The following is a 72,089-nucleotide window of genomic DNA, read 5'->3' as shown; positions in this document are numbered from 1 at the left end:
TTTCTTGTATTGATGGTTGTCGTGGAGGTGGGTTAGTGTGTACGTGAGTGAGGGTGAGTTACTTGAAGGTGGGTTAGGGTGGGTCAGGGAGGGTTAGGATGGGTTAGAGGTGTGTCAAGGTGGGTTAGGGTGTGCCAGGGTGGGTCAGGGTGTGCCAGGGTGGGTCAGAGTGGGCTTAGGTACAGGTAAACGAGTAGGATAAGACTAGTGCCGCGGCCTTGGTCATACGTTACCAGATTATATTCGTTTATTCTTTTTTCTGTTGACAATATCGAGTCATCATTTGTCCGTCTGTTTATCTTTCACAACTCAGCTCCGCCAGTCTCAAGTACAGACGACCCTTGGACCTTTTACTGGTGTCTCTATGGCAACAAAAAAATTATCTCTGGACCGTGACACCTCCATCTAACGAACTATAATAATGAGGAAATTCCGTTATATCGAAAGGTCCGTTGAATGTGAAACTCTCCATCTAACTAACTGTACATAGAGAGAAGTCCGTTATATGGAGGTTTTCACTGTATTTGAGGTAATTATTTAAAAACAACTTATCTCCAGGTATGAAGTTAGGTTAGGTTAGGTTTTGTTAGGAGAGGTTAGAGGTTGGTTAGGTTAGGTTAAATTAGATTGGGGTTAGGTTAGGTTATATTTAACTTTGTATATAAACTCATTAACTTACCGTAACAACAGAGGCATTTGTTAATAATTGCCCCACTCCCCCTTAACCACTGGGAAGACTTTACATCTACATTCCGTCTGTCTGTCCGTCTGTCTGTCTGTTCACCCGTCCGTCCAGGTTAAGACTCACACATTTGATAATAATAGACTTTAACCCAATGAATAATGAAGTCTTCGTGTGGTTCTTCGGAGACTTTTGAGGCTAAGATTCTCAAGTCATTTTACGCTTAGTTGTCACAGGAACACTGACACAGCATGAGACTCCTCCTCCCCATCTCCTCCTCCCTCCCCCTCCCCATCTCCTCCTCCCCTCCCCCCCTCCCCATCTCCTCCTCCCTCCCCCTCCCCATCTCCTCCCTCCCCCCACCCCCCTCCCCATCTCCTCCCCCCCCTCCCCTCCTCCCCACCCTCCCTCCCCACGAGAGCTGTACGAGGCGGCGACCACAGGTGACTGACTCTCTAAACACGCTCATGGGGAGACCAGTAACACCTGTATGCATTAATGAGGACTGTTTGCACCTGTAGACACCTGTGGACACTATTAGAATACCAAGACACCTGCAGACACCTGTGGACACTATTAGAACACCAAGACACCTGCGGACACCTGTGGACACTATTAGAACACCAAGACTTCTGTATACACCTGTGGACATTATTAGAACACCATGACACTTGTAGACACCTGTGGACATTTTTGGAACACCTGTAGACACCTCTGGACATTATTGGGACACCTGTAGACACCTGTGGACATTATTGGGACACCTGTGGACATTATTGGGACACCTGTAGACACCTGTGGACATTATTGGGACACCTGTAGACACCTGTGGACATTATTGGGACACCTGTAGACACCTGTGGACATTATTGGGACACCTGTAGACACCTGTAACAATGGAGATAGTTATCGTCTTGGCTGGTCTCATCGGATCTATTCATCTCAGTTCCTATATTTACGTTAGAAATTATACGCCATTTTGTTCTGCCACCCACAGGTAGAGTCAAGTGGGCTAGGTGGTAGTGGTGGTAGTAGTGGTGATGGTGGTGGTGATGGTGGTGGTAGTAGTGGTGATGGTGGTGGTGATGGTGGTAGGGCATGAAGGAAGAACATGGAAAGTTACACAACACAGTGACAAGGTTAAAGAGCTGTTTGGCATCCAGCTCTAACACACGCACACACACACACACGCACACACACACTTTCTGACCTCGCCCTGTTGGACACACCCTCTCCGTCACTCGCCCCAACAGTCAGTCAGTCAGTCAATCAGCCTCTCAGTCAGTCAGCCACTCACTTTGTAAGTCTGCTACTCACCCAGTAGCCATTCATTCAGTCAGCCACTCAGTCTGTTAACTAGTCTATACATTGATAAAAAATCTAGTAAAATTAATTGAAAATAAAATAAAATAAACTTAATTAATTTTCATCAGGTGTGCAGTAAGTGCCACACCTGTATTGTTTTCTCTTCCCAGTGCTTCCTACGACCCTGTTATATGACCTAAACAACACGCTATTGAAACTCTTACATTGTCCTGGACTTAAAAAAATATCCCACCTGACTGATGTACAAAAGATAACTAATCATTAGACTGTTCTGAAACCGCCGAGAAAAAAAAACAAGAATAATAATGTCTTTTAAAGCGTTTAGTACAGAGAATTTTCCATTTTTGTTTATGTATTTTGTGTTTTGTGGTTTTTTTAGGACGATTTGATTCACTATTTTAGAGTTTTATTGACTTAATCGACGTATTGTTGATGTTCTTTTGTTTATATGAAAAAATAAATTGATTGTAGGATTGAAAAAAAAATAACAATGGCGGAATGTTTACGTGGAAGGTCAGGGATTTTTATTTTTTTATTTATTTTTGGGGGGGTGGGTTCAGGTGTTCAACTTCACCCCACGCCACTGTTAGCCCACGCCCACTACCATCCCCACCCTCGCCCACTACCAGCCACCCATCCACGCCCACTACCAGCCCCCATCCACGCCCACTACCATCCCCACCCACGCCCACTACCAGCCCTCGACCCACTACCAGCCCCACCCACCCCCACTACCAGCCCCAACCCACGCCCATGTTCATTATTTACGCAGCAGGTGTGATGTACCACTCGCCCATTGATCATTACCTGTAAATCAAATGTCAGTGTCGCGCAACCCACGCCTGTTACTGCACAGCGAGTGTCGAGTGCCCATACTGCATAGCACACGCCCTGTACTGCATAACCCACGCCCTGGACTGCATAACCCACGCCCTGTACTGCATAACCCACGCCCTGGACTGCATAACCCACGCCCTGTACTGCATAACCCACGCCCTGGACTGCATAACTCACGCCTTGTACTACACAGCGAATGCCCATGGCCCATTTAATATTCACTCCACGTTCATAATTTTATTGCATAACGAATGACCAACACCCGTTAGTTTTACGACCCACGCCGCCTTTCCACGCCGGCCAGTGTCCAATAATAGAACAGGGTTGGTCACGACGGACCCTGGGGGCGGAGGTGGGGGGGAGGGAGGATTGTGGAAGAGGTGAGTGAGGTGAGGAGGGGAGGGAGGGAGGAGGGAGGAGGGGGGGGTATGCCCGAAGCCTCACAAGAAGTGGAACAACTTTGCGGTAAGGCGGAGGAGCTCAATGCCATGTTGGTCATGATAATTCACACCCACCTGCTCTGAGATGCCACCACCACTACCACCACCATCTATCACCATTCACCACTACCACCATTCACCATTACTACCACCATACCATTACTCTCTGTTATTACATTTCGGAGATTCGAATGATTATTATTATTATTATTATTATTATTATTATTATTATTATTATTATTATTAACGGAAGACAGAATAGAGAAAGGAAAATAAAGATAATTAATTACTGTTTTGTATGTAATTAACGAAACGACTTGTAATTAGTCCTGGCACTCCTTAAGGTCACAAGGTTGGCACTGGAGTGGCACTGAGAGCAGCAAGTGCCAAATATCTTAGTTATTTTGTGAGGATTATCTTGGTTACAAAGGACACCTCGATATAATGGACTTTCATCTCTATACAGTTCGTTAGATGGAGGTTTAATTATATATATAATCTTCAAAGTAACATAATACTTCCATTTAACAAGCCTTAATTACCCTGTTTATTTATAATTAATGAGTAATTGGGTTACTATCACCAGAAAAATAGTGAGTTGTTTGTCGGTAATTTAACACGGCTTAACTATAAGATGCGTCGCTTAATTTGCTGTCATTAGCCGAAGCTTCCTGTACTCTGGCTGTAAACATGAACCTTAATGACTTGGGATGAATGTAAATTGACCCCAAATGGCTTTAAATGACTCTTGAATGTCCTTTGATTGCTTGGTGCTTGTAAGGGGGGGGAGGGTAGGTTAGGTTTTTCCGTTGGTCGGTAAATTAGTTCTTGTGACATGAAATAATTTTAGTTAATTACAAATGACTTTTAAGACCATTTTAAAGGAATTTATATGACTTAAAATATATGTAAATGAATTCAAACTTTATTTCAGTAGTTATTTAAATGACTTTGAGTTTATTTATTTAACTTGAAATTACTTTAGACTGCTTTAAAGACTCATGGTTGGCTAGTTGTTAGGACTCATTTATGTTAGACAATAATAAATGGCTTTATATCTCAACCAATAGAAAAAGACCTTCCCTTTAATATCGAGTCACTTAACCCCATGACTTCATTCATATCACGCAGCTTTTATTACCAATTAGTTCAGACTAGACTAGAAAAAGTGAGCTAAAATCCTTCACACACACACACACAATAGCCCGTCATCATCGTGCGTGGTATGTCCTTGTTCCGAGGCGGTGGTGGGCATTCCTAATATTTGGACTGGACTCTCCGCGTATCCTTATAGTCCAGATGGCGCTGCAACCCGACTTGTTATTGTTGATTCGATTTTGTTTTTATGTGTTTCAGTAGTCTATTATCTTCCTTGTACTTATTGTTGTTGATTCGATTTTGTTTTTATGTGTTTCAGTAGTCTATTATCTTCCTTGTACTTATTGTTGTTGATTTGATTTTGTTTTTATGTGTTTCAGTAGTCTATCATCTTCCCTGTACTTGTTATTGTTGATTCGATTTTGTTTCTAGGTGTTTCGATACCATATTGCCCCGTCTATACTTGTTATTATTGAATCGTTATTGTTTTTTTTTACGTATTACTGTCATTGTCGTGGCTCTTTTCTGTTTGGTTATCATTTGTTTTATTCTTCCTTCTCTTTTATTGTTTTTATTGGCGTTATTATCTTCTCTCACGTGTCTCTTCTTTGGCTATAGATTTTAACGTGTTTCTGTTATTGTTGTCGTCTCGTTCTTTTAGCTTATTATTGCTGTTTTATTATGGTTTACTGTTTTTGTCAGATTTTCTTATTGTCTCTCCACATCTTCCTTGATTCTTTATTTTTATTTTATTGTTATTATTCGTTCTATTCTTTCTCTGATTGCCTTGTTTTTATTGCTCTAATTATACCTCATTCGGGTCATGATGGTTTGGTCATATTGTTACCATCGTTTTGTTTTACCTGCCAGTTTTTCCCCTTAAATTGTCTCCGTTTTCTTTTGCCGCTGCCGCCAGTATCACCCCCCAACTGTTGCTCTCATTGGTACTGCAGCTGTTGCTTTTATTGTTGCATCTGCTGTTCTGTCTGCCAGCTGTTTTTTATATTCGTTTGTTCCAGCTGTTGCATAGTTGTTATGATGTAGCACTTTTGACAGGTTATTGCTTTTAGAATGTGTTTTAAATGACTTTCTTCCCTCACATGTTATTTAGCTTAGATTAAATTGTTGGCTCTGTAGTAACAATGAATTAAATGTTATCTATTAACCTTTCTGCTATTTTTTTCCTACAGATATTAAGAACTTTTATTACTATTACACAAATATAGGCGATAAACAATAGCACAATAGCGTGAAGAGGTTTCATTCACCCTCTACCGGGAAGACCTTGGAAATATTACATGATACATCGTTATCTATGCATGGTTGAGTCCTACACGACATCAGGGTAAAGAAAATTACATCCACGAATCATTTTTACATTAAACCACGTCATGAAGTTATATCCAAAAAAGGTTTCCACTGGATTATTTTAACATGGTGAGGATAGCTAATGATATCTTTACCTGTCTTTTACCTGTATTTACCTGTCCTTTAAAACCACGCGTAGTTGAGTGCCAAAGGGCCGTAAACCAGGCAGATCGTCAAACTAGATGATTAACTACGGCTTTTAGAAGAAGATAAAAGCTCTCACTAGACTAAAAAGATGGAAACGGGGATAAGCTTTTATTAAATCTGTATCTACATTTTATCTACTTTTATCTACAGTTATATACATTTTATCTATATTTATCTACGCCAAGTTGTTTCCCACAAGACTGTAGATAAAGTATTGTGGTTCAGGTGGTTCATGCTTAAGGGTTCATTCAACTCGTCGTGGGAGATTTTCTTCATATTAAAAACACAGGATTTCTTGTTTGAGTTCTGTAGGTAAACACGGTAAGGTGGATCCTTCTCCTTGTTTATTGTCTGATTCCTTGTTTACTGGGTTCGTTTTAGGGTTTCATTTATTCATTAATTAGTATGTTGTTTATTGGGTTCGTTTTGAGGGGTTCATATTATTTGGTTGTTTGAAGTGTATTGGGTTCGTTTGTAGGTTTATTCACCCTCTGTTCGCTGGGTTCGATTCTGGGTTCAATTCACTCCGCTAATCGTTAACGTATTGGGTAAGTTCTTTAATGGGTTCCTTCACTCTCTCATTCGCACCTAATATGAGTTCATTCACTCAGTTGAGGCTTGGTGGCTGATGTTGTTCTCGAGTTCTTCCACTCACTCACTACTCGCCAGATTTGTTTATATACAGGTACAGTTCCCTTCACTGGTGCGTTTACAGAGGCTCGTCACGTTTTGTGCAGTGTGGCAGCCTTCTGTTTGTCTACATTCGACAGAAGGAAACTCACAATAGTAAACACACTATAGAATCAAAGTAAAACAATATTTAAACAAATATCTCAAAGGTAATGATTTGTGGAATGTTTATATGACTAGCCCCTGTAAACGCATGAGTGACGAGCCCCTGTAAACGCATGAGTGACGAGCCCCTGTAAAGGCACTAGTGAAGGGGACTGTACCTACACTCATTCATTCCCTCCTCCTCCCCCCCCCTTCCCCCCCATATCATCCACCCACGGCACCATTACCTCCTGACGTCATCATGTACAGTATACCTTTATGCCACAGGACTGAAACATTCGGCAAAAATAGTCATACTCCTATTTACAATGACACCACGAAATTACACAGCGGAACTTATAGATTACAGTGAAGTACAGTGTATGATGACATGACTGGTATCAACTCTCATGGTGAAGGTGGTAGTGTAGGTACCAGCCAACCAGTACTGATATACACTTACATATTAATGGTAGTTGTGGTAGTAAAATACAGAATCGAATTTGTGCTGTAACTTTAAAATCAATGTTACAAAACTCAGACCTAGATTACAAAACAAATTATAGTGACCATTAGATGAGATCACTTGAAAAAAAAATATATTCTGGTTTGAGGTGATAGGCGTGGCTGTACTCTCAGGTGTGTTGCAAGATCTAAGGTGTTTTCACGAGTGTTGCTTCGTGCTGTAACCAGGTCAAGTCTGTAGTGGCCAAGGTGATGTCAGTCGGGTCATTGTCCACTGATGCTGTGGTCTAGATAAAGGACGGAAATGTTTCACCAAATAAACATAACCAAGTGTATAGTCATTGTAGACATTTGTAGCCATAGTTTCCTGGGTGAGATAAGATATATACAGTATATCGTGTACATTAAGGAAAGACTTTATTGGATTTTTTATTCCATACGGACACATTTTCTCTTCTGATTTTAACGCAGATTAGTATAAATGGTTCAATAACTCATCCAAAAATATCTGTGTTGATCATTGTAGATTTGTACGTCACCATGACACACACACACACACACACACAGACACACAGACACACACACACACACACACACACCTTTAGTTCGTCTGTATCATTATAAAATCAGTTAATATGTAATAAATTGTGTAATAAAATCTTTCTTTCAGGTACAAGATCTTTATTTGACTTTCTAGCCAGCCTTTAGATTATAAGCTTTTGAGATAATTAGACTTGTCACCGTTTGAAATTATTATGTTACTAATGTATTTACTTTTATCTTTACAGGTGAGTTGGAGAGGTCAAGCTAATGGTCCAGGTGGAACTTTACCTTGAGAAAAGTAAGTCAGGTGTTTTGAGTGAATAGGTTAGCTTACAGGTTAATTAAGTGTCGTGTATCCAGGCCATGGGGGAGGATAAGACTTGATTGTCTATCCTTCACTGGAACCATTGTGTGTGTGTGTGTGTGTGTGTGTGTGTGTGTGTGTGTGTGTGTGTGTGTGTGGTTATGGTCGTCACGTCTTGGGCTTTGTAAGCAAATTGTCCTCAACCACAATGCGTTTTCTTGACACTCTTGAGATGTTCGTTGTGGCTTCTGACTCAAGAATCTGGACAAAATACATAGATAAGAATACATATGTCTTGTATAACACACAGGTGAGAGTATACATACCAGGAGAGAGTATACATGACTTGCATAACAATCAAGTGAGAGTATATATTGTATAGGGCACAATATTTCCAGTGGATTTAAACTTTACACGGCTGTCTTGGTATAACCTTAGCTAAATCGACTTACCGTCTGCTAATAGCTCTATATACCTGCACTATCTGTAAAGACTGGATCACTGTGAACAACACTTCATTGGTCATCCATATTGTAAAGATACCCATCATAAAACTCATGATAGAAACTGGGACATCACAGAAAACGGAGTCCGTTAGATGGCCGCCCCTGACCTGTCCTGGGTGGGTACTGGAGGAGGAGAGGGGATACCATACCCCTCCACCTCCTGGCCAAGGCTGACTGGCTCACTGGTCTGGGCTGATCCACTTCTACCTACAGCATTAAATCTGACATCTGAGTTATAAACAGCCATTATAACATCGTCATAAGGGCCATAAGATTATCCACCAAATGTTAGTAAGTTAATGAACGTGAAAACAAGTGACGGTGATGAGAATAAGACCAAAAACAAACCCTTAAGTATGGGCGGAGTTACCTGACACAACAGTAATACCAACACGTCTGGCGAACAAGTATGGTTTTAACTGGATGTCCTTGAGTGGGCGAGGAGTTGCCGCTTCTCCAGTGAAGAAAAATCTAGTAGTCTGTATCTCTACCTGATACTAAAGCCCTGGTGTGTAGTAACCCCATATGATCCCTACTGTAAGTCACCCGATGGTTCTGATGACTGTTTTGTTAAGACGCTTCAAGGTACTGAGAACCTGGCCAGATGTTACCATGACAACGTTCCTACATGGTGGAAACTAGATCCACACTCACCTGACCTCGTTCTTAACACCTTCAGTAATTATAACACTCAAAACCTTTACCACCATCTGGTACATTAGACCCATTAACAAACAGTAGATAAAGTGTCCCTTAAAGCGACCATCAGCTGACTGCCTTCAGTGGTGATGAAGGAGTTAGTCATTGGTAGGCGGAGATGAGCAACAGGTATTGTGTTGGTTGGCACAAGGGCGTTGGCTCGAGGCTACGTACAGGGGCACTGAACTAGGTAAGATCTCAAGGCCACAAGGGGGGGGGGAGATTTTTTATAGAGGAAGGAGGGATGAAGGAAGATTAGAGGTGGGGGAAGGAAGTTATAGTTCGAAAATTGAAGAAGTTTAGGAGGAGGTAAGAGAGGGCAGGCTGACCGCCTAGCTAAGCTAATAGTGTGTTAGGGTTAGTTATTGTCTGTCGGAACAGGCACTAGACATCCTACCCTGTTCCTCTATGGGTGTTTTGAGGGCCTTATTTCATATTCCGCCGACCCTACTGGCGGATGTTGGTCTAGGGAGGTTGTTTATTGCCTGGCCGTGTCGATCGGGGGTGGTAATGGACCTTTTGAGATTTGGTAACTTTTTGGGAACCATGTATGGTTGTTGTCGTTATCTGGTGGGAGTCTTTGAAGTACTTCTTGCTCTGATCGTTCTATCTTTTGCCAGATTCTGCTGGCCAGGGTGTGCAGCTGCTGGTTGATGGGTTTCATTCTCAGGTCTCTATGTATCTCGGCTGTGGTTCTGGTGAAGGGGTATCTTTCTCCTGTGACGAATCTTAGGGCTTCATTTTGAACCACCTGTAATTTTAATATTTGAGTGGTGCTCATAGTATGAAGAGGTACTGCTGGGTAAGTTAATATCGGTGTGATAAATGATGTCACTAGGCGGAGTTTTATTTTCTCAGGGAGCGCTTTAAAGCGGTATAGTTTTCTCAGCTCTCCTTTTGCTTTTTCCTTCCTGGTGTGGACATGATGGGAGTAACCTGTCGTGGATATATGCTTTTGTATTCTACCTGGGCATTATTGGTTGCTAATAGATGGGTTTTCCTTCTGCATAAGGATATCACTGTGAATTTCGGGAGACTGGTTTTGATTTTCCATTGTTTTTCGTAATTATTTACCCTTTCTAATTCCCGAATGGTGTTGTCGACCTGTAGTTCTCGCGATTTTCCTTGATGTGTTGTTATTTGAGTGATGTCATCTGCATACATAATATCTTCGTTACCAATTCTAGTGGGAGGCGGAGTGTCACTTGTGTAGATAATATATAGGGTGGGGGAGAGGACGCTCCCCTGAGGGACTCCACTCATGAGTGGGAAGGTCTCTCCTGTGTGTTGTCCTACCCTCAGTCTGGCATTTCTGCCGTCAAGAGTTTGTCAGAGTTTGTCAAATGCCTTCGCTACATCCCGGAGAGTTAGATTACATTGTCTACCACTCGCCGTAGCACCATGCTTGGGGTGGAGGGGGGGGGTGGACTCATCAAATGGACCCTAGTTCGAATAAGGTTAGGTCAGGTCAGGTCTGGTCTGTACCTGCTGGGATGAGGAGGAGGGGCAGAGACCCTGGTGACAGTGTGTTTGATCTTAAAGTGAGAGGTTAATGACCAGTTGTTGTGGCTGATGTGTGTGTGTGTGTGTGTTGGCTCTCTGAGATACGAGAATCAGATTAACATACTTGCAATTTCTCTCTATCTTTACTCTCCATCTACCTACAGATCTATCTAATTGCCTCTGTATATGACTGTTTATATGGCAATACAGTATATTTTCTACATCCACCTGTCCGTATATCCATTTATCGTTCCATCCATCCAACTATCCACCACTTCATCCATCTATTAATCTACCCATCCATCTATCCATCCATCCATCCATCCATCCAACTATCCACCACTTCATCCATCTATTAATCTACCCATCCATCTATCCATCCATCCATCCATCCATCCATCCATCTATTCACTTGTCTATCCGTATTTATGTTTATTTATATCATTGTATAATAAAAATACACAAGACATCCAATGTGAATTCCTACACACTCCCAACCAGCGTGTAGGACTCCCTCAAGTAACATCCTTCAGGTGTTGCTGGGTGGTGAAGGTTAGGGATCCTCAGTGTCCTCACAAACCCTTAACTTGGAGAGGACAAGATTGAAGGTCTGTCATTCTCCTCACGTTTCTGAATCCTCCTTACTTGTCCTCACAACTTATAAGAACAATATTATGGATCATTAACTCTCATTGTCCTCCGCATCCCCTCCCCCCAGGAACCCCCAAAAGAGGACAAGGTTTGGTTCTTCAGCTCCCCCTCACCCCCAACTCTACTTGTCCTCAAACCACCCCATGGAAAGGAACAGAGTTAATAATCCTCACCTGCCTTACCTTCGTCCTCACATCTCGGGTTCCTCACCTGTTGTTGTCACCTCAAGGTTTATTCGACTCACAAAAACTTAACAAGAGACTCGTCCCAGCAGCACAGGATGTAAACAAAATTAATTGGATCGTCTTTTGTTTTTCCTTCAGATGATCGAATGTTGAGGACTACAGCTTCTTGTTCCTGCACTTAATTATGGGGTTTTCAATTCTTCTTCTTCTTCTTCTTCTGTCCTTCTTTCTTCTTCATACCAGCGATAAGAACTGGGTTAGGAAGAGGTTATTCTACTGGGAAGAACTGGTGGGAAGAACTGGGTTATAAGAACAAATCTTCTTACTGGTTTCGTGACTAGAGATTCGTTCTTCCCCGCTGATCAGTACTGGTGTTACTAGACGAGTTTACCCACCTACACCACCAGAACTGACTTGGCCTACACCACCAGAACTGACTTGGCCTACACCACCAGAAGTGACTTGACCTACACCACCAGAAGTACTCTGGCTCACACCACCAGAAGTGACTTGGCCCACAACGTTGTAGAAGCGACTCTGCCCACACCACCAGAAGTGACTCTGGCCACACCACCAGAACTGACTTGGCCTGCACCACCAGAACTGACTTCACCCCACACCACCAGAACTGACTTGGCCTACACTACCAGAAAGAACTGACTGACTCTGGCCTACACCACCAGAACTGACTTCTGGCCTACACCAACAGAACTGACTTGGCCTACACCACCAGAACTGACTCTGGCCTACACCAACAGAACTGACTTGGCCCATACACCACCAGAACTGACTCTGGCCCATGTTCACCAGAAGTGACTCTGGGCCTCACACCACCAGAACTGACTTGGGCCTATACCCACCAGGAACTGGACTTGGCCCACACCACCAGAACTGACTTGCCCATACCACTATAGAACTGACTTACTTACACCAATTAGAAGCAGACTTGGCCCACCACCAGAACTGACTTGGCCTACACCACTGCCAGAACTGAATGGCTTCTGGCATTGAGAATTTAGGGTTAGTTATGTCTGGTTGAAGTTAGGTTAGGTTAGTTAAAGACGATTGGGCTCACTCGGCGACACTCCTGCCCCTCAGGTGAGAGCCCTGTTCTGTGTCCTGTTTTATGGTAGGGTCTGTGTTGAACTCCTCTAGTTTATGTGGGTGTTTGGTGTGGGTGTTTGGTGTGGGTGTTTATGTGGGTGTTTATGTGGGTGTGTTATGTGGGTGTTTATGTGGGTGTTTATGTGGTGTTTATGTGGGTATGTGGGTGTTTATGTGGGTGTTTATGTGGGTGTTTATGTGGTGTTTATGTGGGTGTTTATGTGGTGTTTATGTGTACGTTGGGTTGACGTCAATACTCAAGTTAATGTTTATATTAATACTTGAAGCAATGATCAAGTTAGTGTTCAAGCTGATGTTCAAGCTGATGTTCAAGCTGATCCTCGAGTCAGTGTTCAAGCTGATGTTCAAGCTGATCCTCGAGTCAGTGTTCAAGCTGATCCTCGAGTCAGTGTTCAAGCTGATGTTCAAGCTGATCCTCGAGTCAGTGTTCAAGCTGATGTTCAAGTTAATATCATAATTAACATCACATCTCAACTCTCACGTCAATCATGTCGAAGAGGCTTATTAACATCATCTACCTGTCCATAACACCTGCCGTCAGCTGTCCCTTCTCAACTCATTATACTCAAATGATTCTGAACAGGTCTTGAGAGTTAAAGAGGGTTCATTTGGCCTAACTACCTATTAGATACACCACACTGTATACTGAATCCTTGATACATAAGGGAGTACAGTAGCATTGTCGGTAATGTACTCGACTGCTCTCACTTCCCATCTGTAAAGTTAGGTACCCATTTACAATTGGGTGGACCAGGGGTGCCTTGGAACGTGAAGCGAGCGTTGCGTCCACTCGGCTATAACATCTATTCGAAAAAAATATTATGAACACGTAGTTTGGACGGGCAGTGATTCTACTTAGTATGCAACGGTGAGGTGATATGGAACATAGTGTTATGGTGTACCTGTGAGAGAGAGAGAGAGAGAGAGAGAGAGAGAGTGTGTGTGTGTGCTAAGGCCATGGCGACCTGTGGTGTAATGGTCAGCATGCTCGCCTCGCAAGTGAGCGAACCAGTGTTCGATCCCCGGGCAGGGTAAAACTATGGGCAAGTTTCTTTACACCATTTGCCTCTGTCTACCCAGCAGTAATTGGGAACCTGGGTGTTAATCGATTTGCGGATCGTGTTCCGGGGTAATGGTTAGCCAGTGCAGTTAGCGAGTTGTCCGGCCATCTCCGATTATTCCTTGACACTGGGTCATGCAGCGCGTTAACTCAGGGTGTGGTTGTTGTGTTGGCGACAGCTTCTACACCTTAAACAAATTCACGCCTACGTGGCCCTTGGGCCGGCCATCCTCGTTACACGGGGGGCAACCATTATGTTTATTATTAGGTTAAGGCCTCACTTGGTATACCGTGTGTGTGTGTGTGTTAGTGGAGGATGTGAACAAGTGTGTGTGTGTTGAGAGAATATTAAGTGATTATCATGACAATTTCCTCTCACTTTCTACACTTTTTTTATACATTTTACCCTTCATCATATCCCTCCCTTTTATTCAACGTTTCTATTCCTCCTTTCACACATCCAGTATAGAAGTAATAGAAGATATAGTTACTAAATAAACCAATAGAAAGATAGATGGATAGATAGAAACAAACTATCCACCACAATATTAACAAAATCAAATGTATTTTTAACCTCGACAAGAACAAGTTGATAATTAAAAAAAAAATTGTTCGGTGTTCTGTACTGGGAGGAGAGTACATTTGCAACACGTGTGAGCTGCAATATGTTGACTGAAAAAGAACTTCATGTTATCGCTGGATCTCATGTGTCGGGGAGCATCTATGTCGTCGGGTAATGAGGTTGTGACATCTATTAGTTCTGACATCATGTAGTGTCAGTTTCGTTAATATAATCCCTGACATCCGTAAGTGAAAAGCTGACATCAAGGAAGGTAATTTTTGTTAATGTAGAGTAAATCCTGGTAACCACACATGGAAATACTCCAATCTGACGTCAACTAATAACTCTGAGACTACAACAAATTCTTAAAAAAAAAATAACCTAACATTATCAAATACTTCTAACCCATAATTCTGACATAAAAAAACGAAGAACAAACGAGATAATTCAGCCACCAACTCATAATTCTTACATCAGTAGATCAGTTCTGACATACTCCAACAGAACAATCGTCAGTAAACATTGTCGACCAATACACAAACACACCTTAGAAATGTTACACCTGAGAATACTTGGCCAGGTAAAACAAGTGTGAATCAGCATCATCTCCTCTCTCTATAGCTGGGTAAGACCTTGCTACCCAACGGTGGTCTCTAAAGGCGTAAATCCCTGCAGGCAGTGAGGGAGATGTGGGTCTTATCATCTTGGGGCGTTGATGACATATCGGGGATGACCTCGACAGCCTGCAGATGAAAGGGATGATGGGATGGGAGTGGGATGGGTGGGGAGGGAAGGAGTGGGGTGGGGAGGATGCTGACAGTTAAGTCTCCATGGGGATGAGTGGATGTTGAGTGTGAGTAGAGGCGAGAGTTTAGTTTAACAAATTTATTGACAAAGCTTGAAGGACAGTTTGCCTATTGTGAGTAATTCCGTCAGGTCTTGACACTGAGGGTGGAAGAGGAAGAGAGAGAAGAGTGACAGACAAAATAGGAGAAGGGAACGATGAGACGGAAGAAGAGAGATAGAATAAAATTGAAAATGGAATAAACAAAAAACACATTAAAGAAGAAAGAGAGGTGAAGAGGGAAGTGGTGAAGAAAACCCACAGTAAACGAGAATGAATGGAAGACAAAGACGATGAAGACAGAAAAGTAGCAAGGAATAAGTATGTCAGTGTAAATATCAATTGACACAGGTAACATAATTGACACAGGTAACATAATTGACACAGGTAACTTTTCCCGTTTAGAATTCCTGGACACAAAGCAAACCTCCCGATAAGACAGGAGATAAAACACAAGGAAGAGAAAAGGGAGAAAGGGTGTAATAAGGGAGAGAAGCAGCGCAGTAGGTGAAGAGATCTGTGATAACTCTCATATTTATAACATCTTTTAAAAAATCACTTGGTGGGGACTTGAGTTTGAAGCATCTCTCTTAATATGGTCTAACCTGGGTGTAGTCTTGTTGCCCCCCCCCCCACCCCCCACCACACCCTACCACACCCTACTTCACCTAAGGCCAGGGAGGCAAGGGATGGCGTGTGGGGGGGGTGATGGATTATTTAACGAGTAGGGGAAAGGAGGATGGGAAGGGGATATGAGGGGGGAAAGGGTGGGGTGGATGTTGCTACGTGAGTGGGATGGGGGGAAGGGGAGGAGGAGGAGGAGGGGGGGAAGACGATGAACTGGAGTGGGGAGGAGAGAAGGGGATGAGGAACTAGGAGACTCGGTGCAGGAGACAAAAGTAAGTGATCTTGTTACACAGACGTCGTGGCATAAACCTTTACTCTGTGATCTGTCTTGTAAATGGTAACTTGTACTTGTTAAGACGACGAAGGGGCCGAGATCATTAGACCTACCAGACACGTGTGACCTGTGGATTAACCGAAGAAAACACACACACACACACACACACCTCTACAATACAGTCACCGTGTGGAATATACTGAATTTTACGCTTGTCATATATAGGTCAAGACAACATCTCTGTATTTTGTAATTATATGGAAGTTACTGTACCTGTGCTGTGTACCTTAATTGATACTTTTGTAACTTAGGACATCACCACCTGTATTTTGCTATTACCACACAGGTATTAATTACTGTACCTGTACTTTATACTTAAATCATTACTTGAGTTAATGGATCACCTGTAAGCATTTGCCCCCCATCTCATCCAACGCTGCCTGAGTGGGGTTAGGTTAGGTTAGGTTAGGTTAGGTTAGTCTTGTCTTAAAGTGACATAACTTGGAGGAACTAATCTTGAGATGATTCGAATTGATATATCTGTAGTAATAGTTATGTGGTTGTAGTTCAAGAAGCTGCCGTGCTCAGCCTCACGCGGCATGACGTAGAGGAAGCAGCGAGTGTAAAAAACTGTGTTACTGAGACCTGCTCCAGTGGATGGCCTCGCCTACCTGGGTGTGGTCGCTCTGTAACTGGTGCCCGACACTCACCACTACCACCACTACTACCACTACCCTTACCACTACCACTACCATCACCACCACTACTCTTACCACCACTACTCTTACCACTACCACTACCCACACCACCACCACTACCCTTACCACTACCCACACCACTACCAGTACCCTCACCACTACCACTACCCTCACCACTACCACTACCCTCACCACCACTTACAAGCTATCCATTCATTATACACCCACTTATCCTCTATCCACTTCACCATCCACCACCTATTCACCTATCCACTTAATTAACGACCTCTTACCTGTGCCCCAATCCCTCAGTTATCATCCACCTGTGCTCACTATTTCTCTCTTCTCACCTATTCATTTCTTCTTCTGTTCTATTTTCTCCCTATCCTTCCTCTATTCTCCATCGCTAAGGTGGGGGGGGGGGGATGTCTGTTCGTCCGCCCGGCTGTCTTCAGATCGCGTTAACAATATCTGGAAATAAGAAGGGTATAATTTTGTGGATACAGTGTTAATACCGGACCAGAACCCGGAACTAGACCCAAATATTCACATTAATATCCTGAATTTGGTTAGGTTAGGATGGGGTATTATTATTGTTATTATTGTTATTATTATTGTTATTATTGTTATTATTATTGTTATTATTATTGTTATTATTGTTAGTTATTATTATTGCTATTATTGTTATTGTTGTTGTTATTATTATTATTATTATTATTATTATTATTATTATTATTATTATTTTTATTATTATTATTATTATTATTATTATTGTTATTGTTGTTGTTATTTTTATTATTATTATTATTATTATTATTATTATTATTATTATTATTATTATTATTATTATTATTATTATTATTATTAAGCTATTTACGGTTACCACAGACACTGCCGCTACTTACACATTCCTGACACTTACCAGACACTGTCGCTATTTACCACAGCCACTGCCGCTACTCGGGCACTGCCGGTACTTACCCCAGTCATCAAGACACTTTCACTGGGACGCCACAGAAGATTCACGTTCACTCCCTAGAATGAGGTCACCTTCACCCCCGCCCACCTCCAACCAGCCCAACCCACTCCACCCACCTCCAGCCAGCCCACCCACGCCCCTCCCCTCCCCTCTACCCTACCCACCTCTGACCAGCCCACCACTACCCACCTCCGGCCAGTTCACACCCACCCACCTCCAACCAGCCCACCACCACCCCCGCCCACCTTTGACCAACCCACCATAAGAACATAAGAACATAAGAAAATAAGGAGTCTGCAATAGGCCGGTTGGCCTGTGCATGGCAGCTCCTGTCGAGAGTTACTACCACTCTCTATCATCCATGAATCTATTTAGCCTCCTTTTGAAACTTTCCAGAGTTCCCGCACTTACTACAAAGTTGCTAAGCTTGTTCCACTCGTCCACCACCCTATTTGTGAACAGTTCCTTCCTATCTCCTCCTAAACCTAAACTTATCCAACTTGAATCCGTTGCTCCGAGTCCTATCCTGCTCGGATATTATAAGAACTTTATCTATATCCCCTTTATTGATTCCTTTCACCCACTTAAATACTTCTATCATATCTCTCCGCACTCTTCGTCTTTCTAGGGAATGCAAGTTAAGTTCCTTTAACCTATCCTGATATGAAAGGTTTCTAAGTCCCGGAATCATTTTTGTCATTCTTCGCTGCACCGACTCTAGTGAATTGATATCCATTCTATAATAAGGGCACTAGAACTGAACCGCATAATCGAGGTGCGGCCATGACCCACCTCCAGCCAGCCCACCATGACCCACCTCCAGCCAGCCCACCACTACCCACCTCCAGCCAGCCCACCACTACCCACCTCCAGCCAGCCCACCACCACCCACCTCCAACCAGCACACCCCCGCCCACCTCTGACCAACACACCCCAGCCCATCTCCAAACCACCCACTCCCGCCAGCCCACCCTCACCAAGTTCATCTCCATTCCAAACCCGCCCACCTATCCGCCTGCTTTCCATCCATCCACCCCCCCATATACATCCCCATCAACCCATCCTCCCACCCACTCGCCCCCCCCCCACCCATTAAGTACTCCTGAGCCACCACCTCCTTCAGTTCTGGTGGCGTTCCGGGGTATTTTACAGGATGTCAACAAGAGAACCCCGAGTCGAAGTATAAGTTGAGCGAGGAATTAGTATAGCTCTCTGTATCCATCCTCACTGCCTCCCACGTACACCCACTGCCTCCCACGTACACCCACTGCCGCCCACGTACACCCACTGCCGCACCTACACCCATCATTGCCCACCTAATCCCACCACCACGAGTACCCATCGCCCACCTTCTGTACACCCACCACGACCACCCACCACCCACGCCACCCTTCCATGACCCAGATGGTCCACGTTAAGTGTAGAATCAGGTCACCATCCGCTCCTCTTCTCTCAGACGAGGTCATCCTGGCTAAGACCTTGGAACCGCATCTTGGTGTAATCAGATGTGACCTCCCTATTACCTAGAACCTTACCTACCATACCCTACCCTACCCTTACCCTACCCTAACCTACCCTGACCTAGGAGGGAGGGTAGGTGGAGGCTACATCTAACCTCTCTTGCACCTCCCTCCTCCTCCATCCCACTCCCTCCTGTAAAAGTAGAGACCCCTTTCATCATCACCCCACCCCCATTTCTTACCCATCCCCTAGAGGACCCCCCGATGGACAAACAGAGAGAAGAGACCATCACCCTTTTACTCAGCACCTGTTTACTCATCACCTGTTTACTCACGTCATCCAGAACACAGCTCTTTCTCCTATGTTAAGGTTGTGAGTGTATGAGTGTTGTGAGTGTATGAGTGTTGTCTTAGCTGTCCTTGTGCTCGTGTTTGTAGTTAAGATTCCCCTCCGTTAGCTCTCACCTTAGCTTTTATTGAAGGTCTTGGTTTAGTTTTTGGATTGATCTTGTTAGCTTTCGTTTATAGTGTTCCTCTGTGGTTTTATTTAGCTGTTAGTATAATTTCTTGGTTTAGCTGATTGTCTAAGCTATTGATTCTGGTAATGTCAGTTCTTGGTCTAGCTGACGGCCTTAAGCTGTTGACTCTGAGATTATGCCTTAAGCTGTTGACTCTGAGATTATGCCTTAAGCTGTTGACTCTGAGATCATGCCTTAAGCTGTTGACTCTGAGATTATGCCTTAAGCTGTTGACTCTGAGATTATGCCTTAAGCTGTTGACTCTGAGATTATGCCTTAAGCTGTTGACTCTGAGATTATGCCTTAAGCTGTTGACTCTGAGATTATGCCTTAAGCTGTTGACTCTGAGATTATGCCTTAAGCTGTTGACTCTGAGATTATGCCTTAAGCTGTTGACTCTGAGATTATGCCTTAAGCTGTTGACTCTGAGATTATGCCTTAAGCTGTTGACTTTTGTGTGTTGTCTGTTCACCAATGTCATCGTCAGCCTCTTGTCGTCAGCTTGTTTTGTCAGCCCATCGTTGTCAACTTGTTTTCGTCAGCCCATCGTCGTTAGCCCCCTCGTCGTCAGCCTCTTGTCGTCAGCCCCCTCGTCGTCAGCCCATCGTCGTTAGCCCCCTCGTCGTCAGCTCTCCATCGTCAGCCCATCGTCGTTAGCCCCTCGTCGTCAGCCTCTTGTCGTCAGCCCATCGTCGTTAGCCCATCGTCGTTAGCCCCTCGTCGTCAGCCTCTTGTCGTCAGCCCATCGTCGTTAGCCCCCTCGTCGTCAGCCTCTTGTCGTCAGCCCATCGTCATCAGCCTGTATATAACACTGTGGTTGAGTCTCCCCTTAAGCCCTTTAATACTACCACATTACCACACAAACTACCACTACATTACCACACTGCCACACCAAGAAAGTACACCACACTATACCACACACTTATCATATTACCCCACCACACCACAATATCACTACCATTCTACCACCATATTATCACCACTACCATCCTTTACTACCATACCACCACTACATTAACACCACCACCACATTAACACCACATCACCCCAACCCGGAATGACCACCAAATAAAGGCACTGTTCCTTGACCCCAGGTTGAGGACTGACACACACACACACACACACACACACTTCCTTGACCTAATCTCCTAGGGCGCGAGTAATGAGTCCAGAACCACGGACCATACATGATGAATCACATAGTTAAGATGACGGATGATTGGGGTTGGCTCGGATGATTAGTCGGGTGAAAGGTTCCAGTTTTTTGTCTTTGTTTATGTGTAATTTTAATAGGCTTTAGGTGACATGGTTTCCTGTCCTAATACGGTTCATGCTAGAGGTTTGTGGCTTCAATACGGTTCACAAAAAAGACTCGTGGCTGAATTTGCACTACCTCGAGAGACGTGGAGTGAGGGGCGATATGATAGAGGTGTATAAATGGAAGTCAGAGCTAAACAAAGGTGATATAACAAAGGTACTCAAACTATCCAACCAGGAGCGAACTCGTAACAATGGTTTTAAATTAGACAAATTTAGATTCAGGCGCGAAATAGGTAAACATTGGTTTGGAAATATAGTGGATGAGTGGAACAAGTTACCAAACATCATCATTAACTCTAATACGCTGGATAGCTTCAAACATAGGTTGGGTGGATATATGAGCGATAGGGGTTGGGTGTAAACGGGACTGTCCAGTATGGGCCAATAGACCCGCTGCAGTTTCCTCCATTCTTATGTTCTTATGTTATGTTGAGAGCTCCGTGTACCCGGAAAGGAATTCAGTCATGCACGCAGCATCAAGGAGGAGAGATGTGGCCGACAGTGTCATGCAAGCAGATTAATATCAAAATGGCCTTACGGTCTTTGGTCATGGGGTGTGGTCACTACAGGGCGTGGAAGGGGAGGAGCGTGGGAAGGCGTGCAGGAGGGAGGCGTGCGAGGAAGGAGGTTTGAAGTGGGGGGAGGTGCGTGTGGGAGAAACTGGCATGATTCGCATGACTTCTTCCCTGTGTGTGCATGATTATACTCGGGTGCCTTGCCTGAGGTAATGGCTGCCTGACGTGAGCTCGTGCATGATCGACTTAGTGCGTGATTGACTTATGTATGATCAAACTGGTGCATGGTCATCTTTGTGTATGATCAACTTATGCATGATCAAACTAGTGTATGCTGATCACTACTTAGTAATTCCTTCGTGTTATATAAACTTTGAACAAACGTGGAAATAAAGAATTAACTTAAAAAAAGAGTCAAAGTGAAAATTAAAAGAAGCGAACCAGAAAAGAGAGAGACAGAGAGAGAGAGAGAGGACAGAAGGAATGAGGTAGGAGGTGAGGAAGAGAAGACAAGAGGATAGAGGGGATAGGGATAGAGTGGGAGGGTGAGGGGGGGGGACGAGACCTTGTGAGTGGATTTTCTTTTAAAAAATATACAAACTTTTACTTTCGTTGTACCTAAGCCCTTGTTGCCCCGAAGGTCGCTCTCAGACCCCCAAGGCCTTCCTGTGTATGTATGTATGTGTGTGTGTGTGTGTGTGTGTGTGTGTGTGTGTGTGTGTGTGTGTAATATATATAAGAAAATGGTGTTGAAATTTAGTGCAAAGTTGTGTGTATAAATATATAATTAATTGAGATTTTATTTAAAAGTTTATATTCGTAATTATTTCACTGTTTTTAGTTAGATTTTTTATTATATTTTTAATGTATTTGTTTTTATTTAGTTTTTATAATTATTTTTTTTTTAGAATTTATCAACAAGATTTTTATTCAAATGTTTTTATTATTATTTTTTATTTATTTTATTATTTCTTTTCAGGTTCGTATGTTTGGAGGTTTAACTTTACTTAGAGAACTGTAAGTAAAAAACACATTATTATTGTCATCTCAGTAGAGGGTGAGTTAACAGCTCTGTGTTTGTCTGTCTATTGAATTATTATCTCTATTTTCTTTTCATTTTGTTTTTATTTCTTATTTATTCTTCTTTGTTTTGTATAATAATATATATATTTTTTTGCTTTGTGTTTATTGTTTGTTATAATCATCAAGGCGAGTGATTGGGTCAAGGTCACTGTTTGTTTGTTTGTTTCAGTGATATCATATCATGTTTTTCTCCCATTAAAACACGATACATGTTTTATTATACGTGTTTTTAATTATGTATATCTTGGTGTGTGTGTGTGTGTGTGTGTGTGTGTGTGTGTTGTATAGCAGTCAGTGTTCAGTGTCTGTCTGTCTGTCTGTCTGTCTGTCTGTCTGTCTGTCTGTCTGTCTGTCCACAAAAACTACAGCACTTGTGAGGATATCAGTGTGTGTGTGTTTGTCAGTCCAGTAACAACAAGAGGGGCGTGGAGGGGAGGGAGAGGGGTGAGGGGAGGGAGGTGGGAGGAGAGGGTGAAGGGGAGGAGGAGGGGTGAAGGGAAGGGGAGAGGGAGTGAAGGTTGTGTGGGAGGGAGAGGGGGTTGAGGGAGAGTGAGGGTGAGGGACAGAGGGTGGGGAGATGGGGGGTGAAGGAGAGAGGGGGTGGGGGAATTTGTGGTCAACGTTCCACTCAGTTATGTTTGTGTGTTGTGTCACGAGTGTTGTCTGTCATAAGCCGCAACACGGTGTGACGACACGCAATACACAGGGTGCCTTCTATAACACACACACACACACACACACGCACACACACACGCACACACACACACACACACACACACACACCAAATCCAGATCAAAATAGATAAAAAATTGGCCTCTGAATACCATGGGAGGAAGAAAGTTTTAGTGCAACATAAACCCGAGAGAGAGAGAGAGAGAGAGAAGTACCAGCTTTTCAGTGTACACAATTTCGTTATCACACACACACACACCTCAGGTAGAGTAGGAGGAAGAAGTCGTATTCTCACTCAGGTAATAAGAATTTTATGACATGCTACAAGGTTTATATTTTTCTGTGATACTTTTCTGCTCCACTGGCGTCTAATCTTGATCTGTCTTTCTGTCTTTCTGTCTGTCTGTCTGTCTTGGTATATGTCATATCAATCTTTGTTTTTCTGGGTCTGTTATTTTCATTTTTGTTTTGTAATTGTCAGTTTTTTGGTTTGTTTTCTCTGTCTATGCCTCTGTCGTCCATTCTGTCTTTCTATTTATCTGTCTACTCTCTCTCTCTCTCTCTCTCTCTCTCTCTCTCTCTCTCTCTCTCTCTCTCTCTCTCTCTCTCTCTCTCTCTCTCTCTCTGCCCAAGCTAATCGAGAGGAACTAGTTAAGTCACGAAAAATGCCAGACTATCACTACACTACACTCTCATCCCACCATGACCGTTCTCCTCCTCCTCCTCCCCTTCTCCCTTGGTACGGGTCACTTCTATTGCCACTAATCACCACAGATCAATTGTCTCCGCTGTCTGGCGTACGACTAAAGGCCCCTTTTATAGGTTCACTAATGTCTAATGTCCAAAAAGAGCCATTATATACGGTGCTGGGCGTAAAAGAATAGTCTATTATATGTGTACACTTCCCTCGTGTCGTCCAGCGCCACGCACCGGCCGCCACGTCCTTCTCTGGTGTTGGTAAACATTGTGTTCGTTCAGATCCGCCTGGCTGCTGCTGCCCTCACCTTGTTAGTCACGGTTCACTCTTTTTGTGTGACTTGTAGATTGTGCTCCGAATAATGGGATTGAAAGTGTGTATAATATTTTCGTGCTTTCTTGTTACACCGTTTTGATTATATCGAAAGCTTAGATTTTTTTTTATAATGATGAAAGTGCTTTATCATTTTCTATTGAGATTGACTAGTTCGTGACTGGCTTGTCGAAGTTGTGAATGAATACACATTATTGTCGACCAGTCTCGCTTAGCTGCTACGTTAGAGCAAGTTCAGTCGGGGGAACAGGTTGACTGTAAGCATAGTTATTTGTTCGGGAGGCGAAGGTAAATAATACGTCAGGCTATTGGTTATGCCTTTTCTACACATAAGAAATTAGGCCAATAGAAAACACCATTGATTACAGCACCCGCGGCTACTGGTCGACGGCTGGTACATAAACTTAGCCCTTGATTGACCCCTGTCGACACCCGATCAAACTGAACCAATAGGAAACAGCATTGATTGCCAAACTCATTTCTATTGGGTCAAATTTATCCAGAGAAATGAAGACATTAGAGATTGGTGAAGCAAGTCACGCGCTATCACTTGTAGCCAATAGCCAAGACCACATATCATGGACAGTAAGTAATGGTTGAGAGGGCCGAGTAAATATACACACTCTCCCATTGGTTGAATTTCTCCAACATTTGGCAAATCAGGCCAATGGTGCAGACCGCTCATTATGATAAGTCGAGAGGGTCAGGTAAACGTAGGTAATCAGCCAATAATCTACCTCCAATTACCTCAACACTGTAGGGAGGGTTGCCTGCTAGCGTGGACCACCGCCCAGGGGTTACCTGTACTAATGAAAGTTATTAACTGAGCTCACCTGCCGCCCATACACCTCCACTTGAGGGCCTTAAGTTTCGACAAGTTATCATGTTTCTGTGAAGGGTCTCGGGGCCTCGTTCATGACCGGTCAGGCCAGATTATCATGCGTTCCGTGGCAAGCGAGGGCTCGGTCCATGGCCCTGACCTGGTCTGTCGATGCTTGCTGACTTGTGCAACCCTTAGGTTCAACACACGCTTGTGGAGTAAACAATAACGCTCCCCCACTCCCTTTCCCCACGCTCCCTCCCTCACCCTTTCCCCACGCTCCCTCCCTCACCCTCTCCCCACGCTCCCTCCCTCACCCTCCTCCCCCATGCTCTCTCCCTCACATCCCAAACATTCACTCACTCCTTCACCCTCCACCCATCACACACCCATCCTCTTCAACCTTCACTCACCCTCCTCCTACCCTCACGCCCACTCCCCTCACGCCCACTCCACCACCCACCTCATCATCTACCTGGGCCCCTCTGATCGCTCCAGTAATCAGGGACTTGTGTAACCTGAGGACGGATGGTCAGTTACCTGTTGAGTCGTGTGTGGTCACGTGGCTACACACCTGAGGCAGACGAAGGGTAACAGTGAGATATCCTATAGAGGGCCAAGCAGGTAGAACAGAGAGTGAAAGTGAAAGTAGGAGAAAATGAGAGAGAGAGCGAATGAAAGTGAGAGTAAGAATGGGAGAGTGAACTAGAGAGAAACATAGATTGATGAAGAGCAACTTAGAGAGATTTAAAGATATACGTAAAAAGAGAGAGATAAAGAGACTGAGTTTGTCTTACCTGTCTGTGGTGTTAAGCAGTAGATCGTCTAGGGTGTGAGAGTTTGTCTGTTAGGTTCGTGTCTCGTGTAGCTAGACAGAGCGTCTCTCACTGATAATTTGTCTTCACTTTCTCTCTCACTGCTTCTACACTAGTACTTTCAACACATTGTCCTCCTCATTCTCCTCCTCCTCCTGTTCTTCTTCCTCCTCCTCCTCCTTTTCGTTTTTCTCCTTCTCCTCCTCTTGTTCCGTCTTCTCCTCCTCTCATTCTTCATCGTCTTCCTCCTAATGCTCTTCTTCTTTTTCCTCCTCTTCTTGTCCCTCCTCTCTTTCTTCCTCCTCGTCCAGAAGCAGTGGAGTGGGAAGGGTCTGGAAGGAGAGGATTAGGGAATGGGTGGAGAGTGGTGAAGGAGGGAGTTTGAAAGCAGTACGGAAAGGAAAGAAGGTGAGGTAAGAGGTGAGAGGAATGTTTGGAATAGATGGAAGGGGAAGGAGTGGGATAAAGTAGAGGGCATGGGAGAGGGCGTGAGAGGGAGCGTGGGATTATCAAGTCCCAGGAAATCCTTAATGGGTGTTCAAGAGGGAGGGAGGGGGGCGAAGGGAAAGGAAGGAAGGCGAGGGAGAGGAGTGGAGGCGATGAAAAGGAGGTGAGGGGAGATTAAGGGAGGACGTTAATCTCCCTGAAGGATGGTACCAGGAGACCCCCCCCCCCTAGAGAGACAAAATAAGAAGATATAAGACCTTGATTGACGTCATAGGGAGACATTTCACCCTAGCCAAGAGACCCATTCAGGTGTATGGTAGAGGACAGGTGAGGCAGGGAGAGAGAGAGAAAGAAGGGGGAAAAGTAAGAAAAGAAGGGAGAGATAGTGAGAAAGAAGGGAGAGAGAGTAAAGAGGGAATAATGAATGGCTGATACAAGAGGGTCGAGTTGTTGTCTTAGGGCAGGTGTCGTGTCCTAGTACCACTGTTGCTCACCTGAAGAAGTACTACAAGAACAGGGCAGGAGCAGAGGCAGGGATGGATTCTTGGTACTTCCTTGGGTACACCACGAGAGGTAACAAACAGTTTGAGCCAAGGTATCTGATAGCTGAATCGAGGTTCCTTGACGGAGGTACCACGAGAAACGGTACCTGGTCGGGGTCAGAGGTGCAGGTAATGTACAGCTCCCTCAGGATGTTCCGGTCTTGCACAACAGCGGATCCTCCTGCCGTTACTTGAGCAACGACTCGAAGATGGAAAAAAAATAGCGAGTGTAATTTGGTTGGCTGTGGCTCTCTGTCTGCCTCATGAGTGCTGTCAGCTGTACGTGTTAACGAGAGTCTCACGCCGTAGGTGAGGAAGTTAGTGTCTAGTATCATAAACAACGCCAGCACGAGCGGTGAACAATGCCTGGCGTATGACGTGTGAGGTAAATGAATGATCGCTAGTGTTCTTCCCGGTAGTTAAGATGATATATACACCTGGTCAACCATCTCTTGTTTTCTGCCTCTGGATGACACTAGGGCAAGGCACCATCACCACTACCATCATCATCACCACCTCCACCTCCACTATCACCACCACCACTATCACCATCACCACCACCACCACCACCACCTTCACCTTCACCTTCACACCACCACCACCACTATCACCATCACCACCACCTCCCACCACCACCACCACCACCACTCCACCACACCACCACCACCTCCACCTCCACCACCCACCACCACCACCACCACCACCTCTTTTACACAGTACAGGTAAGTCTTCAAGAACCATCAGCATGACTCAACCTTCCCGTGCCAACACCACTTGATACCTTCATTCACACGACAATACGGGAATGTGTTTCTTGTCTACCAGGTTGTCTGTCTGTCTGTCTGTATTACCGTCTGTCTGTCTGTCTTATGTTAGATATTTAGAGATAATTATGAGATTAAATGGACAATTAATTAACTTGACTTCCTCTCATCCACTTACACCTACCTCACCTCTCTCCCCACCCTCCACCCACACCCACCCACCCTCCACCCACACCCACCCACCACCACCACCCACACCCACATTACACACACTGTGATTGAACCTCACTATGATCCCAGCCTCAGTATGACACACACACACACACCTCATGCTTCCTGGATTTGTGGTGAAAAATGACAGAGGTATGGGTGAATTCAGGGGGTTAGGGAGGAAGGAGGGATTAGGAAGGAAGGAGGTGAAGGTGAGGTGAGGTTAGGGAGGAGGAGGAAGAGTGAGGGTTAGGGAGGGAGGGAGGTGGGGGGTGAAGAGGAGTGAGGTTAGGGAGGAGGAGGGGGAGGGGGCGACAACAGGTATTTTTTTTGGGGGGGGGAGAATTCCCGGATTCCGTTTTACATATTCATATTTTTTCTTTTTTTTTATTCATCTGTTTTGATTAAATTTCTTATATTCTGTTTTAAGTAATTTTGTATATATTATTTATTTGTTTTTTTGTGTTTATTTATATTTTCGTTATATTTTTCTCATATTTATGTCTCCTTATTTCTCTTTTTTCTGCTTTAATAATAATAACAACAGCATTACTATAACTACAACAACAACAACACCACCACCACCACCACCAACAACAACAACAACAATATACGACTCTCAAAGGATTACACAAAATCAACATCGATTCAACAAGAGCAATAAGATGTAAGGATACACTTATCATCAACACTTACACTCAAGCGTAAGACGGTGGCGTGGGAGATAGTGGGCGTGGAGGCGTGCAAGACAAGAAGGCGTGCGTGGGCGTGAAGTGTGTATTTGAGAGTGAGCGTATAGTGGAGGAGTGGGTGGCGTGTGTCCCTAGAAACAACCCTGTAGGAGGCGTGGAAGAGGGAGGGGGCGTGTAGGAGGCGTGGAAGAGGGATGGGGACAGGAGGCATGGGGCAGCATACGGCGTGGAAAAGGCGTGGAGGGCGTGGAAGAGGTATGGAGGACGTAGAAGAGGTGTGGAGGTGGTGTGGAAGAGGTATGGAGGGCGTGGAAGAGTGAGCACGTGGAAGAGGTGTGGAGGTGGTGTGGAAGAGGTATGGAGGGCGTGGAAGAGGCGTGGAGGGCGTGGGAGTAGGAGTGCGCGGCCCGTGAGAACTTGAAGCTTACAGTGCGAGAGTGAAAGTGTTCAGATCCCACAGTGGGTGTTTTTGTTGGGTGGGTGTGACCGTGGTGCTCCAACCCAGGGGGGGGTAAGGAGGGGGTCACCCAGCCCCCTTTCCCCTTCACCCCCTGGCGCTCAGAGTGGGCAGATTCACCCCTTAGTGCTTAGAGAAAGGATTTACCCCCTTTTCCTTCACCCCCCTGGAGCTCAAAGGGAGGATATTTACCCCCTAGTGCTCAAAAGGGGCAGATTTCTCTCATTTTTTCATGCATGTTGCTCAAAGGAGGTCGTCTCACCCCCCTGAGCTCGAAGGAAGAAGATTTTCCCCTTTAATATAACCCTGACTCTATCTAATCTACTCTATCGACTTCAGCAATAGAATCGACGCCGCTCTATCGAGACTCTACGCGAGCAATCGACGGTACTCTATCGTCTCTTAACATTTCAGTCGACAGTAATCAATCGAATCTTTAATAACATAATAACACACTCGACTGTACCTCCACACTCGACGCCTCTCTATCTCGAATGTACCTCCACACTCGACTCTACCTCCACACTCGACTCTACCTCCACACTCGACTCTACCTCCACACTCGACTCTACCTCCACACTCGACTCCCACGACCTTGTACACCTCAGATCAACACCTCGGGCGGCATCGTTCACATCCTCCGGAAGAATAAAAAGACACAACCTCCAGTTTTTCTCCTAAATGTGCCGAGTTAAGACCCACTTCAAGGGCGGCCTCCAACCTGTGATTATGTGACGCGCGTGGGGGAGATGGGAGGGAGATGGGATGGGGAGAAGGATGGAGAAAATGAAGGGAAGGGGAGAAGATAAAGCGATGGGGAAGAAAGATGAGGAGAAGGGAATGGTATAGGAAAGGGAGGGGACTAGGAAGACGAAAGAAGGGAAAAGGAGGAGGGGCGGGAGGGAAGAAGAAGGGATAGATGATGATGACGATGATGTACGTTCACGGGAAGGTGAGGTACACCTTCTCATTCCTTTCCTCTCCCTCTCTTCGGATGTAAGGGAGGAGGAAATAATCAGGGTGAGATACATTTGATGTTCTTCCCTTGGGCAGTCACGAGAATATTAGGTACGATATTTTTTCCCTTCTGAGCCGTGTTGGCTGCCGCACGATACTATGTTTATCTGATGACAACCCCGACATTTATGTTTATTTATGAAACACGCCTTTGTAGTGTGTGCGTGTGTGTTCTCCCTCTGTGTGTGTGTGTGTGTGTGTGTGTGCAGCAGTTTTTTTATTTTATGAGACAAAGTGGTGTTTGTTTGCTTGTGTGAATGTGCAAACTCGTCCTTCAGTGTGTGTGTGTGTGTGTGTGTGTGTGTGTACCACCAGCTCGCTACAGCACCAACGGGACACTAACTCGTACAAGGAAAAGGAGACACGAGACACATCCAGGTACCGATAACACTGTGTCTCTGCTGTATCTTGTACACCCAGAGACTCCCAGTGTTAGAGAGAGAGAGAGAGAGAGAGAGAGAGAGAGAGAGATTTGGTTTAGTTAATGTCACATTATCTTTAACCATGACACAACTTAACCTACACACGAGACATTAACTCCAAGAAGATACGATACCCCGAGTCCATATCTTAAACTTCTCACTTCTCTCCTCTCTCACTTCTCTCCTTTCTCTCCTCTCTCACTTCTCTCCTCTCTCACTTCTCTCCTCTCTCACTTCTCTCCTCTCTCACTTCTCTCCTCTCTCACTTCTCTCCTCTCTCACTTCTCTCCTCTCTCACTTCTCTCCTCTATAAAGTACAGCCCAAAACAACACTAATTAATTAATTCACCTGTTTAGTGACTCATATATACAAAGTCTGGATCACCTGAGAGATTAGACCACCTTACCTGATGATTAAACACCTTGGGGGGGGAGGGGTAGGTTAGGTTAGAGTTGGATATCGTTGGGTTAGGTTAGGTTAGGTTAGGTTAGGTTAGGTTAGGTTAGGTTAGGTTAGGTTAGGTCTTTTCATCATGAGGTAAAATAAACTAGGTTGGTTAATTATCAGGTGATCCTAAAAGTTTCTAATGGCACAGGTGAGATGTTCACCTTGAAGCAGGTTGGTCGTCAGGAGGTGTAGTCTTGTATTCTTAACGTCATATTCAGATCACCTTGGCAGTCTTATCTCAACTATTAAATCATATCTCGTATTTATCACTTATCCAGGTTAACATTTTCACTCTTATAATGGGATTTTTTTTTTTGGGGTGGTCTAAGTGAATCATATTTTCTGGTTATTGTCATCCATTACAGACGAACACAACACTATAGTCTGGCCTCCCTCAACCTCCTGACCTCCCTCATCCTCCAGGCCTCCCTCACCCTCCTGGCCTCCTTCAGCCTCCAGATCTTCCTCAACCTTCTGGCCTCCCTGAAACTCCTGGCCTCCCTCAACCTCCTAGTCTTCCTCACCCTCCAGGTCTTCCTCACCCTTCTGGCCTTCCTCAATCTTCTGGCCTCCCTGAAACTCCTGGCCTCCCTGAAACTCCTGGCCTCCCTCAACCTCCTAGTCTTCCTCACCCTCCAGATCTTCCTCCCCCTCCAGGCCTCCCTCACCCTCCTGGCCTCTCGCACCCTCCAGGCCTCCCTCACCCTCCCGCCATAATCCAGTTGTGGTGTTTATCTTGGTGTGTTGTGTAAGGCCCCAGTTTACTAAGAGCGAAAAAAAGGGGAAGGTCGCAGAAGAGAAAGTGACCGTTATTGACCGTTAAGTTCGTTAGACGCTGGCTGGTTTAGATCCGGTATATTTTATATTTAGAAATGCAAGGTCTTTACGTTCTGTATATGGAAAAATAGATTTATGTTCATTAGGGCTAGTTGTTTCGAATCAGGCAGAATTTAAATTCAAAGTGTAACGGTGATGTATTCTCAGGATCTGAATTTCAAAGGATATATTGACCATTAACATCCGTTATTTTCGTTATGGTTTGGGCATTTCAAATTTTGCAATATTTTTAATGTAAAAAAGTTGTCATATTTCAGTTATGAAGATCAGCGGGGAAAGTAACCGTTAAGACCGTTAGTGTCTGTTTAAATTCGTTATTCGTTGGCTGCTCCAAAAGCTTCACAACTTCAACATAAAAGGGCAAAACTGTTTCACCTCTTACTCATGAAGATCAGAGGAGAAAGTAACCGTTAAAACCGTTAGTGTCCGTAAGTTTATTTTATGTCGATTGTTTCATATTCCTTAACTTTAAAAGTTTAAAAATGTAGGGTTATCTATCTCTTAACCATGAAAATCACAGGAGAAAGTGACCGTTGAAACCGTTAGCGTCCGTTATGCAACCGCCTTTTCAAATTCCTTTAATAATGAACACGATTATTTCTTCTCTCATCACATAAATCAAACGTCAAGAAATATAAGTTACGGCGGATAAGAATTTATATATTATCGACATCTCTTGAGTATATATAAATTAATAACATAACAATACCTAATCATATATATATTAGTGACATACATAAATATATATAATAAATAACATACGTAAATATATCTAAATAAAAAACATACTTGGTTTATATTATCAGAAATGTATACATAAATAACATACTTGGATACCTATATAAATTAACACCATACAGCATCAATACATAATAATGAAAGGTTTATCACCATAATGTAACGCTGTAGTGAAAGTCAACCAATTCATTATATAATAGGAAGAATATCTCATTAGGGCCGTAGTGGGGAGTGAGCTGGGTCATTCCACACGCCGACCCTGGTTTTAACACTCTTGTTATTCCCTTAACGGCCGTCGGAGAGCTTCGGTTGACTCGTTTAACGGATGGTGTGGATGGATGGTTGAGAGAGGTGGATGGTGTAGATGGATGATTGAGAGAGGTGGATGGTGTAGATGGATGTTTGGTTGAGGGAGGAGGTGGATGATATGAATGGATGGTTGGGAAGGAGGTGGATGGTGTAGATGGATGGTTGGTTGAGGGAAGTGGATGGTCTGGTGATGGTCACACACACATACTTCTCTTCCCTAACACCCAGCTTCGTGATCTCGAATCCTACTCGTTAAATGTCTTCCTCCCTCCTTCTCTCACTCTACATTGATCTCTCCCTTACTCCTTCATACCCCCTTTATCCTCCTTCCTCACATATTAACCCTCATTCCCACACACTCTCTTGACCTCTCCCTCCCTCCCTCCCTCACACTTCAGTTCTCTCCCTCACACTTCAGTTCTCTCCCTCACATTTCAGTTCTCTCCCTCACGACTCTCCCTCACCTTGCAGGACTTTCCCTCATGCCTCTCCTTCACCTTGCAGGACTCGCAGTATGCCAGCAGCGGTCACTCAGCGGCGGCCGACGGCGTCAGCGCCTCCAGGCCGACAATTCGGAAGTGGCTTCCTTCAACTGCCCGCAGGACTTCGGCTACTACCCGCACCCGACGGATTGTACTCAGTACTACGTATGCGTCTTCGGCGGCGCCCTCCACGAGTCTTGCACCGGAGGACTCGTCTACAGGTAGGTCCTTGTGCTGTCTTGTTTAACCTGTGAGCAAGATGTGACTCGGTAGTTTGCCTGTACACAAGGTGTTTTGGCATGTACTGTACATGTTGATAAACTGTCATATAACGATGATATATAATTGACAATAATAATAATATATCAGTTAAAATTACTGTTAATATCAATATCGTTTTGGACATTGCCACCACCATCATCACCATCAACACCATCACCACCACCACTACAACCCCCCCATCACCACCACCACTACAACCACCATCACCACCACCACAACCAACCACCATCATCCACCACCACCACCCCACCATCATCATCACCACCACCCCACCATCATCATCATCACCCCCACCATCATCATCACCCCACCATCATCACCACCACCCACCCATCACCACCACCTCATCACCACCACCACCCCCACCATCACCACCACCACCACCCCACCATCACCACCACCACCACCACCCACATCACCACCACCACCCACCACCACCACCCCCACCATCATCACCACCACCACCCCACCATCATCATCACCACCACTACAACCATCACCACCACCATTATCACCACCATGGCCTCCCCCACAGCCACGAGCTTGAGACGTGCGACTGGCCACGTAACGTAGATTGCAATCCTACCAAGGCGAGCTCAGGCTCCTCAACGGCCCAGACCACTAACCAGCGTAACCAGAACACCAGACCCGCCACCGAGGCCCTCACCCCCTCCGTCGGGTAAGTCATCAATCTCCTTCGTCGGGTAGGTCCTCTCCTTCTACCTCCTTCGTCGGGTAGGTCCTCTCCTTCAGTGTTAATGCTTTGGATCGAGATGTATGATGACAAAATTTAGAGAGAGAGAGAGAGTAGATTTTTTCGTATCACTTTTACACTAGTCTTGTAACCCCCCCCCATTTTATTATAAGATATTTCTGTATTTTTCTTTTTCATCCCATACAATAATAAAATACAATATGACCTTAAAATACAACAGTCATAAAGAAAATACAACAGTCATATAAGCAAAACAATTTTCACCTTGGTATAAGTTAATTTAAAACCTAACTTAACCCAATCATCAGGTGAGTTATGCCAGGGTGTCTAATCTTATCCACCAGAAGGGTTAACACAGGTAAATGCCACAGTAATTAACACAGGTATTACCTATTACAATTAGCAGAGATAGTTAGTCAGGTAATATGATGTGTAGATACAGTAGGTAGTGAGCCAGGTAGAGCAGGAGGTAATGAGCCAGTTAGAGCAACAGGTAATGAGCCAGGTAGAACAGGAGGTAATGAGCCAGTTAAAACAACAGGTAATGAGGCAGGTAGAGCAACAGGTAATGAGGCAGGTAGAACATCAGGTAATCATCCAGGTAGAGCAACAGGTAATGAGCCAGGTAGAGCAACAGGTAATGAGGCAGGTAGAACAACAGGTAATGAGGCAGGTAGAGCAACAGGTAATGAGGCAGATAGAGCAACAGGTAATGATCCAGGTAGAACAACAGGTAATGAGGCAGGTAGAGCAACAGGTAATGATCCAGGTAGAACAACAGGTAATGAGGCAGGTAGAGCAACAGGTAATGATCCAGGTAGAACAACAGGTAATGAGGCAGGTAGAGCAACAGGTAATGATCCAGGTAGAACAACAGGTAATGAGGCAGGTAGAACAACAGGTAATGAGGCAGGTAGAACAACAGGTAATGAGGCAGGTAGAACAACAGGTAATGAGGCAGGTAGAGCAACAGGTAATGAGGCAGGTAGAGCAACAGGTAATGAGCCAGGTAGAGCAGGAGGTAATGAGCCAGGTAGAGCAGGAGGTAATGAGCCAGGTAGAGCAGGAGGTAATGAGCCAGGTAGAACAACAGGTAATGATCCAGGTAGAACAACAGGTAATGATCCAGGTAGAGCAACAGGTAATGATCCAGGTAGAACAACAGGTAATGAGGCAGGTAGAACAACAGGTAATGATCCAGGTAGAACAACAGGTAATGAGGCAGGTAGAGCAACAGGTAATGATCCAGTTAGAACAACAGGTAATGAGGCAGGTAGAGCAACAGGTAATGATCCAGGTAGAACAACAGGTAATGAGTTACACACACACCTGACTGACTCTCCTTTCTCATCCTCAGCAGCTTCGATCACACCTTCAGCTCTTCCCAGAATCACCGCACCTCCAGACCCGTGAGTTAAACCCCTTCGTTATTCTACCGTCATTATCTTTATTTCACTTATCATGTTCGTATATTTTCCGTCTCCTGTGTTTATTTGTGTTTGTTTTTTAGTTTTTTGTTTTGTTTTAGTTTTTTGTTTTTTGTTTTAGTTTTTTGTTTTGTTTTAGTTTTTTGTTTTTTGTTTTAGTTTTTTGTTTTATTTTAGTTTTTTGTTTTGTTTTAGTTTTTTGTTTTGTTTTAGTTTTTTGTTTTGTTTTAGTTTTTGTTTTTTGTTTTTGTTTCTTCTTATTCGTCATAAATGTTCTCTTGTATTCTTTTCATGGACGAGTGGCAAGATATTTTGTTTTGTTGCAGTAATGTTATTTGTCCTTCCTTCCTTCCTATCATGCCACTGTCCCAACCAATACGCTCCCCAAGGCGTTACTATTATTCTCCCCATCAACTCCTCAACGCATCACCCTCCCCAGTACTCCCCACTACACTTCCTCCTCCTCCATCACCCCTTAAAAAGTGTATTTCTCGCTGGCAGTTCAACGGTGGGGATCGCTCCAACAGCCAGAGGTCTCTCTTCAGACAAGAACCCAACCCCAAGCAGTCCCTCACCTCCTCCTCCTCCCACTTCACTCGGCAGTCCTTCTTTGATTCCACGGTGAGTAGACCCGCCCCCCCACCCCACCCCCTTTACCCCTTAATTAACACAGGCCTCCCTTACCCTTCCTCCAGTTAAGGAGTTAGATGTCTCTCTGGTCGTGTGGTAGACTGGTCGTGTGGTAGATGTCTTCAAAGAATTGTTCATGTAAGTCAAGGACGATCCAGGAATCCCACGATCTTTCAACCTCTGGCCGTCAGGGTTCCCTTGGTCTAATCAACCCTCTCGAGTCATCAGTCCTCAGACCATGGCATCCTCTTGGACCCAACCTGTTCCTCGACCCACCCCTTACCCTTCGCCCCAGCCATACCCCCGCCCCAGCCCCCCCCATACCCCCTCCCCAGCCCTTTAGCCCTACCCCCGCCCCAGCCCTACCCCCGCCCCAGCCCTACCCTGCCCCAGCCCTTACCCCTCGCCCCAGCCCTTACCCCTCGCCCCAGCCATACTCCTCGCCCCAACCATACACCTCGCCCCAGCCCTTACCCCTTGCCCCAGCCCTTACCCCTCCCTTACCCCTCGACCCAACCTACCCTGAACCCAACGGCCTCCAGACCCCAACAATAAGTGACCTCAACAGCCCCTAGTTCCCAGCAGCCCCCAGGACCCTCAACAACTCCTAGGCCCCAAGTTACTCCACAGTCACAGTGTGTGGCCCCCTCTACCCTGAGTGACCGCCTCGTTAGCAACACATTATCTACCTACTTTTCTCTGTGTTGATTCTGTTTAATTATTGTCATTATTTTTGTCATGTTATCAACCATATTTATTTAGTTTTTATTCTAATTTATTTTGCCTTTTACTTTTGTGCTTTTTGTTATGTCTCTGTTTTACTCGATCTTCTTTATTATTATGTTTATCGGTGTTGTTTCATTACTTCTTCTCTCTGTAAGGCGTGTTTACATGTTTGTATTGTTGCTTCACACGTTAAAACCTTTTCCCAACCTGACCACAAGAGCTTCCAATACTATTATAAAACTTGTCTAGTCATCCTCCTTCAATACGGATAGATTAATTATACAAATATATTTCCATTATTACCCACAAGACTATAACCTGTATCTCAAACACTATAAGTCTTCCACTAACCGGATGATTATCTCCAATGATTGTTGTCATTATTAAACTGATCAATATTTACAATAGCCTTCAAACTCCATTTTTTTAGTAGAAGTTTTTTGTATTTTTTCTTCACTATCAGCTATTTACCATAATGTTATTCTAAGTATCAAGGCCTAAAATGTTTTTCAAGTACTAACTTAACCTAACCTAACTTAACTCAGAAAGTTCACAAACCTGTAATGACTTCCTTTGTTTTATATATTTTTTTTATTTATTTATTATATTTTTTTTCGGGGGGTTGAATTATTTTTGGTAATGTATCGTGTCGACAGGCTCAGCAGCAGCAGCCACCCAGAAGGCGGACACAGCGACTCAACAGTGCTAAGCCTTCAACTTTCCGCCCTCAGGCTTTCTCGTAAGTACTGCCTCACCCTCTTGAATTTATAAGACTCAACACAACCCTAAAAAAAAGCCTTAGTTTCCATCTTTTGTTTAAGCAAAAAAAAAAACCAACTTAAATTATACTGTTCTTAAAGGCATTACAACTTGACTATATATAATCTTAGGTATTAACTATGAATTAATTAGACTATAAGAGGGACACATGTCTCCATCAGATGTCTCTCGTCTTCCTTAACCTGTAAACAAACCCTTGACTACTAACTATACTATACGACCAACACTCACACACACACTGAACATCCTTCTGTTGTCTTGCCAGAGTGACGAATCTTCAATAGACTATATCCTTCTGTCCAACGTGGCAACAAGACCAAATATTTATTGTTGTTTAGACCAATAGTAATCTGAAGGCATACCTCAAGGGGACAATCCTTCACTACTTGTATATCCTCAAGTCTAAGTCAGATACCAAAAAAAATAAAAACTTGTTCCTTTTATCAGTCTAATCTGAATACAATAAGACCTTTATTAAGTCTAAATAACTCGCGGGGTGCCTCCTTCATACACTACATAATGAGCTTTTAAGAAGGAATTGGAGGGAGTTATTTAGCTGCTATAGTAACTCATAATACACGAACGTAGACGAGAATAAATCAACAACAATAACTAAAATATTACTAGTTTGTTTTAGGTCATAAGGCATTAAGACATATATGTTTATTCTGCTTCTTGAGGTAAACCATATCTAAGACTTTTGGTAGATAATTACAAGAAAATATCTCATATTATTACAGATATTCCCATAATAATTCCTATCGTCAAATGACTAACATGATTTAGGATTCTAATTCCTAAGTTTAATTCCCCAAATTTCAAGTATTCCCAATATTCCATATCATTCCCACTATTCCCAAAGATATTCATGATTCCAAATATTCCTCCAAAATCATGATTCTAATATTCCCCAAAGTTCCCAATAATTCCCAGTATTTTCCCCAAAAGATTCCTTAGAACGTTGTCGACCTAACCTAACCAAACTAACAATTAGTTAACATTAAAAACAGTTAAACGAATTGATTCTAAGTTATCTTAAACCAAGCAGACCTAAAACATTATATTAACATTAACACTTTTAACGTTTTTTTAACATTCTCTAGTACTGTATACTTGACCACCCCGAGTACAGTAATTGTAGTACTCAAGGTAACAAGTTATCATTGTACTCTATAGATTAAGTTGTCATCTTCAAAAGGGGTTAAGTTATCATCCTCAAAGGGGTTAAGTTATCATCCTCAAAGGGGTTAAGTTACCATCCTCAAAGGGGTTAAGTTATGAACCATTATGACAGCCACAAGTTGACATCATGACAAAATAAATGTATTTCTTGATTTATGTTCTGTTGCGATACTTCCTTCAGTATCCTTTTATTTACCATGGGTGAGTGTATCAGCCCTCGGCCCAGTCTACCCGCTAGTCAGTCAGTCAGTCAGTCAGTCATTCACAGTTAGTTTATTAGCTAGTTAAGAGTTACAGGATAGTTATAGTTAGTCAGTGAATCTGAGTCAGTCAGTCAGTCACAGCTAAACACAACTGATCCCACAGACAGCTGAAGGCAGATACTTGTATCTTGCCTCAACTCTTCCTTCTGTAGTAAGTTGGTCAATTTACCTTTACCACCAACAGTGTCTTGTGCTCACCTGTGTCCTCAACACCTGGACTACCGTGACGACGTAGATATTAACCGCACTAACTAGCCTCGCTCCTAATTGCTTTGTGTGTGTGAGGTAGACCTACGAGTTAGTGGCTTATGACTCGTAGTTTAACTAAAGTAGAGTAGGCAGATCAGCGTTATAGGCCTAGGGTAGAATTATTGCAATTTACATCAGTGCCTAGGCCTCTAGTGTAGAGACTTGGCTTTTAGAATTGTATAGGCCTAGAGTAGAGGTTACCTGAATGGGTCTAACCAAATTTTATCCTTAGTTTCTAGAATTTTATAAGCTTTAGGTAAATTTAATCTAGATTCTAACATAAGCCTATCCATATGCCTCTAGAATTGTATGAGCCTAGAGTAGAGGTTATCTAGATGAGTTTAACCCAAATTATCGTGAAGACCAGGTCAAGGTCACACCAGTAGCTCAGGTGGTGGTAGTGGGCCGAGGGGCTGAGCTTGTAGCCTGACGCGGGTGTTTGTGTGAAGGTGGCAGCTGCTGCAGTCTCTCGAGAAGAAATCGAGACCAGTGCGCGAGGCCCCCACCAACCAGTTCCTCCGGCGAGACCTGACTGTCCTCGACGCTACAGACTCTGACTTAGGACAATTCTCCTCCTCCTCCTCCTCCTCCTCCTCCCTGGAGACGAACTTCCCCTCTGCCGCCACAGCGAGGTTTGAGCTGGAATCACAGCAGCCCTGGACCAGCCCACAGCACCACCAACAGCAGTCCCCAGCAACGGCAGCAGTAGGAACAGCAGCAGTCTCCTCCAGGAGCAGCCACCTTAACTTCCCTGATCCCAGACCTGACCAGAGGCTCACTCGTAGGCAGTCAGCTCCTCAGAGCAACTTCTTCCAACATGGGTTCTTCCCAAAACAATTCCAAGCGCCACAGTTTCCCCCCAGGCATCCACCCAACTCCTTCCGCCCACCAAATACCTTCACTCGGCAATCCTCACCTGCTAATCCTTTCGGGAACTTTCAAAACTATAATCCATTCGGCTCTACCTTCGACACGCGGCCTTTCTCCTCCCCAGCCCGTGAACAGCCACGAGTACCTCCGTTTCAACAACAAATTCGACCTCAGAAACAGCGACTAAGACCCCAGAATAAACCCTTCGTTCACAGGCCTCATTCCGAGTCCTTCTCACCCAAACCTCACACCGAAGTAAATTTCCTCCCACCACATCTCCGACCTGATTCTCACCCACCAAGGCCCCAATCCGAGTCTTTCCTACCAAGGCCCCAATTCGAGTCTTTCCTACCAAGGCCCCAATCCGAGTCTTTCTTAACAAGACCCCAATCTGAGTCTTTGTCACCAAGCCCCCAATCCGAGTCTTTCCTACCAAGGCCCCAATCCGAGTCTTTCCTACCAAGGCCCCAATCTGAGTCTTTGTTACCAAGCCCCCAATCCGAGTCTTTCCTACCAAGGCCCCAATCCGAGTCTTTCCTACCTAGGCCCCAATCTGAGTCTTTCTCACTAAGCCCCCAATCCGAGTCTTTCCTACCAAGGCCCCAATCTGAGTCCTTCCCACCAAGGCCCCAATCCGAGTCTTTCCCGCCAAGGCCCCAATCCGAGCCCTCCCCACAGAGCCAAGTGGAGAACGCATATGTTCCACGACCAGACTCTGACCCCTTCGTACCTGAGGAGGCAGTAGGTACAATCCCGTTTAAAGCGTCACATGACAACGTTGTTTCACCTACGCCGCACTCATCTCTTCCCTCACCACCTGCTAACCCCATCAAACAGACGCCCCCTCGTCTCCCCCAGAGAGAGTCCGTGATCCCTACTTCCACCCCTCAGTTTTCCCCTCCTATTCCTCAAACTATAAGGCCCCAAGTACAAACTCAAAATTACCCACGACTGACACAGAGCCTTCCTTCTCCCACTCGGCCAACAAGGCTTAGGCCCACATCAACACCATCTCATATCACCTCCCCCAAAACCCGGCCCACCACACAAAAACCCCGGCCCACCACACAAAAACCCCGGCCCACCACACAAAAACCCCGGCCCACCACACAAAAACCTCGGCCCACCACACAAAAACCTCGGCCCACCACACAAAAACCCCTTTTCATCTCGCCAAAACCTCGTCTGACTTCGCCACGTCCCGCGTCTCTTGAATCCCGTCCAACTACAGTAGCGCCTCGACCCACCTCGCTGAAGACGCTCCCTGTATCGAACTCCATCGAAATTACAGATCAGCAAAGTTCCTTGAGAACCCGACGTCCTGGCACCCCCGTTAGGCAGAGCGTCACTCCTAAGCCTCAGAGATCTCGGTTTTCGACATTCCCGCCATTCTCTAAAGTCAGAGCAACATCCCCTTCCTTTCAAAGTCCCTCATTTAAACAAAGTATCTCTCTAGCGCTTCCTCCCCAAATCCCCGGCACCGTACATCATCCTGAGTTGTCCCGACTGCCTACGAGTACCTCCAAGACCCCAGACTCCTCAAACCTCCTACCCAACACCCAGGACAGCCGTCAACCACCCAGGTATCAAGCAGCACTGCTCGCCTTCCCCTCATATGGGTATCGCTTAGAGCTGCCCAAACTGTGACTCTACTTGACTCCTCCTACACCAGTAATACTTATTACATTTTTCTGTCCACTATAGAACTCCACGACTAAAATATAAACTGATCACACACGTTCATGGATGAGAAAGAGACTAAAGTAATCCTCCTCACATCTCACCTCTGACCTGTCTCCTACACCTAGAGGGCAGAACTAAACGATGATACTCACACGAACAACTAAGGACAATAACTTTACCTCGACAAGCTGACTATTTCTTTATCATTTAGTTATTCATCAATATATATATATATATATATATATATATATATATATATATATATATATATATATATATATATATATATATATATATATATATATATATATATATATATATATATATATATATATATATATGGACTTTTTTACTCCAAGTAATTTTTATTGCATGGCACAATGAAGACTCAAGCAGTGTTGCTACAGATTGCATGCAAGGTGAAGGCCCACTCAGAACCTGGGGATGAACTTAATTATTATATACCACCATGACTCGCTGAGCCACAAGTAGAGAACCAGGAATTAGCTTCACAAGTAATAGAATAAAATCACTAATCCACTTTATTTTTAATTTAGCAGTGTACTGTACTGTAGTATTATAAGTGCTGTATTCTAGGCACAAGGTTCCCTTCAGCAGTTGGTAGACAGAGGGAGAGAGAATTAATCACATTACTGACTCTCATAAGCATTTAAGATGATAAATACAGTATTCTATGTCGCTCAGTGTAGAGTGGTGCAGGAACTGAGCACAGGGTCAATATTTACAGGTCCCCCACCAGGAGGCCCGTCGCCCCTGCACCAGCACCCAGACCCACCCAAGCCCCCGTGCACCAAGCTCCCATCATCAGCGACGACGCCTTCTACTCTGAACTGAACTACACTGACGCCGACTTCTTCTACTACTACGACGACCTCCTCTACGGTGAGTGCCTGTCACCTGTGTTATTATAAATCTAAAGAAATATTGCATCTGGGGAATTCATAGCTTATGGGACAATATATACGTGACATTGGTTGAGTTTCTGTGTTCTAATTGATTAATAAACTCCTAGATTTCTACGATGTTGGGGAGCCTGCAGCAGTACCTTCAATCAGACAGCCAGCACCTAACCATCCCAACGCAAGGTAACACCAATGTTTGTAGTTATTCCATAGTTACTCCTTAACATAAATACATTTTCTTTGATATTACAGACTAGGGAGATAATACAAAGGTCTCTTGTCTCTTATGGTTGGTGTGGTTGAGAGGAAGATAAAGGGTAATTTTTGGTGATTATTCTACCCAAACGACAATAAACAGAGCGGGTTAGTGTCTGTGTTTTTCAGATATTAAAAAGTCTCCCAAGAAACCGAACAGCGAGACAGAGAAAAACAAAACAAGTCACATTGGCGTCGTCAAACGTATGAACCGATTTCCTTCCTACAAGTTTTAGTGACGTTTCCCCTACAGGTACCGAGCTTTAATTACCAAAGGGTCACGATTTCCCTCCCGCTTCTCCTAACTTGTCTTCCCCTTCAGATGTACAGTGTTTTCCTTCAGTGGGCGGTGTTAGCGATCCTATACACGGACTCTGCCTCCATCTGAGAGTTGGTCAATTCTACCTTCACCATTTTTGTCTTTGAGAAATATGTATATAGTCTATGGGTTAAAACGTGTCACTTCAGCTTTTATTATATCAGTTTACATGAGGGAAATATTATAAAAGGAGCACAAGCCATCATACTGTCTCTTCACTGGTAATCACGTACGGTTTTAGCCTCACAGTATCGGTGTTTGACTCGGCACTGTTCTCACCTGCTCACCCAACAAGTGTTTCACGAGAAGTTTGCTTTTGGCCCAAAGTTTATTGCACCCTAAAGCTTCTGTTTTTGTTTTTTTTGAGGTTGAAGTCTTGTTTTTTAATCTGCTTTTAAGTAATTTCTAAATGTATTGATGTAAATTATATTTTAAGTTCAGTGATTTTTCAAAAGTCAAGTAATTTATCTTCTAAGCACAGAGTTCCTGCACCCTCAGGCTTCTCTTTTTGTCCTCAGTATCTTAAGGTTGAAGTCTTGTTTTCTTACTTCCTCCAATATAATTTATCATCTTGTTTATATCAATTTAATCATAAATTTCAGGATCTGTTTTGGTCAAGTTTTTGTTCGCTGAAACTTTTCCTTTTATCCAATCAAAATCTTAAGGTTGAAGTCTTGTTATCTTGCCGCCTTTACAGTAGTTTACATCTTGTTCATATCAATTAATTGTAGTTGGAGTTTCAAATCACCATCCCATGAGCTAAAATTCTCCTCACCTCTGACCTTTGGCACTGGCACTCTGTACCTAGAGAGGGAGGTGTCGCTACTGGTGGGATTGAGTTTGTTACCCGTCCTCCACCACCACCACCAACCACCACTACCACCACTACCACAACCACCACTACCACCACCACCCCTCGTCCCCGCACCACCACCCCCGTTCCCACAAGCACTCCTAGGCTGAGGCCCATCCTTGTCAGGTACGCGCTGGTTACTATGATGAAAATAAACAAATTAAAAGTTTTGTTTTTCTGTTGGCTTTATAGAGGCCATTAACTCTCCTAGCTGCATGGACCTCTTAGAGTTAAAGTCCACTGTGAATAACATAGTGACAATGAACTGGAAATAACAATAACCAGCGCAATAATTAATTAGATGTCTAGTGAATCTCTTTAGAAGGTGTGAATTCTCTCCTCTGTTTTGCTACTCTGGGGTTTTCTCTCTCCTGTTGCTTAATAGTAAACAAAAATCGCTTTATAGGTCTAGCAACTATAGAAGGTAAAGGAATATCATAATTTCTTATTCTCTTCTAGCAAAAAAAAAAACCCATTCACTTCTGCTCATTTCCTCCTGTGGAATACCTAAGGTGGTCTGGCTGTGTTATCTTCTCTAGCAGTAATGTCAAGCTTATTCATATTCTTTATTATTTTTCTTCTCGTAATTCGTTTTAAGTAAATAAATCTAGATATGGAATCCTAAATAAAACTTTTTTACTGATGCACTTTCTGGCTAAGACAACAGCCTGTTAATGGGTTTACCTCCCTCCCTCCCCCTCCCTCCCTCGATCTTCACACTCTCTCTGCACACATCTCTACCACAACTCTCCTTCAGCACCACTCTACCTAACTTAGTCTTCTTAAATCTATGTGCATATTGTATTTTGTATTGTAATTTATTTTAAGTTTTGTATATTATTTGTATATATAAAATATACATCATCAGATTAATGTATTATACTATTTAACTCATTATTAAGAAGTCTGTACATAAAGTATTGTGTTGGTTTTTCTTCATTAATGGTAAACTCTTGTTATTTGTACATATAATTGTTGTCGCAGTTGTAGAATCTCATGTATACCTTCTGTGTTAAATGAAATTCCTCTGGCTACATTTATTGTTAACTGCTGTGGGTTGATTGGGTAAGGTATCTACTAGCATGATTTGATTCACTGCCAATGAGTCCAAAATTTAGGTGTGTGAAACGTGGTTGCATTTATGTATCTAGTTAAAATCACAACCATTGATATTTTAGCTAATTACTGTACTAGTTTCACATCGCAATACGCTAGTAGATCCAGTGTAGATATGTAGACAAATTTGGTGACTGGTCAAATGGGATCTAGACCTAACAGGCCCCAAACCCGACTTAACCTAACCATACTATTAGAATTTGGACCACAGTCTTTACGTGGTCCACACCCAGTGGTCGTGTTAGGTTAAGGTCTGTTGGGACTCGGAATAACCCATTTGGACCTCCAACGAACAACACTTCACCGTGGACCTTAAACTAGTGTCGACTGTCTCTTGCACCCAATCACGAAGTAGCCCACCTGAACAGCCAATCCTTAAAGGCAAAGATCAAGTGTAGTACAGCGATCCTTCCAACCATTTTTATAGAACTCGTGTGGAGCCTTCCTCCTCCAAGTCCTTCGCCCGCGGAGGTTCTCCCAGAGGAGGAACTTCTCCTTCTCGTTCCCCCTCTCCTTCCTCTTCCTCTCTCCGGGCAGCCACCTCATCCTCCAGTGCCTCCAGCCTCCGCTCGTCTGGCTCCTCCCACTCCAGGTTCTGTTGTCATTCTTCGGCGTCAAACTCTCTCGTGGATGTGAATGTTCATATGCACCTGATGTCCTCAGGTGCAGCTCAGTATTGTTGAGAGTCTCTATTCAGTTTCACCATCCACATGTGTACACTGAACCCATCAACTGATGTTACACGTGTACACATAATTCATCCACTGATCCTAAATGTGTACACAGAATCCATCCACTAAACCTTTCAAGTGTACCATATCCCGCCTCCACAAGACTTATACAACTATCTCAAAATTCACATCCACGAGATAATAAAATAATTTCTTTCCATATCAGTAATCTGAAAAACTAATCAACTTGTTTCAGTAGTTGTTTGTGTTTCTTAACCTTTTCCCCCAAGTTGTATATTAGGTCGGTATGTACAGTAACGTTTGTTTCGTTTTGTTTTCAGTAGTCAATAAATGCATGCCGGTGTGGTTCCCCCTGCACCATGTTGTAGGTTGTGTCCCTCACTGTCCACCAGCATGGCACAAGGTTGTAGGTTAAATGGGCCCAAGTGCTAATAGGTCCCCATTATACCTAAATACGATTGTTTAGAGACCCAGTCTTAATGGGTTCCAATTATAGAGTATCCCAGTTTTAATGGTTATCATCCCCCAATAGGACCCAGTTCTAATGGACTCTTAACCCAAATGGACCTTAATTCTGAAAGGTTAGGTTAAGTTGGGATGTGGTCTCTTAGGACCTGGGGCTCATTTGACCGATGACCTGATATAACACGCAGTGGTTCTTTAATAAGCACGAGAAAGCACGTGACCCATACTAAGTGTTCGACTCTTAAGACCCAAGAGTATTTGTCATTAAATTTAACTCATAATGTGTTGTTTTAATTTTGTGTGTGTTAAGGATGCTGATGCACGATGTTTTTACAAATTAAATTATTACCAATAGGAATAGGGGTAAAAATTGTATGAGAATAACCCAGATTTGTAGAAGACAAGTGTACAGTGTTGAGGTGGCGGAGACCTGATGGTGTGTGTTGTTGTTACAGGGGCGGTAAAACCCAGGCCTTCGAATTTTCCGACTTTGACTTTGATTCTACACGTCCCATCTCATCCTTCTCCTTCTCCGGTGTTCCTGACTCTCCTTCTCCTACTGCCTCTCCTGCCGCATCCTTCCAGCCCCAGCCCCAGCACCCACCCCAGCCCCAGTACCGACCCCAGCCCCAACCTCAACCCCAGCCCCTGCAGCCACAACCCCAGCCCCAGCCTAGGAGACAGCCCCAACCTCAGAGACAGCCCCCAAAATCTCGCTCTAGCACTGGCCCATCTTCCTCTTCCTCCTTCCCTTCACAGTCGGTGTCTTCCCCATCCTCACTCAGAACCCAATCCGCTGTCTTCCCTCCACCTTTGCCAAGTTCCCCACACTTTGCCACAATCCCAGCCACTGGGAATCCCAAGAAGACTCCATCCGAGGCGTCAGAAGGATCTTTCTCTCAAACAGCTTCTCAAGCTTTGAGAGCTCTAGCCAACCTCCCCACAGCCTCCCCTCGTACTCCCTCCCGCACTCCTTCCCGCACTCCTTCCCGCACTCCTTCCCGTACCCCTAGTTCACCTGTCCTGAAATCTCTCTCCCCATCTTCCTCCCGTTCTGGTTCCTCTCGTTCATCCAAGAGTCCCCCGAGGTATGTTATGAGTTGACTAACTCTTCTTGGTGTACTGGAGTTATTATTGTCCAGACATCGGCGACTCCCGTAGCATGGCATTTTGAAAATCTTCCTTTAATGCATGACAAGTTTCGGCCTTAAAGAGTCAAGCGGCAACGGGTTAATGCTTCTATATTTACCACTGCTGCAGTGACAAGCATATAATGTCTCCTGTATTCCTTACCTTTTTTTTTATTCTAATAACATTATGGTTCCTTAATAAAACACATGATAATTTTCTTTTGATAAATGTATTCTTCCCAAATGGACTTCCTGTCACTTTCCTTCTGCTCAGCCTTGTGGCCTCCATTTGTTATAGTATTGCAAGATGCTTTGCATTTTGATGACATCAAGTCTCATGTCATTCACCTCTCCGGTCCTCCTCATCCCAACCTTCAACACCCAAGACTCGGCTCCTGTGACTTTGTGACGTTCTTACATCTCTTAATCCCTTTCAGAGAGACAAAAGAACTTAGTGGCTGTTAAGCTGCTGAGTTTAGTCTCACGCACCACTCATTGCCACTTGCTGGCTCCAGAGACTGACAAAATGTGCAGTTCCAGACACAGCTTTAGGAACTCCCTTTTACTAAGCAAGACTTTTTGTATAGGTTGTGTTTATCAAACATTAAGTTTGATTTTGGAAAACCTGCATGTTAACCAGATCGCTATAAACAAACCTTGTTGATGAAATATGGAATTAAGAGTTACTTCTGACAGGATGGTAATATAAACCAACATGCTTTTGTGTGTTAAAATATTCGATATTTCTTGAACAGAGTTACCCATAATTCACAATGAGTTGTAAAAACATTAAGGTGGACAAAACGTCATTATGACATGCATAAATAATGTGTGTGTGTGTGTGTGTGTGTGTGTGTGTGTGTGTGTGTGTGTGTGTGTGTGTGTGTGTGTGTGTGTGTGTTCGCCCATCACTGAGATACTACACCTGACACACCTGTATTATTAGCATGTTTAGATGAGATCACTCGCCAGGTTAACATCCAGTACAAAGTATTTATGGTGAAGGATATATAGAAGACTTGACTGAAAATAAATGTCCATTGATACCTTTTTACAGATCTTTCATTAATCATGTTTCAAATCTTATTTTACTATTTTCTTCACTTTAGCAAATTAGGATTTATGAAGCTTATTTCAGTATTCCAAGATATTGTTTTTATTTGTGGTACTGAATTTGTTATGTTTCTATGAATATCAATTTTTAATCTTCAGGTATACTAAAATCATTTGACTAAATAATTTTTTTTTATGAATGTGTTGACAAATCTTTACATTATTTACACTAAAAATGCAAGTGTATTACAAAGTTGTCTCATAATAATTATGTACAATGTGTCTATATATTTTTAATAGAATGCAAATTTTACTTATAATTTCTCAATTTATCTCATGTGAAATACAAAACACCACCAGCATCCCACCGCTGCCACCATGTTAACTAATGTGATTGTCTGAGCAGGACTCCCCCGAGACAGTCCACCACCACCAACAACAGAGGATCTCCGAGTTCCACTACTACTCCCCGCTCTGTCGACTCTTCCGTGCCTGCAAGGTCTGTTGTAACAGGCTATTTATGTTTTTTTTATTGTTATTAGGAGTATCTAATGTGGAAATGTGTGTGTCTGTGTTTGTGTTTCTCTGTTTCTGAGTGTTTGTGATTCAGGCATTAAAAATATTAGTCATCAAAATATATATAAAAAAAATCAACAACAATTATTAGGAGACTAATATATTGTGTGGTCCATCAAGACACACACACAGACGACTCTCACTACGCCTCCAGGTGTGGCTTATGTCCTTGTCCTTGGTAAATTAACTACAAACATTGGTACAATTTTTTTGGTGCAAGTCAATCTGAACAAATATCAGTACAAGAATGTCTCAGATCAAAAAATCATAATACTATAGATATATATTGGATAAAAATCAATAATTAAGCTCTCCAAAGATACAACTAACTACACTGCATGCTGTTCGATTTTTTCCCACCAAAGAAAATATATATAAACTTTTTTTTCCAGGGTTGACTACATATTCTTATAAGATATAAAATCATTATTGTTTCAGATAAAATTCCCTTCTTGTTAAGGTGATCTTTTGGTGCTTCCAGAGAAAAACGATTATCTCAGTTTCACTTAAGATCTCTGTAAAAACCCTCTTTTGCCTCGCTCATATGTAAATTGAACGAATAACCTAGCTACCTTACCCCTATTTTATCAGGTAATTGATAAATCTCTCCCTTAATGTTGAATTACCTTTCCCTTATACTGAATGCTGTATAAAATATATAAACCGCTTGGCTCTGTTGTTGTATTCTTTCTGACTTTGCTCTAAAAATAAAATAAAAAAAATCCCAAATCCCCCAGCCCTCATTTTCTCTGCCTCTGTCCATCTGATAATCCCAACCCCCGTTTTCTATGAGTGTCTAGTCCCCGTTTTCTATAATTAACAAGCCTCCCCACCATCTGTGAGTACCCAGCCCCCATTCTCTATGAGTATCCCTTGGCGTTTGGTTACAGGAGTAGGCGCCCCACCTTGAAGCCCGTGTCAGCTCTCGCACCCTCAGCTCCCACGTTAAGCAACGATATCTGGAAATATCCCCCCAGGAGGTAAACCTTCACTAATTTGCCATCCCAAACATGCGAGACAGATCGTCATCTTACGCTCCTCCGCTTGATTTAGTCGCCGCTCCTTATTTTCACCTTGCCTCCCTGCCCCCTTTATTCATTCTGGTCTTTATTCTGAGGGGTTTGTACGGTATTTTTTCCTCTCTTTAATTGGAGATAAGAGAAAGCAACTGGTTATGATAGTCTCAGTTGCCAGCATTGCAACTTAAGCTTAGATGAACAAAGTAGATGCTTTCTCGCATCTTCAAATTGGGGAAAAATATAACGTGTAAATCTTTTGAGACTTAAGGCCATGAATGGGTGAAGATTATATCCAAGCTTTACACAACAGTCTGTATGCCCAGTTACATTCATCAGTTACTGTAATGCGCATGTAGTATAACACAGTACAACGGAGCACATCAAGGTGACATACTGCCGAGCCTTAGAAAACCAGCATGTCCTGTTGTGTGTTATTTAATAGCATGTGTAGAAAACATCGTGGCCCACACAACGATGTTCACATACAGTAACGGGAGCTTGAAGAATCAAAATACTATAACCTGTTAGTTCTCCAAAAGTTACATTACAAACGAACATTTAACAAAACAGAAGACAAATATATACATTTCCATTGCATGGCGGCTGTCTTTGGTATCACATTAAGGGAAGGTGTTCGTTTTACACACGACTTTCTAGCCATGACTTAATTTACAAACTGTGAAGAACGTTTACGGCTGCGCACTGTTCCCAGACTCTAAGAACTTCACCGTAACGAGAATCTTAACAATTTTATGGTTCTTGCCTGTTTCGTGTCTTGGTTCGAGTTGATGATTTCAGCTGTGAAAGATCTCCACCGAGGCAATATCAGGGAGACTTAAAGCAAATCCCAGACTATGAAGACGTGAATTATATCACTCCATAGACGCTTAATCAAAAGAGTAGTAATTCAGAGTAATGAATTCTGTCGACGTTTATGATAATATAAAACAAAATTACTTCCTGAATCAATGTGGGTTCCTGGACGACACTGCTTAACCTCCTCTTCACCGTGTTATTAGTACGACCTCTTGCCTAGGTTAAGACTGTCAGTAGCTGTATAGTGCATGTAAGCTAAGGGCAAGACTCTAATGGTGATGGTGGTGCATGCAAAACGCCATTGGTACTAACCCACCAATACAACCACGAGACTAGACGGACAAACAAACAGTTCGATCACAACTAAGTCCTGTAAATGGGTGTTGTGTTTTTGTGAGAATATGCAAAGGAATAAATGTTATTTTGTCAGCCTCGTTTAATAAAAGAACAATTATATGACACATAACATACCTATGAGAACGACAGATATATTGAGAAAAAAATATGACTCGAAAATAAAATTAATTACTAAAGATATATTAAACTAGTCCTGACAGACAAGTATTAATTTGACGATTTCCTCTGCTTCTAGTTATTAGTTTAGCTACCAATTAGTGTCGCTGCTTACTAGTAGAGAACCTGCATGTTTAGTTTGATCATTAAGTAGTTTGAGTTAGATCAGCTTATAGTTCCTATCAACTAAGCTCCGCCCATTTAAGCGTCCTTAGCCAACCACCGCAATTGGTTGATGATGATTGGTTGTTAAATGAGTCATTCCACAATGTTGGTAAAGTCTCTTGTCATTATTTATTGTTTTAATCTTCAACCAGCGGTCGTCATTGTGGTAGTTACTAAGGATGCTAATGAAGCGGTTTGATATGTTAATTGATCTGTATTTTATTAGCTGATTGGGGTTTGATTAGCTGATCAACATTGGATTAGTTGGATCATACTAGATTTGCTATTTGAAACATAATTACTTGATAATTAGACCAGATGATCAGCCTTCACGATCCGCCCCAGTTGGCCGGGTAAGTCAGGTCCTGTGTGTAATATTTTCTCTGATTAAAAAAAAAAAACAGTTTTCCTAAAGAAGAGAATTATTGAGATAATGTTTGTATCAGAAGCTTTACTGACTGAAGATTAAATAGGAAGGAAGATATAATATAGAATAAATATAGTAAATATAGATAGTAACTTATAGAATAGAGTAATAATATAAAGTAAAGAGTAATATAGAATAATCAACAATAAAACAAGAAGAATGAATAAAATATTAAATTAAAAAATATCAGAAATATAAAAATAAATAAATTTATAAATAAATAGTTTTAAAAAATCAATATTAAAATGCAACAGTTTAAATACAACTAGAAACTACACATAAATTAAAAAAAAATGGAATGAAAAAAAAAATATATAAATTATAAATGAATTTCCTCCAAGCTTTTGGCGTCATTTATTTTTTTATTATTTTTTATTTCCTGATTTCTTTCATGCCTTTTTCCCTCATCTCTCCCCGTACACAATGTTCTCCCATCTCTTGTGAGAAAACCAACCTTATGGGTACAGTTACAGGACCATTAACATAGTTACAAGATCACATGTACAGTTACAGGACCATTAACATACAGTAGTTACAAGATCACATATACTGTTACGGACCTTCAAATAAGAGAGGCCCAGTTAAGGACCGAGGCTCACTTCAGGCCTATGGTGTGAACCGATCCCTCGTCCCTATAACTGGGCCTATGGTATGAACCGATCCCTCGTCCCTATAACTCGTACATTAAAAGTGAATTAATCAATTTGCGTCACTGATGCACATAATTTGATGTGATTTGCGTCATGAGGCACGATAGGGTTAAAGTTTAATGACGCAATTTGAGTCAAATCATTTGCATCAGTTATGTGAATCACGTCATTAAACTGTGATGTACCAGTTATAGGAACGAAGGACCGCTTCACACCTCAACAACTTAAACTTCTCACATAAATCGAATCAACTTGTAAATGGCTTCACTTTTTTGTAGACAGCTTCTCTTTCTAATGAAAATAACAACTGATACTGTAAACGCTTTTAAATAAATCCATTTTCCCCATTGTAAGTATAAATTTGACTAATTCTGCTTGCTTAATATTTTGTTACATACTTGCTTACTTAAATAATAAAAATTCTATATATTCTTATTTTTTTGTAAATTAAATAAACATATCTTGTATTATACCTTCACCACGTCAATGCTTTCTAAATGCCAATAATTCTGTTTTCTCTAAGAGTTTCCATTTTCTGTAGTGACTTCCCCCATTTTCTGTAAAAAACGAAACTTCTGGTCAACAAAAGGAGTATTTCTTTCTCTTACTTTCTATATATTTGTTTAATCTAAAGCTAAATGGAGCATTTCTATTTATAAATAACTGTGCTGTTATTTTCTCAGCTTCAGCTTTTAATTAATGGAAAAAATCTAAATTTGTTTTTATTTTATAATTAACTGAAGAAATTTGATATTTGTTACCTCTCTCTCTCTCTCTCTCTCTCTCTCTCTCTCTCTCTCTCTCACCCTTTTCCCTATCATCAATCACTCCCTCCCTCTCACTACCCGTCTCTCTCCCTTCCTCCCTTTCACCTACCTTCAACACTCCCTCCCTTCCTCATTCTCCCTTCACGCTCCCTGACCTGTTCTAATCAAGCCTCCCTGCCTTCCCCTACGTCAGGCCTACACCAACTGGCCCTGCCCCACCTGTCGACACCAAGGCTGAGAAATGCGACCCTAAGGTGTGTCGTCTCCCTGACTGCTACTGCGGCGGCAAGGAAATCCCAGGTAAGTCTTTGTTTACGTTTTGACAGGTTGGTAATTTTTTTCACACCTACCTGGATCCCTTTACCTGTCTTCATACCCAAACATAGGAATAAACAGTAAAATTATATTATCATAGGTGGGTAATATGTGGGACTACCTGCCCTTATTACGAAGCATAAACAGTTCAGTAGATTGTCAGAGGTTAATTAATATTCACACCTGGTTGGGTTCTTTTCCCGCCCCTCAAGACAGAACTTCAAAAGAAAGTCAAATCAGTAATGGCAAAAGTAAATTAAGATAAAACCATGAAACTAATTTATTTTAAATACTTGAGTAAAGTAAATTAGTTTAGTGAGTAATACATCTTAACCCTTTAAATACGGTGTCTTAAACCCTTTAAATACGGTGTCTTAAACCCTTTAAATACGGTGTCTTAAACCCTTTAAATACGGTGTCTTAAACCCTTTAAATACGATAATCCATTCCCTTGAGTAAGATGACAATGCACTCTGGAGGTTGTCATCGTACTCTCATAATCAAGTCATACTAATCAAGGGGTTAAGTCATCCTAATCAAGGGGTTAAGTCATCCTAATCAAGGGGTTAAGTCATCGTACTCAAGGGGTTAAGTCATCCTAATCAAGGGGTTAAGTCATCCTAATCAAGGGGTTAAGATGCAGGAAACACACTCAAAATATAAGCTCTTCATAACTCCATTAAAGAAGAAAAAAAATTACGTCTGTATAATTCCTAAGTGTGTTTGTTTGTTTACATAATAATGAAGTGTTTGTTTACATAATGGAGTGTGTTTGTTTATATAATACTCGACTCATTAGGGTGATAAACGACATCTTAAACCTGATAGTATAAACACCATGAATATAAACCCGTTAATAAACGTGGAAGGGTTAAGCCTCATTAAAACAGATATAAACCATGTATCATTCAGGATAATTTTGATAACTAATATGTATGTTATTAAGTTGGTCATTAAGTATAATAGCTTAAATCTATAATTGTATTTGTCAAGTATAATTTACATGTTTCCTATGATAAATTTGTGTATTTTTCAGGTAATTGATCGATTATTGTGTTTAGCTGTAATACATTACTTCTGTATTGATACACGTATACTGAGAATAAACACTTAATGTATAAAACTTATTCATCAAATGTATTTTACTTGTTTCAAAAAAATTAATTCACCTCGTTTGATGATTGTCTCTTTTTCGTGTTTTTTATTTGTTGATAAGCTGTTTGTTTTCAGAATACGTGTTTGTTTTATGCTAATGTTTAATGTATTCACTCATTCATGTTTTCACCATTACAATGATAATGATAATATTTATAGTTGCAATAGAAAATAAACTAATTGTTAATTTGCACGAATCTTATAGTCAAGCGCAATAAGTAGGGATACGTAATAGTAGTAGTAGTAGTAGTAGTAGTAGTAGTAGTAGTAGTAGTAGTAGAAGTAGTAGTAGTTAATGAGGGATCGTGTGACTTACCTGGTTGTAGATAGTTCAATAAGGAGGACGAAGGATTTCCCTCTGCCTATCCATTTAATTTTTATTTTTTTTTAGTTTGGAGAGGAATTTCAATATATAATTTTCACTTTATATTAAATAAAAGTTATTTTATAATTCTACTTATAAAATATAAAAACAAATTATATATTAAAGATTGTGATAAATGATTTAGCTATTATAAAACTGCTAACAGAAGAAAACACTTAATCTCCAGTAAAAAACGTAAACAAAATATTCACTCGTTGTTATTGTTTGCATTTTTAAGTTTCATTCGTGTTTTAATAAGTTTATGTTTACAGTAGCCAAGTTTGTGTAATATTGTTTACACTTAATAATTTGAGCCCATAATGTAAACTCTATATAATGTCTCTTATTTAAACTTAATTCAACCAAGTTTTTAAGTCACTCGAATCCTCTTCCTTCAACTTGGTGTATGTCTGTCTGTCTGTCTGTCTGTTTATCGGTCTAAGGGTGACGTCGTTACTCCGTTTCTTCAACAATCTGTCTTTAAGGTACACGATAACTTTCCTGCCATAAAGCACCGGTTTACACCTACAAGTAAACAACAGACAAAATCTCAACAGAGCAGTAAACAATAATAAACAACAGGTGATAATCTATTGTTTACAGGTTGAAACACTGCTTACATGTCAGACAGTTATAGACAACCTCTCATATCCATTGGCTTTCCATTTTCTTGACTGATAAGCAAACAATTATACTGGTAGTTTGCATGCATTTGTTTACATTTGATAACACTAATTACTTGGTAGGGTGACAGAGTCGTGTACGTGGGTGTATATATGTACACTTACAACACGCACACACACACACACACCCTGGATCACCACTAGGGCAGCCTTACAAAGTTCTAACTTGGCCACCTCGCGACAGGTGGCTACAGCGCCAACGAACTCCCTCAAATTGTCCTCCTAACCTTTGACGACGCTGTGAACGAACTCAATAGTGAGCTTTACAAGGAACTGTTTGAGAACGGGAGACTGAATCCCAACGGCTGCCGCATTCCTTCTACCATGTACGTTAGTCATGAATGGACGAACTACGTACAGGTGCAGCAACTCTATGCTGATGGGCATGAAATTGCATCCCATTCTATTTCGTAAGTATTTCCAGGGTCAACGAACACACACAAACGACTGAGCTTGCACACTGCATGAATTGCGCTTTGCTTTGCTTCTTTATCTCCCCATGCAGGAGTGTTTGTTTGTCTTTCTCTGTACATAAACATTCAGCCGCCCACTGCCCGTCTATGTTAGTCACCCTCTTATCATCTGCCTCCAGGTTTTCTCACGGTTTCTCCAACGTTCTCTTTCAGCATTATACTTTTATATGGATAACCTTGTTATTCTTCTCCGAGCATTCCGCCTTCTACTCCTCCCCTTCTCGCCTCAGGCGGCTTCCTCCCTGGCGAGACTCCCCAGATCGTTCTCCTCACCTTTGATGACTCAGTGAATGACCTCAATAAGGAACTGTACAAAGAGCTCTTCGAAAACGGTCGCTTAAACCCCAACGGCTGTCCCATCGTCTCTACCATGTATGTGTCCCATGAATGGACCGACTATGCCCAGGTTCAGAACCTGTACGCTGAGGGCCACGAGATGGCGTCCCACAGTATCCAGTAAGTCCCCAGAGCCCCACACACCGAGGGAAGGAATATGCATCAGTTGACTTCACTCTTGCATGTGTTTCTCCCTCCCTCGGGTTCATCATTAAGTCTAATAGACTCCTAATGCATTCGTAACCTTCTCTGAATGATGTAAATTACTCTCCTTCTGGTATTTAAATTTGTTTGAGGCAACATTTATGTCAGTGACTCTTTTCATAAAGCTGTACTGCATAAAGATAACGACAATGTTTTCTTACTTTCAAACGCTCTTAAGTCTGAAAATATGGTACGATGCCTTTGTTTGTTCTATCCTGCTTGTAAATTGGGCAACTTTATATATTAAATGTAAATATTTTCTAGGGTTGCCTTACTTAAGACAAAGTCATTCATAACTTGCTTGAATATGTTGCTTCCGTGGCTAAGAAAATCCTTTATCCTACTATCACCTGTTACTGAACTGTCTTCATGCCATGCAGTGTGTCTCTGTGTTTCTCAACAATGAATGAAACTCTTCACTCATACAAAGTTTTTTTTTCATAATTCACTTTCACATACATTTGTTTACTTAAAATATCCAATATATTTTTTTGGTGAAGTTTGAAATATTTTTGGACAAATAATGAATAATATAACATGTCTCTATTATACAATGAATGAATATGAACAGTAAAGTACACAAAGTCTTCAAAACCCACTTTTAGAACCCACCATGTCCCGATCTAACCCACCTTCCATTATACCGCTTCAACAACCCATCCACATCAACCCACCCTCACCTACCCATCACATCAATCCACCCTCACCTACCCATCCACATCAATCCACCCTCACCTACCCATCCACATCAACCCACCCTCACCTACCCATCCACATCAACCCTCACCTACCCACCCACATCAACCCACCTCCCCCCCAAACCAACCCCTCCTCAATAATAACCCTCAACCCAACCCACCTGCTATCCAAATATCCCCATATCCCTTCCCTCTACCCCACCACCACCAACCCACCCACCACCCACCACCCACCCACCCAGCCCACACCACACTCATTTAACCCACCATTACCCACCTCAGGCACAGCTTCGGGGAAAAGTTCTCGACAAAGAGGTGGGCCAAAGAAATCTCCGGTCAGAGGGAAATACTCTCTGCTTATGGAGGTGTGAAGATGGAGGACGTAAGAGGCATGAGAGCTCCATTCCTCGCTGTGAGTCACCACCTGAGTTTTATGGCATAATGTTGAACCTTTTCTAGACCACCTAACACTAACCTAACACTAACCTAACACTAACCTAACCCTACAACCTTCATTCCTACAGATCGGAGGCAACAAGATGTACAGAATGTTATGGGAGCAGAACTTCACCTACGACTCTTCTATGCCGGTGTATGAGAACACCCCTCCTAGTTGGCCCTATACCCTCGACTACTCCCTCTTCCACGATTGTATGATCCCACCCTGCCCAACCAACTCCTACCCTGGTGAGTAGACCATTCTCTCCATTCCTTCCTTCAGTTTATTTTTTATTTATTTATGTATTTATGTCCTTTCTTTCTTTTTCCATCCCTGTCTCAGTAGCTAAAATCCTCCTTCCACTTCAGCCTTTGTCTTAGTTAATGGATCCCTCCTGCTGACTCTACTCCTGCTGACTCTCTTTTTACTCCTGCTGACTCTCCTTTCCTCCTGCTGACTCTCTTTTCCTGCTGCTGACTCTCCTTTCCTCCTGCTGACTCTCTTTTCCTCCTGCTGGCTCTCTCTTGTTCTCCTGCTGACTCACCTTCCTCCTGCTGACTCTCCTTTACTCCTGCTGACTCTCCTTTCCTCCTGCTGACTCACTTTTCCTCCTGCTGACTCCCCTTTACTCCTGCTGACTCTATTCCTGCTGACTCTCCTTTACTCCTGCTGACTCTCCATCCACTTCTCCCGTCTCCTCCGGGTGGCTGACACGCTCCCTCCTCCCGCAGGACTGTGGCAGGTGCCCATGGTGATGTGGCAGGACCTGAACAATGGCCGTTGCTCCATGGCCGACGCCTGCACCACGCCCTCTACCGCTGAGGATGTTTACAAGATGCTCATCAAAAACTTCGAGAGACACTATACCACCAACAGGTAAGACGAGACACTATAGCCACCAACAGGTAAGACGAGAACGAGACACTATAGCCACCAACAGGTAAGACGAGACACTATAGCCACCAACAGGTAAGACGAGACACTATAGCCACCAACAGGTAAGACGAGACACTATACCACCAACAGGTAAGACGAGACACTATAGCCACCAACAGGTAAGACGAGACACTATAGCCACCAACAGGTAAGACGAGACACTATAGCACCAACAGGTAAGACGAGACACTATAGCCACCAACAGGTAAGACGAGACACTATAGCCACCAACAGGTAAGACGAGACACTATAGCCACCAACAGGTAAGACGAGACACTATAGCCACCAACAGGTAAGACGAGACACTATAGCCACCAACAGGTAAGACGAGACACTATACCACCAACAGGTAAGACGAGACACTATAACCACCAACAGGTAAGACGAGACTTGTAAGCACCTGGCATTACGGTAGACGAGACACAACCACCAACAGGTGAGGTGGCACTAAGCAAGAAGCGGTGCCACAGGGGTTAAAGAATTTCATGGGCAGTGAGACACTATAGTTGGTAACTGAGACATATGTACTATGGTAACGAGACACTATAGCACCAACAGGTAAGACGTTTTGCCTGTGAGGAGACACTATGCCACCAACAGGTAAGACGAGACACTATAGCCACCAACAGGTAAGGGAGACACTATGCCACCAACAGGTAAGATGAACACTATAGCCACCAACAGGTAAGACGAGACACTACTAGCTGCCAGGTAAGATGAGACACTATAGCTACCAACAGGTAAGACGAGAACTTGCCTGGGTGGTAACACTATAGCCACCAACAGGTAAGACAGACACTATAGCCTGTAAGACGAGACACTATTCCAGTGCGCACCACAGGTAAGGGCTTGGACAACAGGTAAGGGGTTGCACAACAGGTAACAGACACTTAGCCACCAACAGGTAAGACGGACCAGCACCGAAGACGTTACTACAGCCACCAACAGGTAAGACGAGAACACTATGCCACCAACAGGTAGACGAGACACTACACCACCAACAGGTAAGACGAACACTATAAGGGGTGTGGGAGACACTATCCGCAACAGGTAGACAGACACTATACCACCAACAGGTAAGGTGGTGTTGTGGAGACACCAACAGGTAGACGGGCATATATACCAACAGGTAGACGAGACACTATACCACCAACAGGTAAGACGAGACACTATAGCCACCAACAGGTAAGACGAGACACTATAGCCACCAACAGGTAAGACGAGACACTACAGCCACCAACAGGTAAGACGAGACACTATACCACCAACAGGTAAAGCATCATGCAGTCTACCACCACCAGATGAAAGGCTTGGTGGGTCAAATCGGCCCCAGTTCTCATAGGCCCCAGTTCTCATAGACCCCAGTTCTCATAGACCCCAGTTCTCATAGGCCCCAGTTCTCATAGACCCCAGTTCTCATAGACCCCAGTTCTCATAGGCCCCAGTTCTCATAGACCCCAGTTCTCATAGGCCCCAGTTCTCATAGACCCCAGTTCTCATAGGCCCCAGTTCTCATAGACCCCAGTTCTCACAGGTCCCAAATCTCATACTGGGTGCCCCTTGAGGTGATATAACTCACGCCTTCATTAGGTATTGTGGTTATCTGTGGTCAGTGTTGTAGCAGATTAAAACCCTTATTTTCCTCACCCCGACAGAGCGCCCTTCGGTTTGTACTACCACGCCGCCTGGTTCACGACGCCACACCACAAGGAGGGATTCATCGCCTTCCTCGACACCATCGTTGGCATGGACGACGTCTGGTTCACTACCAACGCCTTCTCCAGTGGATGAGGAACCCAACACCACTCAGCTCGATCAAGAACTTCTCCTTCGGCTGCGACTACCCGGTAGGTGCACATAGTTAGGACCAAACTACCCGGTAGGTGCACATAGTTAGGACCAAACTACTGGTAGGAACACATAGGACCAAACTACCCGGTAGGTGCACATAGTTAGGACCAAACTACCTGGTAGGAACACATAGGACCAAACTATCCGCTAGGTGCACATAGTTAGGACCAAACTACCCGGTAGGAACACATAGGACCAAACTATCCGCTAGGTGCATAGTTAGGACCAAACTACCTGGTAGGAACACATGAGGACCAAACTATCCGCTAGGTGCACATAGTTAGGACCAAACTACCTGGTAGGAACACATAGGACCAAACTACCCGGTAGGTGCACATAGTTAGGACCAAACTACCTGGTAGGAACACATAGGACCAAAACTACCGGTAGGTGCACATAGTTAGGACCACGTAACCAAACAAAAAAAAATGAAATAAATCAAAAGGGAATAAAAATAAATAAAGTAAACCTTTAAGAATTTAATTTAATTAAATACTAACACAATAAAAGAGCCTCGTAGGCTGTCACAACAAATTGATTCAATATCGAAACTTTTAAGACACAAATGATACCGAAACATCGAAAGAACTGCTTAAATATATAGAATAAAAATAAAGCACTGGATTACGTTAACACTGCATAAACATATAAAATAACTACCACTGATATTAACTATCGTGAAACAACACTGAATTACTCACATAGATATACATTGGTGGCGACAGGAACAACACAGAAATAAAATAAAGTATAAGTAACAGGTGACAGGTGTCACTCAAAAGAACATAAGAATGACAAGAGGACTGGACTGAACTCCGTCTGCTGGTGGGGTACTATATATAGGGTCGGCTCCGCCAGCGCGACACACCAGTGAAAAATGGGTCGTTTAACGATGCAGATGGTTGTTAGAGAAACAAAGAATGCTTGTTGCAATACTAAATGAAGAAATAAGATGGGCTTGAACAAATAATAACAGTTAAAACCTTAACAGCACAGGGTAAGGTGACTAGAATATATAATAGTAAATATAGCACATCATTAGAGGAATAATATGGAACAACATGGAAGCATGTTATAAAAAAAATAATAGAAAACTACGACACGGTCGTAACAGTACACATAGTTAGGGTCAAACTACCCGGTAGGTGCACCATATTGTGTACAGTATACAATATCACCAACATAATCCTCTTTCAAATTTTGGCCTAAATTCAGGTATAGTGCCTGAGAGGCCTTCCAACTTCCTGCTATAATATATATATTTTTTACCTTTTATGATGTATAATAAAGTCTAATATATGATAACTGTTCTGAAGTGATATATTTTGATATCCTGGTAAGCTGCTGCCTCCCTCGTCCTTCCTCACTGGTCACCCTCCTTCAGTTAAACGTTTTAAGTTGTTTACTCTCCTGAGGCCTCCCCCTCACTCACCTCTCTCTCTCCTCCATCTACTCTCACAGGATCGTAAGAAGTGTGTCAGCAAGAAGGTGTGCAACGTGTGGCATAAGGGTGGTGTACGGTACATGAGGACGTGCCAGTGCCCAGAGACGTACCCCTGGACCAGCAACACAGGCGTCGCCAGCCCCCTCAACGACTGAGCGCCTCGTCCTCACTTCGCTTCTCTGTGATCTTGTGATGTTGTTATGGTTGGTTTGTACAGTCTTGGGGGGAATCTTCACATCACTGTTTTAAGTGCAAGTCGCATCAATGGATATTATGATGCACCAGATTCCTCTTGAAGATTTTTAGTATTTATGGATTGGAAAATGTTTAATTATATAAGCTGGTGCGGAGTAAAGTGTTGGGTCGCACCAGCCAGGGTGTGGGAGGGACGCTAGGCGCTACCGTCTGTTTATCAGAGTTTTGCTACGTCAGGTAGGCGGTTTTCCTCCTTTAATAACAACAATTAAAGTACAGCAACACGTCACTCAACACTGTATATAAGGCCGCAAGTCTCCACCACCGTCCACACGCTGATTATCAACACAAGAATGAATGTGTTTACGAGTCGAGGTTTGTGTTGGCTGTCCTGCGGGTGAACATAAAAAGATTTCGGACTGCTTCTGCCATAACGCACCTCAGATAATGTTGATGTTTATTAATGGATCTTATGACATCAGTTGCTGGGTGTTGAGAAGCGAGTTAACTGGGCATTTAGTATCATAATCTAAATTACAATAACCGACCGTCATCCTTCCTGCCAGCGCGGCTTAGCTCTGTCTTCCACATCTTTGATACATTGGTTGAAGTAATAATGATGTTTGTCGACGTAAGATGTGGCTGGTGGTCTTACACATCCATGTGATGAAGGTCTAAATCTTGAGGCAAAACAGCTACAAAAATTAACGTTCATGAAATATAAAATTTGGGAAGCTTATTGTTGAAAAAATACAAAATTATATTATTTTTTCTTAATTTTTGAATTATAGAAAAACAAAGTAACGACTTTGAAAAACAAGAAATTTTGCTGACTTCTGTATGGGAGAAATATTTAAATTATATTATGGCACTGAGAGATGTTTTGAGTGGCACTTATATTTATCTAAATTTTAAGATATGGAGTTAAAGTTCACCAAGCACTGTGATGATATGGCGACCAGGGGTGAAGAGAGTACCGCTGATACTGAGAAGTGTACCTTTGACTTATGTACCGTGTAGCTATCGTATGATGCCTGTGTTGAGTTATGATTCTTGTACCATAGGATACTTTTACAACACATGTACCACACGATACATGTCCAACGCGATACTAGATGTTCAGCGCACTATCTGTACCGTAGAGTGAGGCTCCGACTGCTTCCTGTACCGTGTGGTCATCAGGTACCCGGCTGGTCCCCCCCCATTACCCTTGATGATATTACCTGTAGCACGAACAGAGAAATGCTGAGTCTTCGTCATGCTCCTCCTCGAGGATCATATTCCTACAAAATTCAATGGGAAAATGAACCTTGACGACGCATGACCTGTTGGTAAACATGCCTGGTCCTGCTGCACGCTGAGTTATAGACTAAGGAAAGCGAATGTAGATATGTAAATAGATTTTCCTTGACATGTTATAAACTATAATTTTCACTGAAAAATATAGTTAGGAAAAAAATCTGTTCTTGATATACCAGTGCAATATATGCTGAATAAATCTTAGTTCTGATCGAAATTAGAATCTTCCTTTTTTTCCGATAAATCTTTTTACTACACTAACATATTGGAGTTAAAGAAGCCCTCGATATTGAATGGCATTCCATATTAACGTTTAGAATAACGCCTTCCTCATTTTTATTTTACACAGCACTAACCTATAGTATATATTTAGTGTGTGTTAGTTTGCCTCATAAGCTGCTTCCTATCTTTCTAGAGTACTGTACTGTATGTGCCAAGAGCACTCCTTCACCATCACTGTTAATACTCTTGAATGACAGAAATGCTGACCACTGAAATGAGTTTGTTATATAATGATTAGGGACGCCAAAGTTTTTAGAAATATATATATAGAGAGAGAAAAAGAAAAGCCAATAAATAAAACGTAATTTTCGAAAATCAATTTGTGGGTCCACTTTACTTCTGAATCTCACCCAGCGAGCAGACAGGCGAGGCGGACTAAACTCTTATCTACTACCAACTCTGGGGTGCTATTGATAGTTTATAGGATACGAGTCTTGTCTTGTCTTGGTCGTAGCTGCAACCAACTGTTCTTAATAAAATATCCCGGACAACGGCATCATAGTTACTGTAAAGACACTGACCAGCGTGATCCTTCCTCTAGACTAGAGGCTCCAACCCTCGTCATCTGGTGGTTGTGCGTTAGTCCTGGATTCTCTCGACACCCAATATATTAGCCTTTGTGTCTGTCGGTCCCATTCACTTATGAAAGTACTACAGCAGCAATATATAAATACTTGCACTAGTAAAATCAGACTCGTATAGTCTTATAGAAAATTGTTCCAGCTCTTTCTTTTCCTATATCCTGTAAGGAAAATCGAAGCCTTCCTAATCTGCTCATCGCAACTTTCACTTCCCGTTTGGTTTCTGATACTCGATTGCTGTGGTTGCTGTGTTTTCCTCCTTTCACCATCTGTTACTGGGTCTTGTTGAGCTCTTCTTCAGTGTTGGAATTATTATACACGTAGAAGGTACAAAAGAGAATGGGTTACACCTCTTATTATTTTTCCCAAAACGCAAATGTAATTGATACAAAAATAAACATTGTTTCTTGTGACCTGTGTTTGGATTTTTTCCTTCCTTGAACATTTAAAACATCTGGAACAAAATAATACTTTTAATGTACGGTATGTAAAAATATGTGTGTTCACAATATCCGGAGGGATGGGACCAAATGCAAGATGTTTCTACGCAAGACTGGCTAAAGTGTTGTCAGAACAGTAGCAGCCAGAAGTTACGTTACAGCCTGGTTGAGATGTCGACTGTCCTTCTCTCTCCTTAGGTCGGCTTTGCTCTGCCTCAGGGGAACGAGCATCGGCCCCAAAGCCGACAACAGTTGCAGATATTGACTATGAGGCTACAGTCACTGAATGCCGCATAGATCTGCGGCTCAACTAATTCAACACAGCTAGGATGGCTACTTATGTAATAGGATATTTAATATTAAGGTAATAAAATGGCAGCGAAAGTATGGCTATTGGGGGAGGCTGGTGGTAGAGTGGTACCGCTCTTGCCTTTAAACTAGATGTCACGGGTTCGATTCCCCGGGCCGGTGGAAGTTGTTTGGACATACTTCCTAGCCCCCATTAGTCCCTGTTCACCTAGCAGTAAAGTAGGTACCTGTTGTAAATCGAAAGTTGCGTATTCAGGGACAAGTTGTTGGAGCTTCCAATAACTTGATGACATAAACCATTGTACCCAGTGATAATTCCCCTGAGGCTCCACGAGGGGGAGGCCTGGGACCACACCTCACTCCCTTGAGTGAGTGAAGTCCTGTGACAACAGACCACGTGGTGTCCCCATGATGCTACGACACCACGTGGTGAATGAATTGCTACAGCATCATGTGAGGTTCCTCATAACACCATCTGTGAGGGAATTACTACACTACGTGATGCCCCTCATAACACCATCTGTGAGGGAATTACTACGCCATGTGATGCCCCTCATAACACCATCTGTGAGGGAATTATTATACCACATCAGACCCCTCATACACCATCTGTGAGGGATTTACTACACCACATCAGGCCCTCATAACACCATCTGTGAGGGATCTACTACACCACATCAGGCCCTCATAACACCATCTGTGAGGGAATGACTACACCACGTCAAGCGGCCTCATAACACCACCTGTGAGGGAGTTACTACACTACGTGTCTGCTGTTCAAAACCTCAGCTCACATGATCTATGTGGCCTCCGCTGTAAACATTAATCTGTATGTTCACTGTATGTTCTTTCACCTTTCTCTAATGAAGGCTTTTGTTAAACCACCAATGTAATAAGTCATTTATGTCCAATGTATATTTTCAACCTTCGGGCTGCAGAACTTTTTCAATAAACCGTTTATTATTATTATTATTATTATTTATTGACTCTTCATGCTTCTATGCCCTTGACTCTTCAGGCTTCTACGCCCTTAACTCATGAGACATAAAGGCAAGCATGAATTTAGCATGCTTCCCTGTTGGGCACTGTAAACGCTTCTGCGCTTCACCTTGCCCAAGGCTGTAGAGAGTGCCCCCAAGAAAAAAAAAAAGAAACGGTTGAAACGGTACTACAAAAAAAAATGAAAAAAAATCTGAGGTGTTAAACAATACAAAACACAAGTGTTATCATACTCAGGGGGATAAGTGACGTGAGCTGTACATTACTGTTTTATTATCCTGTAAGTGAGTGGACAGACATACAGGTGGAAATGGGGAGACACATGGAACGACTTGCTACTTCCGTTGACCTGTTGTTTCATCACTGTGGGTACACTGGAAGTTACGGAAATAAAATGTTTAGAGTCAAATTACGAACCCAAATGGTCTTTTCTCCTTTTATTAAGAAAATAGTCTAACTCAATTAAATGTGATATCACCATAACTAACACTATCAGCTGTGACTGTTAAAGGAGTTGAAGCCAAGTGTAACGAGCTTGGTGACCAGACATGTGATGTGGACGAGAGGCTGAGAATGACTGACTGATGCAGCCGGTGAATAATACTGATGACATTAGCTGGACAGTGGAGTGCAGAGCTGGGCAGTGGAGTGCAGAGCTGGACAGCAGTGCGCCGAGGTCATACGAAGGACAAGGAATTACTTGACACACATCACTTGCTTCAGTATTAGGAAGTATTTACTGGACACTTTGCTTCATTATCGTGGGTGATGTAAACAATGTATATAGCCCACATGTATATAAGTATTACTGTCTTGTTCCACGGGGGCTAATACAGACACACATGGACAGACAGACAGATGGCCAGCAGTTTTCACAGTTCGCCCTCCTGTCTCGCCTGAAGAGTGTCATGAGCAGGATGGAAACTAGCGGTTAGCAGTTACTCATGACGTAATATAGGGAACTCTCGTGATTGGTTGAGATCTCTGCTGCTAGTCAAGGTTGTGGCTTCCGACAGACTGGTCAGCAGAGGGTGACAGGAGGTCGTGGTGTGAACTTCACTAAAGGTATCGTGCTTTACGAGAGTATCCAAACCCTTCCGGCAGAGTAGGTGATGGAGTGTGGATTATACCAGACCGGGAAGCCTGTTGGTGGAAGTCCCGTTGTGAGGGACAGGCAGGGAGTAAAGGTATAGTCCACGTGTAGGCCCTCTAGTTGTGTGTGGGGCTGGTTAAGGAGGGCGGGTGCTCACACCCTCCAGTGCAGGACCACCGTCGGCATTAGCTGGAGGGTTCACTCTGTTAGATCTTTGTGTCAAGGTATTGTTATATGGCTATCCTGGAGGACAGCGAATGTGACACCGATTTTCAAGAAGGGAGATAGCTCACTATCCTCAAACTACCGTCCAATTAGTTTAACATCAATTGTAGGCAAATTACTGGAAGTAATAATTTCAAACTCGATTCGAAATCACTCCGAGAAACATAATTTGATCAATGATTCCCAGCATGGCTTCACTAGTGGGCGTTCATGTCTGACATATCTATTAACATTCTTTTCAACTGTTTTCGAATAAGTGGATGATGGACACGATTGTGATGTGGTATATCTCGACTTTAGCAAAGCGCTGGACAGGGTCCCCGAAAAGACTAGTACATAAAGTGGAGGCTCGGAATTGGAAGATATATTCTAAAATGGATTAGGGTGTGGTTACAGGACGGAACACCGAATAAGCATTAACGGCTCAGTACTTGGGCCATTAGGCTACTATTTGTTATATACATAAACGACATAGATATCAGCGTAGAGAAGGAACATAAGTAAATTTGTTGACACTAAAATAGAGTGTAATTAAATCTGATGAGGACTCCGCAAAACTACAGGAAAATCTAAAAAAAAAAAAAATTTCGCGTGGTCTGAAAAAGGGCAGATGAAATTTAATGTGGACAAATTTTAAGTACTTAGTCTAGGAGATGTAAACAGAGAAACCAGATATGAGGTGAACAACGATGTTAAGGCTGTGAGAAAAACTTAGGTGTAATGATAAGTAGGAATTTTAAACGAAGACAAAAATGCGTATTTGCTCGAAACAAAGCTGACAAATTAAAAAGAATTCAGAGGAGTATGGCAAGACTAATCCCGGACATTAGGAACCTTGAATACAGAGACAGGTTAAGGCATCTTAATTTGCACTCCCTCGAGAGACGTGAAGTGAAGGGCGATATGATAGAGGTGTATAAATGGAAGTCAGGGTTAAACAAAGGTGATATAACAAAGGTACTCAAACTATCCGACTAGGAGTGAATTCGTAACAATGGTTTTAAATTGAACAAATTTAGATTTAGGCGCGAGATAGGTAAACATTGGTTTGGAAATAGAGTAGTGGATGAGTGGAACAAGTTACCAAACATCATCATTAACTCGAATACGCTGGATAGCTTCAAACATAGGTTGGATGGATATATAAGCAATGGGGTTGGGTGTAAATGGGACTGCCCGTTATGGCCCGCTGCAGTTTCCTCCGATAAAGATAAATAAGAAAATAAGAATGTTTTTTTTTAAATTATTGGCAAAGCTTGTAGTACAGTTTGCCTATTCTGAGTAATTCAGTCAGGTCTTGACACCTATAAATTTGTTAAAAAACAAAAACATTCTTATTTTCTTATTTATCTTTATCGAAACATAGTCATTATACATGTATGTCCTGTTAAGCGGTGTAACGAGTTATCTGTAGTCCGTTGAGTATAGTTTGTTACAGATGTACAGTATGTTGCATTGGGTCCGTGTTCTCTATATTCTGTGGGTATATTGTAGCAGACTAATGTCGTGAGTTGGAATTCTTCGATATTATGTTTGACTTTATTAACATATTGTTTATTGTGATCCTGAAATTGAATGAGTATTTAAAGTTTAATTTGGAAGAAGAACTTGTTCCTGGGGAGAATATCACAAAGAGGACTAATAATAAGTAGTCAGCTTCTAAAAGGGCCAAAGTAACCAAATAGGTAGGAGACCAGGTAAGGCTTTAGGGTGGTGCTGAGGTAGACAAACACACCGACCAAAAGAAAACAATAACCTCTGTAGCTTCCAGGATGAGGGATTAGAATACAGACTTTTTTTTATGCTGGATAAGTGTAATATCATAGACGTCTGTGTTTACGTTCCAAGTCTAATATCTGGAGAGGCGGGCAACTTTCCCTCCCCTCCTCCTCCTACGCGATCGACGCTCCCCACCGGCGGCGTCACCCAAGGGGGGACCTGCTGACCCACATTGAAAAAGCAATAATGCCGAGATCGGTATTTCCGGGTCATTTCCGGCATCCATACGGGAAAATCCCTCATTTACATAGACCAACACCGTCCTCCAGGGCGAGAAGACATCCGAGGGCACCGTCAAATATAAGCCTCGAGACCCAATGTGAGTTTTTATAAACGCGGGAGCCTGGAGCCTCTCTCTTCATAAAGGTTATAAAAATCTCTGGTAAAAGGTTCAGTTTGGGTCTATATATTTCCTCTTTATTCTTGTCTTTCTTCACTAGATCTTAACTCTTGTGTCAGTAGGTCAGGTGAGACAATATTCCATCCATTAAGTTATAAATATAAGCGTATTGGTTACACGTGTTATCTTTGGGGTAAATACTATAAAAATATTAAATATTACAACTAAAGTTATCTCATAAATACATCTTAAATAGGTTAGTTATGTGATTTAACAACTACGAGGTATTAATACTGTCCGTGTGTGAGTCATTGGTAACTTTTCTCCATCAGTGAGTCAGTGGGTGAGTCAGTGGTAACTTATTTCCGCCAGTGGGTCAGTCGGTCAACCAGTCAGTCAGAGCGTGAAATAATAAGAGTACAATAACAACTGATACAATTATTTCATCCTATCTACCTTCATTTCAGTCCTTATTTTCTTCCCAAATGTCTTCCTTTTCATATTCTTCCTCCTTTTAATTTTCCCCCTGGTGACAATTGTCTTATTTCCTTCATTAATTTTCTTCTTTAATATCTTCAATTTTCTTTCTTCTTATTTCCTCATACATCATCTCTCTCTTTCCTTTGTTATTGTTTTCCTTTGACTTATCTTATCTTTATCACGATTTATCTCGTGTACTTGTCTTCATCCTCCCCGCCCTTCTTCAGGAGAACCGTGTCTCTATGTCCTTTAAGTAGCGGCGTCCTTCAGGTCCTAAGCCATAGACCAGCTGGTGTTCCGACACCTTCTTCATGGCCTTCGTCGAGTAGTGGTACCTGGGACAAGACGAAGATGGGTTAGGTTAGGTTACGGTAAAGTTGGTTTGGTTAGGTTAAGGTAAAGTTGGTTAGGTTAGGTTAAAAGTTAAGCCAGGTTTTGTTCTGTGGGTCACTAGTCTGATGCCGAGTGTATTTTAAGGTCCACCCAGCTGCTAGTGGGCGCCTCATTTTACCATTGGGGAAGTGAAAGCGGTTAGGTTCAGTGTCCTCTGTCCACACTGCCCCAACGAGTCGCCACGCCTATTGGACTCGCCTATCAGCAAATGTTTTAAAAGACTGTCTATATTATATATACTTTAATATATTTGTTATAGTGAATGATCTTGCATGTGTTCCTATATAAGTATTGTTGTTTGATGCAGGATAATTTTGAGTGAGTGAGTTGTTTCACCTCAGGGATCGGGCGAAGCTGTAGTAGGAGATCTGCTTAGGGACGGCTCCTCCTTGTCCCCACATGAGAGCTATGACGTCGGGCTGGACCAGACGAAAGGTGGCCTCCTCCCTCTCCTCCCAACTTACTACGGAGGGGTTGGTTCTCGGGTCACACAGCAGACGAACTACGAACTCCCAGCTGGTTGGTTGACGATCTGAAGCAGGCAGTTATGTACACATAATATTCCGCAATTATGTACATTAAAACACACACACACACACACACATGAAAAGGAACACCCACATCTCCTCCTCTTGGCGTTTGAGAGGATCTTGGCCTGCAGTTCACGCGCCACCTCCAATAACTCCGGGTCTAGTTCACAACAACGCTTCTCTCTGGCCCCCCCTCCTCCTCCTCCTCCTCTTCCCGCTGGTAGTACTCCTGCCCCTCTTCCCGCTGGTAGTATGCCTCCCCCTCCACCTCCCAGTATTGTTGCTGCTCCTCTGAAAAGATACATGCCATACTGAGAAGCGAAGTAATAATAACAGGTATATTCATGAGTATTAATCCTAAAAACATACATATATACATGTATGATACACTCCCTCTCTCACCT

The 72,089-nt window shown here is 42.9% G+C and overlaps 1 protein-coding gene and 1 long non-coding RNA gene across 2 annotated transcripts; both read left to right on the top strand.

Moving 5' to 3' along the window:
* Positions 1 to 33,296: 33,296 nt before the first annotated feature.
* Positions 33,297 to 64,797, top strand: LOC121865302 (proteoglycan 4-like). Its single transcript, XM_042364643.1, is given in 20 exon segments — positions 33,297 to 33,517; positions 34,114 to 34,257; positions 35,651 to 35,702; positions 36,222 to 36,341; positions 37,733 to 37,815; positions 40,000 to 42,003; positions 42,852 to 43,006; positions 43,137 to 43,209; positions 45,997 to 46,161; positions 47,182 to 47,814; positions 49,316 to 49,408; positions 50,376 to 50,465; positions 54,036 to 54,142; positions 57,063 to 57,288; positions 58,353 to 58,482; positions 58,595 to 58,757; positions 59,241 to 59,385; positions 61,101 to 61,216; positions 61,219 to 61,292; positions 62,758 to 64,797. Coding segments are annotated over 20 exon segments (4,932 nt in total). The 3' UTR covers positions 62,896 to 64,797.
* LOC121865300 lies at positions 60,502 to 61,094 on the top strand. Its single transcript, XR_006088738.1, has 3 exons — positions 60,502 to 60,526; positions 60,579 to 60,659; positions 60,717 to 61,094. It is a non-coding gene; the product is annotated as an uncharacterized LOC121865300 (long non-coding RNA).
* Positions 64,798 to 72,089: the final 7,292 nt, after the last annotated feature.

This window comes from Homarus americanus, unplaced genomic scaffold, assembly GCF_018991925.1.
Source record: "Homarus americanus isolate GMGI-L3 unplaced genomic scaffold, GMGI_Hamer_2.0 scaffold23005, whole genome shotgun sequence".
NCBI lineage: Eukaryota > Metazoa > Arthropoda > Malacostraca > Decapoda > Nephropidae > Homarus > Homarus americanus.
The sequence above is the reverse complement of the archived record's forward strand: the minus strand, read 5'-3'. Positions and strand labels throughout refer to the sequence as shown.